Consider the following 72,089-nt stretch of genomic DNA (forward strand, 5'->3'; position numbering starts at 1 on the left):
ACTAGAAAAGAAAGGTGGTTACTTGCTGTTCTTCGAACCAAGAGTCATCCGCAGGTGGGATCCATCATTGACAGTCTTTCACTTTGAAATATGACCTGGCTCATCTTCTGACTCCTCTGTGCCAGCTGTCACTGGAGCTGACTGGCTCTATCCGTAGCTCTCAGGACTACATATCTGTTCAACTCACTAACACCCAACATGTTGATGTGTGGTGTGCTTCTCAGATATGTGAGTCATTTATTCCCTTTGCAGAGGATGCACTGTACCTGAGCCTGAATTGGCCTCACGTGGTAGTCATTAACATCCCTTTCATTTGTTTGTAATTAGCTACAGTATCTACCTCAATGTTAGGGCAGTATTATACAACTCATAATAGTGCAGCATTTACTGCATTCTATATTTAGGATTACTGCAAGTTGATTGTTCTAACTACTGCATGCTGAAAATATTGCATGTTAGTCATAGTCATAATCAGGACGATATTATTAGGTATTCTGCTGTTTTTGTATTTTATGTGAAGGCATCATGTAGCAAGATACAGACAACAGATTTAAAATTCGAAATAAGATGGTTTATTAAATCAAATGTCAGGATGGTTGGAGGCCTAACTTGCCCTATGCTAAGGGGAGGTTTCTCTTCCAGACCGAAACTAAGGAAAGTCTGAGTCAGAAAGTCCAACTTAAAAGTCTGTCTGTGTTCAAAACCTATCCTTGCCCTCACCACTAAAGCTAAACAATGTTTAGTGATGTCAATATTAAAAGAAATAGTGATTAACACAAAGTTCTGAGCTTCTTCCAGCTCCTAGCTTCCTCTTCAGCTATCCTTTGCCAAGTTCAAGAAAGTTCCACAAATCCTTGAGGTTTCCTTCCCCAAGTTCAAGGCACTGCAGTTCCAAACACTCCTCTGGGGTTCCCTTCCCCAAGCTTAAGACAACACAGTTCAAAAGAAAAGAGTCTTGAGGCAGCATTGCAGTTCATCAAGTCTCAGTGTTCCCTTCCCAAGACTTCAACGTAGCAACTTATACTGGTGTCAGTCTTTCAACGTTTAACACAACTTCAGGTCAACTTGACACTTCTTCTGGATTGCATTGAGAGTTCATTCACAGTGCTCTTTCTTGGTTTGTTTCACAATGTCTTTGTCTTTCAAAATGGGGGGTTCACTGGTGTAGGCACAGTTGTCAGACCACGCAGTCCACCCATAACAAGTTGCGCAACCATGAACCTTAGGCTCTTCAGTCTACACAGGTTCTTTTGTATCTGCCCTGTGTAAAAATTCACATTCGCTTAGCTTCTTGTTATCGGCCTCTTGGATTTATGTGCAGTTTCACACTCTTCTGGCTTCTCTTGATTATCCCCATGGCTTTGCCACAATGTGTCAACACATCCTATGCCAGTCTTGGGCCTTGCTGCACTGTATTTATTCACAAAGTTCACTTTGCGGTGGTCTGATTTTGTTCCCCACCTTTCTGTCATGCTCTTTCACCCTTGCGTTCATATTTCGTCTGTTGCTTTGAAATGGGTGCTTACCCATTTAACTTTCATTAACTCGTAGCTTTGCTCTCAAAGTTTTAATTCAATTCTATTTTTAATATTAGGAAAGTTGGATTCAGTTCGGCAATCAATATTTATGCTTTTTCCATAATTATTCACTTTGACGCTTAATTTCCATGCCACCCGTAACTTTGGGTTCATTCCCACTCTGTGCATGCTTTACGGCTCACTCAGCATTCATTCTGCATACATCCAGCCCCCTGGGAGCACCCCTGTCTCGAGTGAGCCTCCCTTTCACTCACCGGTCTCGGGTGGTCCTGTTGGGTAGCTGCGCTGGACTCCCTCTGCTCCGTTTGCCAGCTTGCTTTTGATTGCGGGCCCTGCTCGCACTTTCAATGCCTCTCTGGGATTGCTTGCAGCTCTGCTCTGCTTCCGCGGATGCTGTCGACTGTTCACTTTCTTTTTCCTTGTTCGCAGCTCAAGCTGTGTTTCCCGGACCAAGGAGGCTCCCCTGCCCGAGGAATTCCAACAGCCCTACTTCTCCTGGGCTCCACATGTCTCTGGCGTCGCCTGCCAACATCCAGGCGTCACTGCAGGACCCACCACGGCTGCCTCCTGACAAGCAGGGTCCCCTGCTGGTCTCTCGCACACAGGTCTCCCTGTTGCTCCCTTTGCCCCTCTCATGGTCTGGCCTCCTCTTATACACCTGCAACCCCTCGACAGATTGCATGTGTGATCTTCCAATTATACTCACCTGATCATAGTTAGAGGGACATGCCTGACCTTCACAGTACTGTGCAGGCATCTTCTTCATCCCAGTACTAGAGTGGTGAAAGGAGTTACTGCTGTTTACTACTCCTAGTCACCTCTTCCTTGTCTCAGTACTGCCATAGGAAATATATGGGAAAATGAGGGGAGATGTTTGACAATAGCCCATAAAGGCTGGCAGAGGGTTAGGTTGGTCTTCGATAGGGAAAGGGGGATATGATGTCTCGCCTGTGGATATCCCACTCCCAATCCCCAAGAACCCTACACCCAGGTGATCCTCCCTCGCTTCTATACCCCCAGGGTCAGGATCAAAAAGCAATGGCCTTTCCTTGGCCACCTGAGAAGAGGATCCAGGGGGTAGCACGAGTGAGGATACCCTCAGGTTTCTCACATTTCCTTTACAACCAAACTCATAATGAACCTGTGAGTGAGTGATTTTGTTGTTTTCTGCTGGCCCAAGTAGTTTACATAAATGCTGATTCTTACTAGTCAACTAAGTATTTAGCAATGCTGTTTCGGCTATTACTCCATGGAAGTGCATTTTTATGGTGGCTGAGGAAGTCTGAGGCAGTGCTGTTTGGAGCCGGCCCGTTACATCTGTAATATTGCCATTTGCTGCGGCACAGTAACACTAAAGCAGTATGGTTTTATGATTCTGAAAATGTAGTCTAACTGCACACATAAAGAGTGCACACAAACACTATTTTACTGCTCTGTCTATCTCCACTGACCTGGACTCCGCTCCTGTTGGGCGTTCACCCTGCAGCGTGTTGAGACCATTCCAATAGTGAAAGGTGCTATATAAATGCTCATTAACTTAACATAACATTGTCCACAAATCGAGTGGCAGTGATCTGATCTATGCTTTGTTTCCAACTCATTCTGTTGGCAGTGATGTTTAGTCACAGCTAATTAAGTCTGCTGTTCGCTGCCAACCCATTAGTTCTATGGTATGCCGGTAAAATGCTGGTCTCAGCCTGTGTCAGTGCTGTTGTTCTTGTTTGAGTCTTTAGCAGCGTTGCTTTTAGCTTTATTCGTCTTTGCTGTTTGATGCTGGTACAGTGAGTGTATGTGTTACTGTTGTTTCCTACTGGTCTTGTGCCTGTTAGAGTTGTTTATTGCTGGGCCAGGGAGTTTGTCTTTGTGCTGTTTGCTGCTGACTAATTGAGTCTGACAGTGTTGGGTGCTGCTGGTCCAACTAGTCTGTGCCTGTGGTCATTGTTTCCATGCCATACCATATGTGATAGTGCCATTTGTTCTCTTTTTAGTTATTTATTTGGGGCTCTACTTCATACTGCCCCGTTTTGGTGTTCTTCCAGTTTGTCTATGGCAGTGTTGTTTGGTGCTGTCAGGCTTTGTGGTTGTGCTGTGTTTTTTTTAACCATGAATGGGCATTACGGTAGGTTCCTTACTTGTGTGGAACAATAATACTCTAATGCGTGAGTATGCAATGTGTGGCTCTCCAGATGTTTTGAACTATGACTCCCATGATCCTTCACCATTTACTATGCTGGATAGAGCTGGATGGAGTTGGAGTCCAAAACATCTGGAGAGCCAAAGGTTGCAGACCTCTGCTTAATGTAATAGTCTGAGCTGGAAATGGGATCTACAGTGGGAATAAAACTAAGCCACAGGTTGGAGTGAATTTGTTTTAGTGAAAATGCCTTCCAAAGGATGATTTCATGTCATTCCCTTTTGTGCAGGGGGAGAGGAACACTTACTCTTACTAACAGTAAGTAGTCAAGTCCATAACCCTTCAATAAATGGTGTCTAAGAGTAGTCATTCGGTGGTAAAGTGGTGCTTTTGGCAGAGGAATTCACATTCAATGAATGGCAAAGAGAGGCTAGAGGAAGCAGAGATATACTCATTCACTAGTGCGAAAGGGCTAGCCACCATGAAAAGTGCTCAAAGGCAGTGAAGTCTATACTCATGTAGTGGTGAAGCAGCACTTGAGGGAGTGGACCCCATACTCATATAGTAGTGAGTTTAGGGCTTGATGTAGAAGAGCCCTTACTCATGAATCAGTGAGGTTGCGGCTTGAGGGAGAGGAGCCCTTGCTCATGCACTAGTGAGGTTGGGGCTTGATGGAGTGGACCCCATACTCATGTAGTAGTGAGTTTGGGGCTTGATGTAGAAGAGCCCTTACTCATGAAGTAGTGAGGTTGCGGCTTGAGGTAGAGGAGCCCTTACTCATGTAGTGGTGAGGTTGGGGCTTGAGGGAGAGGAGCCCTTACTCATATAGTGGTGAGTTTGGGACTTGAGGGAGAGAAGCCCTTTCTAATGTAGTGGTGAGGTTGGGGCTTGAGGGAGCACAGGAAACCATACTCATTCAGTGGTGAACAGTGCCTGGAACCGTGGAATTCTTCTGCAGTGGTGACACGAGGCTGGATGAAATGGAATCTGGACTCATTGAGTAGTGAGTAGGGGCTGAAGTAGAGGAATATTCTTTCAGCAGTGAGGAGGGGATTGGCTCAGCTGAGCCTATACTCAGTTCTGATGAAGGGCAAGAGGCAGAGGAGACATATACTTATTTTCCAATTATGGCGGTTTCTAGTACCTTGGAAGAAATACTACAGTTAGTGGAAGCATGCATGGTCACCCTCATTCAGGGGTGAGAAGGGACTGGTGGCAGAGGACCCCATACACTTAATAGCTATATAGAGCTATACTCAGAATTAAATTGGCCTGTTGATCGCTCTATTTGTGGTCCATATAAAGCCGTCAAAATAGCCTTTAAAAAAGAGAGCCCAGAGAAAAGTTTGAGAAACTAACTTCAATCATATGAGTAGCTTGCAAAACTATCATTAACTAGTGGGTGTTGTCCATTCTTACCTCAGTCAACAAAAATATGTAATACCTTGTCCCAGCCAGGCTGTATGCAGATTTCGGCTCTTCTTGAGAACAAACCAACTGCCAGTAAGAGCCACCTGTGCAACCCAATGGCAATTAGCAATTAACCAACAGCATTGTCGGATTTTCAAAATAGTGGATAACTTAGAGACTGTCAGACAGATTTTAACTGAGTGTTTCATGCTTGTCTCTTAATAAAGCTATATGTATGAACGATATGTATATCAACATAGCACCATATCTACCATGCATTTCTGGCACCTGTGCCTAAATACACCGTCATAATCCATAAATATTGCTCTGTACAATGTGTGGACAATAGCTGAGTCATATCTAAATTCTAATATGCGAATCCTATCTGTTACGAACTGAAGCACCTTGCACTTTATGGCATCTATTTTCCCCTTGCAGATGATCCTTCAGAATACAAAGAGGCGCGACACCTCGGGTTGTTCAAATGAACTGCGACAGATTTCAATCAAAATATGTTAGTAGCATGCAGTTTATAAAATCTCACACCGTGAGAAACGTTTCTAAATGATTCTGAGGAAGATCATTTCACAATTTTACAATTAGTAAGAATTGTTGAACATGAATCGATAGATGAACGAATGAATGAAATGTGTATAAAAATAATGTAATGTATGTATGTGACAGGATGGATAACATTGATGATGGTGAATTAAATGTATTTCTAACTCCGAGGTTTATTGTATGTAAAAGATATTTGCACAGTTGTAAAAGTTCACCTGAACTAAAGACAACTATAACAATAAATAAATAAACAAACACACATTCATGGACTAGATGAGGTTGTGTGGCGCCTGTGAAATGTCCTCCCATAGAGAAATGTGCTGAGCGGCATTTTGCACAGAGACCGAGGAAAGCAACACACCCACTCCACGGTGCCCAGGGTTTCCGTGACTTTCAGTGATCTTTGGAAAGGCTACTCTATCCGCTTACTTCGCCTCCACTGCCTGAGACAATTAATCCAGCTCCAATAGCATGGTTTATAATTGACAGGCTGCTTCCTCCTGTGCTGAAGGTAAACAAGAGGTGCCCTAGGTGCCAGTCATAATCAGTGCACGCTGTCAGGCGCTAACCTTTACACAGGGCGCTTTGGGAAACCGAAGCGATCGGTATTGCAAATAATTATGGCAAAAAATAATCATTACTTCCCCTGCGCGGGCGCACAGGAAGGTTAGTTTCCTTCTCTCGCCTAGGCCTAATTAAATTCTGTAACCTAATCTTATTACGCGAGCCCCATACAATCAATGGATATGAAAGGATGGGCCAAGCTGCTCTTGGGCAGGTCATTATCTGAGCAGGAAAGGCTGCGTGGGGGTCGAGGCGCGAACGGGAGTGGGAGGTGGGTACAAGGGAAGCAATGGAAGACGGTGTGGGGAAATACCTACTTCTGACTGGTTTTAATCACCAAACTATTTAAACAAGCATTAGGCAATGCCGACAGTGTGGGCTTTTGTATAGGCATGGGAAAGGCACTTGCCAGGCACTGACGTAGTGTTATCAAATGCCCATTGATGGTAACAGGTGCAACATGGCGCGAGTACTTGGGCACTGTATAGCAGGGCCTGGCAAATGCCTAAATCATATACACAAGCTAACGCTGTTGGCTTTGCCAATGCTTGTTTTTAACAGGACTTCCGTGAAGGACACCCATAGTGCTTAGAAATCGAGTGGCTGAAGGCAGACCTGATTAAGAAATGTATTGCATTCCACCAGTAGCGGGGTTATAGCTCCAATTAAGGCATTAGCTCCCAGAAGACTGCTTTAAAAAATCGCTGGCAGGAATTTCGAGTGTAAAGTTTGCTTGTAAGGCTTTCAAGTTTTCATGAGAAGGTGTTTTGGGCAGGGAGGAGCAGGAACTGGGTGGAAATGGCCATAGGGATTAGCATGGCCTGGCAGTCAATGGGTGGCAAATAACCAAACAATAACTGCAAGTTGTATGCCCCTCCTCATAGTCATGTGCCATTTCTCCCTATCTGTACTCCAATCCAATAGTGTCAGCTTATAGTAATAGCCAAAACTAGCAATAGTTTCAGCTTGTAGGTGGCACAAGTGCCACCAAATAGCCAAACTAAAAATGCCCTCTGTCTGCAGACACAACACTGAAGGCAGGTGGGTGTTGGTTGCTGACAGGCAGCATAGGGTAACATTTGTCCTTTTGCAGCTGCAAATGGCACCTGATTTTTTCTATAGTAATTTATATAGATATTCTTCCTTTCCTCTCCTTCCCCCAGAAGCTTGCTGTGTCCAGAGCACTGGTTCTCTCTAGGCTGGACTATTGTAACAACCTTTTCTAAATCTTCCTGCTTTTACCAGGGGTCAAGTCCTAAAAATTAAAGTGGGGGACTCATCAACAAAGGCAATGGGATGGGACGTTGCTAGAAATTAGCATATCAAGGTGAAATATGCACATTTCATTAAATTGGCTTTGTATAACCACGTTAATTGCACAGGATGAATGGCGATCAACACACACACAAAACCAAGAGAGGATATTTTCTTCTAATAGTGTTTTTGAAAACATCAAAAGGTGTGCATGTTTTAAACTTCAAGAACCAATACAAATGTTTTGCCTGGGACTTGCAGTACCGAAATGGGACATTTCACCTTCATTTGTTTATTTTCATCAGGTTATATAGTGCAGTGGTGAAGTGTCTGGCCTGGAAATCTGACGACTGCGGTTCGGCTTTATTTCATAAATTCAAAGTGGACATTGAATGTTTCTCATTTTAGCAGGGGGGACTGAATCCACCCTGTGAAAAAAGTGGGTGGACTCCGTCCACCTGTGTGTACCCTCGACTTGAGCCCTGGCTTCTACTCTCTACCCTCTGCAACTCATCCAGAACAGGACTGCGAGACCTGTCCTTGGCCTCAAGCCCAGGGATCGTATCTCTCCACGACTGAAATCTCTGCATTGGCTCCCAGTGGCTGCGAGGATTAAGTTCAAAACCCTCTGCATTGTCCACAAGGCCTTCTGGGGTCAGGGGCCTCAATACTTTCAACTCTATCTTCCTAAATATCTTCCTTCCTGAGCTCTTCGCTCACCTGCCTCCAACTCCCTCAGGGTCAGTCGCTTCTCCAAGCAACGAGTTGGTTGTAGATCTCTTTCTTCGGCTGGGGCCTCCCTCTGGAATAGCCTTCCTCCTTCCCTGAAACTCGAGGAGAATCATCTCTGGTTATGGAAGCACCTCAAAACCTTTCTCTTTGCTTCTGCATTTTCTCCCCCTCTCCCCTGCTGACATCCTGCCTGAAACTGAAATTGCACTTGTTACCTGGCCACCCTCAGTTCTCGGTCCCAGGTCCCCTTCCTCACCAGTTGCACACCTGCACTGCCCTCCTGGCAACCCCCGCACTTGGGGACTGTTGTCTGTATCCCTACAGTCCCACTACCAGCACTTGATACCTGATGTCTGCACTTTCCCCTGCACTTGCCAACAGCTGGCCGTACTTTTACTTTGTTATTTATTCTATTGTCCCATGTTCTGCACTGTCACCTCCCCCTACCCATGCACTTGCGCGATCTGAATGACACCTGGCCTAGTAAGGTTGTTGTCTGTCTTCCATCTGTTCCCCCTCCCTGGCCTCGTTGCGCCTTGAAACACTTGTGTATAGGCGCGTTATAAATGCCATATCATATCATATCATATCATAACAACAGCAATTCATATCTGGTAAGTCGGGCCGTAGTCATACATTGGGTCTGAGTCCTATTTAAAAGGACATCGACCGAGTGAGGTGCCATCACGGTTAAAGAGTGACCTAAAAGCATACCTTCATATTGTTTTTCAGACAAAGTTGCAGCTGATACTCTGTGCAAAGATTTAGGCAAAGCACAGCAACAGGGTCTAACGTGGAGGAAAAATAGCTGCACAGTCTATTCCTTCCTCCATGTTCCTGTGTCAAAACAGCCAAAGCACATCCAGCAATTTCATGGACAAACAAAACAAAGTCCTTGTTATAATTCAAAGTCCCTAAAACGGGAGCAGAACAAAGCGCTGTGCGCAACAAAACAAATGCCTCTTGTTGTTCAACTGTCCATGGCACTGGATCCTGTACATTTTTAGTTGTGAGTTGTATCAAAGGTTTGACAATAAGCAAGAAATTGGGTAAATGCTCTAACTTGTTTTTGCATTTTTGGTTGTGGCATTTTAGAAATCGCTTGTATTCTATCAGGTGCTAGTTTCCTACCCTCCTTAGACAGGAGGTATCCAAGATAAGCTACCTCCTGTCTACAACACTAACATTTCTTCAAAGATGCTTTATGACCATGGTAGGCTAGATGTGACAATAACAATATAGTTGCATGTTTACAGAGTTCCTCTGTGGGAGCTGCTTTAAGCAAATCATCAATATATTGAATCAATGTAACAGATTCAGGAAATTTCAAGGAATCCAACTGTTCCTTAAGCGTCCTACTGTATATGCTTGGGATTTCTGTATAACCCTGTGATACTCTGGTAAAAGTTTATGCTCTTCCACCTAGGGAGAAAGCAAGCAAGAACCTGTTTTTTGGATGTACTGGTATACCTAAGAATGCATTATTTAAGACAATCACTGAAAAATATTCTGCAAATGGTAGTAATAGCTGGAATTATTTCAAACTGAGCCACTACAATCTTATTAATAGCTCTTAAATCAATAACAAGACTATGTGGTACAACCTTGTCTCCTTTTTTAAAAACAAGTAATGTAGGACTATTACACACACTCCCCATGATTTCTTCTATGATCCTTTGTCTTACTAAGTCTCAGACAATCATTTCAAAGCTTAATTACCTTCAGGAGATAACTTGTACTGAGGAATACTCAGATAAATTGCTCCCTTTCAAATTTGTATTTTTACTGTGGAAATATCCATAAGACCAACGTCATTATCCGATACTGTCCATAAAGTATCAGGGACATTATCAAACTCGGGTGGCAAAGGTTTTGCTAAAAAGTGATTCATTTTTTGACGGACATACTGTAATGTGTCCTCCGTCTGGTGTACAATAAATAGTAGCACACAACGTTTTCAACAAATGTAACCTCCATCAAATTTTCTCCACACTTTGTAGTTAGTAAGAAAGGTGTCTCACTGGCTGCAAGTCCTATAAGGACAGGCACTGCGGCCGATACTTTCCCAACTACAGGTGTTCCAGCAAACCCTACTGAAATATTAGTATGCACACTCAAAGGAATATCTGGAACCTTAGCATGATCTATGGAGCTCTTTTGGGCCCCTGTATCTACTAGGAATAAATGCACTTTATGTGCAACTCTCATGTGAAATTTAGGGTCCTAACTGATTCCCAGGGATGGGGATTGGTTCCAATTTCATTTAAGGGCTGTCCTTTTCTGAGAAGTCCCAAGATGAATCCTCAATATTGTATTGATTAGTGATAAAAGACTTGCTTGGATTGTCGAAAACAATGGAGTTAGTAGGTACTGCAATAATTGGTGCAGTCGCTGGCCCAGGTAGTACCGATCCACCCTACTTCCTACTGGTCCTCTCTGACATCCTCTTCCACTTTTTTCATACATTCTGCTTCCCCAGATCAACAAGGCTGGATACTGTAGGACGTTGTGGTAAAGATGGTACAAATGGACCAACACCTCTTCCTCTTGAGCCAATAAATGTCCCTTCCTAGTTTCCTGTTGTACTTTCTGTATTAACACTCTTGTCTTGAGATCCACTCTCTTCTTTTCTGTTTTCTCCTTCTCCACATTTACTCTATTCTCATAATATTGAGCCATATGCACAAAGCCTGACAGAGTCTTAGTCTTCCAAGCACAATCGTTGCATTATAAAAACGCTAATTTCAGGTAACAATTGTCAGACAAGTGTGTCTACAAATGATTGTTTTCCTGCTGACATAGTCATTTATTGTCCTGAAACATCAATAAATACATGTTCAAATCTACTAAAATATTCTGTTACCACTTCAGTTTTATTCTGGACACATGCGGTCAGTTTATCCCAATTAATTTGTTTCTCGGGTACCACCCCTTTAAGTTGTGCAACTGTCAAGTTGCAAGGTCAGTGACATTTCTAATTGATGTCCAAATGTCTTATGGCAAAATTACTGAGAACAAACTTTCCAAATCCCTACTAGTGAAAACAGAGGTATTTGAAACAGCTTCTAATTCTTTATAAAACCCCGTAGGATTTTTCCTAATATCAGGGATGGTCTGTTTTATTGCATTTAATTCTTGCCTAGAAAATGGTACATGAACAATTGGGTATCATATTTAGCGGGCTGCATAATTGGCTTCCCTTGATTATCAAGTACAGGACTTCCTTGAGCATCAAGCGTAGCCTGCTGCAGTATATAAACAGGCGGCACTTCTCATATAGAGAGCTGACAACTAGGTTGTTTTCGTAATTTTCAAAGTGCCATTAAGTGAATGAGTTGCTCTGGGATACTCATTATGGATGCATTATCTATTATAAGTTTCAAGTGTTGCAAACCCACAGATTTCTCCAACTCTCCTTGCTTATTTTGTTGTATAATTGCATCCAACATTTCTTTCATAGCATGCATCTGCATCTGGGGAACATAAAGACAAAGGTACTGCAAATGACTGAAAGAGGGGTCAAAGTCGTGGCCCATCTAAGAGCGGTACGTATAATTAACTGTAATTCTTCCTCCGACACACGAGATTCTTTACATGCTGTGTTTATTACAGGCTGTTGGACATATTCAGAAATATTAGTTTCAGTTTCAAAACCCAATTGAGCTTTCTCTAGTCTTTCATTTCAGCCAATATCTCCCAAAGTCCTTTGATGTGCTGGAAGGCATCCTCCGTCATTGTTAGGACTGACGGTCTTGTCAGTGGAAGTCACATATTTCTTACTCATATGTGTAGACTCCTCACAGTTAAGCTACCAAATACATTTCCTAGAGGAAGTAGTTGAAGAGATTACAGCAGAACACAAATAATTTGTGATTTCAAAAAATTAGGGGGCCTGTAGGTATGGGTTCAGTTCTGGTGATGCTGGGGTCCAAAATGAAAAAGTGCTCTGGTTCAGACAGCACTGGTGGTGCAATAAATGCTCAGCGATGTTGAAACGGGCGGTGACATCTGATCGGGAGTTTGTTCATGCTCTGCTACACAGATGCAGTGTGTGGAAATTACCCTGGAACACTGCGGAACACTGCGAGAGTAAGTGCGGGCTGCGACAGGAGCGGCATCTTGAAATGACAAGAGAAGGTGGCTAAATTTAGATCTTGCAATTCCCTAGGAACTGCAGATGTCAACTTCCCACTGACTGGATTGAAATCCCATCATTCAAACATTCTAACAAAATTAATCGCCCTGGACATTAGGCTTCAAGTACTTCAGAAACCACATTCTGTCTGACTCCGCTCAATACTAACCGAACAGCCTGCTCTCTCAACTTCCTTCATTGGGTAGGCATTAAAGCGGCTCGTATATTCCTAATAAAAGGTTCTAATTTCCTTGCCTTTTCTTTAGTCAATGGGCCATATATATACTCACTAGGAGTATCTATGCTGGCATCTGATATATCATCTTCTTCTGATAGAGGGGGAGGATTTTTGGTATCCAGAGAGTGGGAAGTAGTTGAGGGCCCGGGAGTCCTAGTACTAATGGACTCTGTGGTTGACCATATGGGGGAGGGGGTGCAGAGGGAAGGAGATGTTGGCGAGGGTTATTAAGGATCTGTTCTATTACTGGATCTTGGATAGTAATAGATATAACGGGGTACATTCCTGTTCTTTGTAACTGACAATCTCTGTCTATCTCTCTATTATTTCGCTGATATTTTGGTTGATCATGAACCAGAGCTTTATCATCCTGTGACATGTGTCTTGGAAAAAATTTCTGTTCGCGTTTGATCTTCTGCGTGACTTCTTTGTGCCAATTGCGGATAACAGCAAAGGCGGAGGGTCTAGCCTTATTTTTTTAATAATACAGCTTCTAAATGCTGAATTATGGATACATCAAAATAACCATTTTCTGGCCATCGTAAACTAGGCATGTCTTTAGTCAGTTTGTGCCATGAACTGTTAAATATGATCGCCCCTTACCCATATTTGACATACATCTCGTATGCTGGGGTACGTTCTGGGGGTGCAGACTGACCAAAGTCGTTCGCAGAGCGAATGCAACAAAGTCTGGGCCAACATTTATGAAGTTTACTGGGACCAGGCATCATACAACTTTCTGACTTTCCCTGGCAAGAGAAGATACTTGCAAATATCTTCGGTTTAACCCCACCAACTAAGTCTTACCTGCCAAACAGCTACACTTACTAATAAAGTTCTGTCTCAGTTGCTCTGGGCAAAATCTTGCAGGCAATTTGTAACGGCCCCAGCCGGGAGAGGGTGTCTATGGAGAGAAGTCTGTTGATGGAGGCTAGTGTCAGCTGAGAGTAATTATAATGGCAGGGATCCCCAAAGCCAGTCAGTCCATTCGGCAGGTTCCACTCCGTCACATTTAGTAAAAGTGCCCTCATCATCGGTGGGGCCCCACGGTGGGTGCCATTTTTGGTATTCTAAAGTGCTTTAATTCAAACAAAGTAGTTTATCTAAGACAGAGTTTCAAATTTGCAAGGCAAGGTTTAATATACACATACAATACATTTGAGCATACTTCAGGTTCTTCCACGACCAGTATTTCACGGAGAGTGGGCAAGTGAAGTGCCTGAATAGTACACAGCTTCTTCTTTTATACAGTAAATGAAGCTGGCATCAGCATAGGTCAGTGGTTATTCATTTACAAGAGATAACAACACAAATATGTTCAGACTACATACCTAATAATGCCCTAATCCCCAGAAGGCAGAACAAATTACATTTTCTACAGTTCTTATTGTTATTGCAAGTTTTTACTTTACTTAAGGCTTTAATGACAAACTCTTTTGGCCAGTCCGTGGACGGTGACTTATGTTTGAGGCCTCAAACACAAAATTCACTTGCCCCATAGTCCAACAATGGTCACCCTATTTGTACAATCTTAATAAGATACCTTTCATGCTTTTAACCAAGTGGAAAGGCTGAATACCATTACTCAGTGTGTAACTAACCTCTGCTTGGTGCAGTCATCGTTTACATAGCATTTAAGGAAAAGAATAGAGCCATATTGGAACAGCTTTACTTACTTTGTAGAAAAGATGGACGTATTCTTAATGGTATTTAACCTAAGTTTATCGGTGAAGGGCAGGTGACCAACACATGCCCTCTCTATAGACCCAGCCTTTTCTTATAATGACTGACAGTGGAAGCCATGAACACATTTCTATTTTGTTTCTACTCAATGACAGACAAATACGACTCAATTTTTAATATTTAAGAACAGGATTTCGATCGCGAAAAAGGAATTAGCTTAGAGCTAAGAACGATGCATTTCATTATTATATTCTAACAGACTAGATATGCATCCAATTGCCATGGATGCTGTTAAATCCTCATGTACTCACCTTATTGACAGGGATCCTTATCAAATGCAAAGGTTCTTATCCCATTGCCAGGGATTACAACCAACTGCCGAGGAACCTGTCTAATTACCAGCAATTGAAATTAAATGTCCAGGTACTCAAAGGGTGGTATGATATGATATGATATGATATGGCATTTATAACGTGCCTATACACAAGTGTAAGAGACCAAATGCCTCAGGACTCCCTCCATTACAAGGGATTGCCATGAAATGCCATGATACTTACCCCATTGTCCAAGACTGCCAATAGATACTTAGGCTCATATCATTCCTCAAAATTACTGTCAAATTCACAGGCTATCGTCCCATTGTCAAAGGTGGGTCTATAGGTTGTTCCAGGAAGTATGGGCCAAAACTGAATAAGATTGACTTCCTTTCTCCAGCATTGGATCTTTCATGGATTCACATGCTCATGAATATTCCCTGTTGTCAGTTTGGGAATCCTCGGTAATAATAAATTAGTTTTGCTTTAAACTTAACAAAACTGCTTGGTAGTCGTATAGCCTATTACTGTCCCTTTGGGTCATACTGCCACAGCCAATGACAGTGGTCCTCGTTAGCGCCACCCCTGGTGGCCATCTTCATATTTTTACTGCACGTTTACCTGTTGGGAATTCTTGTTGTCTCGCTCCATGCCGGTGAAGATGTGACGATCTTCAGAGAAGTCCTCTACTCAATTTTCAGGCCCTCTCAACACAGGCATGTCAGACGACAGTAAGAAAAGCCTTTTAATGCCCTGCTCTAAGGGTCGCCTCAAGAACATTTTTGTGGACAATCAACACAAGAAATGCACCTATTGCCTGCAGCCGCACAAGGTGGACAACTGCTCCATTTGTCAATCCTATTCCACAAAGACTCAGAAGGATTGCCCTAGTTATTTGTGGATTGGCTGCAAGAGGGCGCTTGGGCCTCTGACTCAGCCTCGCTCTGGAGTCATGCCTCTGCCAGGGTTGGCAGACCCGTAGATCAGACTTCTTCTACAAAGAGGTTGAGATCCCATGAGGACACTTCCCGGGTGAATAAACCTAAAAGGGGACTTAAGTTGCAGGTTTCTAATGCCTCCCTGTCGATAACATTGGCAGTGGCCAAATCTCCACTACCGTCTATGACCTGGTCATCTATGATCACGACTACAGCGATGACAAAACACTTGTGCCACTCTTCGGAGATGAGGGGTCCATCGACAACCATTATGCCTACCCCGTCTATGAACACAGGGGAATATCTATGTCGACAACAGTTACTTCGCCCACAACCTCATCATGACAGTGTGGTCGACGACCCCGTTGACAGTCCATCTCCAAAAATCTACCACTCGTCTACAACCACTCTATCCACAATCGCTTTGTTGATGACTTTGACCATGACTATGACAGTATCCAGGATTGCTCTGCCTCCTAGGCCAGCATCAGCACCATTGGCGTCTACGGGACCGCTGTGGACTCTACAAGCAACAGTGCTCGCTTAATTTCCTGAAATCACAAATGTGCACAAGGAGATACCCCCACCTCTCTCTTCCTTACTGTGGCCAACTAAACCAAACCACTCTTCACCCTGGTGCCAGCGAGACCTCCTGCCCAGTTGATGCAAGAGAGTATATTCTCAGGGGATGAAGAGCCTCTGAATGCTTTATTCTGTGAGCATGAGTAAATGGAGGAAGGATTGGACCCAATTCTGCCAGTACCCTGGACATCAATGGCTGTTCCACCACCAGTACCTGTTCCACCAGTGGCTGTTCCACCAGTAGCTGTGCCCACAGTTCCTGTGGGAATGCCAGCAGCACCCAGAGACCTGTCTGTTGACATTCAGTCCACCATGCTAATTTTAGTCACTGAATTGCAGCAGTGTCTGCCTCCTCCAGCCCTGCAAGGTGCAGAGGGTGGCCGAGTAGAAGTCCTCTTCCCAGGTCTTCATGTGAGGCAGTGGCTCCATCACCACGCCCAGTGAGACCAACTCCTCAATTGTTTGCTGCCCCTGCAGGTACCCTCACAAACACAGATACTGGCCCAGATATGGACGTATCCCCAGACACGAATACTACTACTGACGAGTGTGATGACATGGTGCCTACTGATGGAGAGCTACCGGACATGATATGATATGATATGGCATTTATAACGCGCCTGTACACAAGTGTTTATAGGCGTGACAAGACAAGGATGGGGAAACAGAGGGAGGACAAAACAGGACTGTAGGGTTACAGATACAGACCACAAGTGCTAGGGGATCCAAGAGGCAGTGCGAGGTGCAACTGGACAGGCAGGGACCTGGGCCCAAGTTCGGAGCGTGGCAAGGTGACCAGTGCGTGGAGCAGATAGGTCATCAGCAGGGGAGAGGAAAAGAGAAAGCAGAAGAGAAGAGGGATGTCTTGAGTTTCTTCTGGAACCATAGGTGGTTTTGCTCAGGTTTGAGAGAGAGACAGGGAGGCTGTTCCAGAGGGAGGCCCCAGCCGAAGAAAGAGATCTGCCCCCAACTCTGCTTGGAAAAGCGACTGACTCTCAGATAGTTGGAGGTGGATGAGCGGAGAGCTCGAGAAGGGAGATGTTTAGGAAGAGAGAGATAGAGGTAGTGTGGTCCCAGGCCCCAGAAAGCCTTGTGTTCATTGCAGAGGGTCTTGAACTTGATCCTTGCCGCTATTGGGAGCAAATGAAGAGATTTCAGATCTGGAGAGATACGATCTGTGAGCTTGAGGCCAAGGACAAGTCTCGCAGTTCTCTTCTGGATAAGTTGTAGAGGGCCCAGAGTAGAGGCAGGAAGATTTAGAAAGAGGCTGTTGCAGTAGTCCAGCCTAAAGAGGACCAGAGCACTGGAGACAGTGATCTTCTGTGGCAAAGTGAGGAAAGAAAGGAAGAGTACCTCGGAGGAGCTGCAGCTGATAGTTTCACTTCCTAGAGACGTCGGAGATGTGGGGAGAGAAGGAGATGGAGTCGAAGAGGACCCCAAGATAATTAGGCTCACAGGTAGGAACAGGAAGAGGGCCCAGAGTGGGCAGCGCGAGAGAGAAAGAGAGAGAGAGCGAGAGAGAGAGAGGAAAGGAGGGAGCTGGTGTTTTTCTGATGAAGAGGCTCTCCGTCTTACTAACATTAAGGCAGAGATCAATGGCGGTGCAGCACTCCTGAAAAGCGGACAGGCAGTCTGGAATGAGAGAAGGAGTAGAGGCGGCTGAGGGGAGCCTGAAATAGAGCTCGGTGTCATTCGAATAACACTGAATATTGGAGCAGAGAGCAGCGATGCGGTGGGCAAGAGGTGCCAGGTATTGATTGAACAGCCAGGGAGAAAGGTTAGACCGCTGGGGAACATGACAGGTAGAGAGAGTTGAAGGTTATGGACATGCCTTTTGATGGGGTGGACCTCTTTGGAATAAAGTACAACGAGACACTGTTTGCCATCAGAACGGACACAGAAACAGCTCTGTCCCTGGGTAGCCTACAGCAGAGAATACAGTCCTTTCAGTCCGGGATGGGCAGATTCTCCAGAACCTCCAGAGATTATCGGCCTGCCTTTCGTCAACCATCCCGCACCAGATCGCAGGAGGCGTATCCCGCACCAGATCACAGGAGGCATACAGAGGGAAATCACAGGCATATAGAGGTATGCAAAGGTGACTTCGTGCTTCCACCCGCACACAAACCCCAAAACAGCCTGACTCGCGTCAGGTCTCGAGCCCCGACTTGAGCACGGCTATCACAGTTTGTTGAGCAATGGCTAAACATTACCACCAACAAATGGGTGCTCAACATCGTTCAGCATGGTCATATGATAGAATTTCAAGACCAGTGCCCTTCCATTCCTCCACTAGTAAGGTAAGAGCAGCATCTGTCACTCCTCCTACAAGATGTTCAGTCCCTGCTACAAAAAGGCACCATATAAGCCATTCCATCACACCTCTGGGGCTCTATAGTCTACTCCAGATACTTCCTGGTGAGAAAGAAGTCCGAGGGTAGAGACCCATCCTGGACCTTAGAGAAATCAACAAGTGCCTAAAATCGGAAAACTTCTGAATAGTCATTCTTCAGCACGTGCTGAAACAGGGGAATTTCCTCTCGTCCCTGGATTTGGAGGATGCATACTTCCCATTCATCGGAAACACAGGTGTTTCCTTCACTTTGTGGTGCAGGGGACACACTACCGTTCGCACTAAAGTCAGTACCAAGGGTATTCACCAAGTGCCTAGCACCAGTAGCTGTCCATCTGCACGGCTAAGGTATCTACTTTTACCCTTACCTGGATGACTGGTTAATCAGTTTGCAGTCTTACCCACTAGCCGTGGAACACACTGAGCAGACCATCCAATGCCTCACTTCGCTAGGATTCTCCATAAAATGTCCAAAGTCATGTTTGTCGCCATCTCAGAATGCCCTGTTCTTGGGCTCACAATTCAACACGCTGTTGTGTCTAGCTGCGCCCTCGGAGGGGTCATGGCCACAGTTTGCAAGATTGAGCAGTTGTCCTCTCTCCAACTGACAACGGTTCGCTCAATCAAGTCATTACTCAGGATGATGTCTTCATGCATCTCTCTAGTACCTCACTGCATACTGTGTATGATACCTGTCCAGAAATTCCTAGATGCCAGGTGGATACAGGTGTCGGTCTCCTGGAACGTCAAGATATCACTCAACCCAGTGTTTTGCCAGACTCTGCTTTGGTGGATTCATTGAGTGCACCTCACACAAGGTGCTCCCTTTCACCCACCAGCACATCAGGCCACAGTGACAACAGATGCTTTCTTGGAAGGTTGGTGAGCAGACACTGGAAAGTTCTACGTCAGAGGACTTTTCCAGCCGGAAGAGAAGATACTACATATCAATGTCTTGGCGCCTCGAGCTGTGTTCTGGGCTCTCAAGTCATTCCAACCCTATCTCCAAGGCAAGGTGGTTTGGATCTTCACAGACAACACCATCACAATGTTCTACATCAGGAAGCAAGGAGTGAGGGAGGTAGGGAGGTAGGGAGGGAGGGAGGGACAGAGGGACCCACCCTCCAGTGCTGTCCAAAGAGGCACAGATGCTGTGGCACTGGACGCTATCCCAGGACATGTTCCTCATTCCCTTTCACCTAGCAGGGATCCACAACACGATCGCAGACTCCCTCAGCAGGGAACTGAAATCCTGCCACGAATTGGAACTACACCAAGATCAAGTTCTTTTTCTTTTTTCAAGGTGGGGTCGCCCCACAGATAGACTTGTTTGCCACAGCAGCAAACGCCACATGCGGCCAGTTTGCCAGCAGGTACCCTAACATGTGGAGTCTGGGGACAATTTCTCCATACACTGGGATGGCCTGTTCCTCTATGCATTCCCTCCGATCGCACTTCCTCTACGAGTAATCAATGCACTCAAACAGAGCCTATTCAGGATGATTGCTCCGGCGTTGCCAGAGCAAATTTGGTACTCCATCCCCTTTTACATCTGTCAGTAGCACCTCTCATCAGACTGCCTTCTCTTCCGGATCTGCTCTCCGGGCAAGGGGGGGTCCTTTCTGCACCACGACCCAGCATCCCTAAAGTTGAAGGCTTGAAGCCAGCAGCCCTAGAATTTTGACACTTCACATTGCCATTGGAATACATAAAAATTCTGGCAAAGGCTAGAGCTTCATCCACTCTCTCCTAATACAAGCACAAGTGAAAATGTTTCACTATATGCGGACATTCACAAGGACCTGACATACAAATGGGGAAAGGGTGCTATATAAAAGACAAATACAATATAATACAATTGGTAAAGGCAAGACTGGCACACGCATCCATAAAGGCCCATCTCGCTGCTATCTGTCGCTATAATCGCACAGAGGACAAACCTTCCCTGTGGTCTCATAGGCTGGTTAAGGTGTTCCTCAAGGGCATGCTCCGGACATTCCCTCCAGTAAAGGCACCAGCTTGAGCGTGGGAGCTCCATGTGGTTCTCTCCAAACTCATGGGTCTGCCTTTTGAGTCTCCACATTGAGCCCCTCTAAAGTTTCTCTCATGAAAGACTGTTTTTCCAGTCTGCCAGACATGTTGGGGAGTTGCAAGCACTCTCCTGCAAGCCACCATATTTGACTTTCCAATCATCCAGGGTGGTGCTGCGCACTCATCCCTCTTTTAAGCCAAAGGTTCCATCGACTTTTCACCCGAACAAGGTGCTGGTCCTACCTGTGTACTTTGGCTTTCCCACCTCTCCGGCAGAGAGTGCATTGCATTTACTGGATATTGCCCATGCTTTAAAGTTTTATGTTTCAAGCACAAAAGACTTTTGCAAAACCTTGCAACTTTTTGTTACAGTTGGACTTGTTGAACAAGGAGGGGAACCTGTTGAAGGCTTCGATTTCCAGGTTGCTATCTGCCTGCATCTCCTAGTGTCATCGGCTGGTGAACAGACCACTGCCAGGTAGACCAAGGGTGCATTCCACCAGAGCCGTGGCTTCTACTACTGTGTTCCTGTCTGGTGTTCCACTGCCCGGCATCTGCAGGCCAGCTACATGGAGGTCTACCCACACCTTCACGAAAATTCTACTGTGTTGACAGGGATTCCAGGGAGGAGTCCTGTGTCGGCCAAGCGGTGCTTCAAAACCTTTTTTCTTGAGGTGAGTGTTCCAGAGGTGAGTTTCAATTGCTTCTGTTGAGACCTGTACCACCTCCCATTGGTTGTGGTGTATGTACTGTTATATAATCGTATTCATGAGCATTGAATGCATGAAAGATCAAATTCTAGAAAAGGAAAAAGTTACTTACCTGTAACTCCTATTCTCCAGCATTGGTATCTTCCATGGGTTCACATCTGACCCTCCCGCCAACTCCTCGAGGGCTCTTCATTGGTTCCTACTGCCACATTCCGTGTGCTTTTAAATCTGAAGATGACCACTGCGGGCGAAGCTCAGGAGGACCACTGTCATTGTTTGGGTCAGTGTGACCGAATGTGACAGCAATGGGCTATACAAGTACTAAGAAGTTTTTAAGTTGAAAGCAAAACTGCTTTATTGTTAAAGAGTATTCTAAGCCTGACGGCAAGGAATATTCATGAGCATGTGAATCCATGAAAGATACCAATGCTAGAGAACAGGAGTTATAGGTAAGTAGCTCGTTCCTTCTATTTCCTCCTAAAGTGGGTCACCCTGAGGAGATCAAGATCTAAGCAAAAAATATAGTGAAACAGCACAAAGCAAGGAATGCTGATTTTAAGAAAATGAGGAGTGAAGCCATAGACCACTTTGTGAACTATGTGAGCAATTTTTAATATGCCTGTGGATTTAGGATCAAGTGGGCCAAAGATTTTGGAAACAGCTAACAATGGCACAAAATACATTCATTAAGATCCAAATAATCGAATTTTCCAATTGGGAGTCAAACAAGGCAATAACAGTAACAGCTCTGCATCTGGCTAGAAGAATTTAAAGAACACATGATCCTCTTCGCAGTTTGAGTTGTTTGAAGCAAGTGGATGAATTTGCTGCAGGGCTAAATCAGAATTCGATGTGAATCATTTGTTTTTCATTACATTCACTGGTTTAGAGCAACAGCCCATTTTAGACCACTAAAACGTGGGCCTGACATGTCTTGCTTGCTACTGATTTGCATAACCCCAGCCACATAGCAGTGTATGTTGAGACAATGGTTGACCAACCAATCTCAGGTGTCCAGCATACATTGAAGTTTGATGCAGAGGTCCCTGCATCCATACAATGGGAGACGTATTAGTGTGTTAGCATACCTGTTAATGTGGGGGAACTAAATATTGAATGCTCTGCAGTTAAATCTCAGTGTAGATGTGGCCCTGCTGACTGCAAGAATAATTGAGAATTACCACGTCAACTGCTTGGGCTTGGAGGTGAAAGGTGTGACAGGCATCCCCTAGGAACAATCAATCCAAAACAATCTGAACCACTTTAGAATAATGTGATCCAGCCTCCTTGATGGCCAAGATAGATGAGCAGCTTGGCATACATGATGGTGTCAAATCTCAATATTAGGTCAGGTCAGACCAATGTTGTGACACAGTCATCAATCTGGTGACGCCTAAAACTCCCTAGGGCCACCAATAGAACTCCTTGTATACCACAATGATGATGCAATCCGACTTGGGAATCATCTAAACTATCATTAGCTTTCAAGTGGTGGCAGAGAACGGACCCCCATGTCCACCTCTAAGATCATTTATACAGGAAGCAAACATAAAGTTAGGAACATTCAGAGGGTCAGGTGTGGATATCTTCACTAGTGTGAGACAACAGCTTGTTTGCATTTAATTGCAACATGACTAATAGAAGGGGAGAAAGTCATAATATCTGGGGCAATAGAAGCCACAAAAGGCCAGCTCAACAGGGATCCAGTGCGAACCCAGACTTAAGCCATGCAATTGATTTTGAGCTGTTCTCAAAGCCTTCCGACTAGTAGATTGTGGTGTTCAGAGCTTGAAATGTAGTTCATTCATAATCCCAAAAAACTCTTATCCTTGTTGGTGGCAATCAAAATGCCCTTAGAAAATTAAATGTTACTCACAGATTGAAGCTCTGCTTCATTTTGTAGCAGAAAGTGATAACATTTTTTAACACATGCTATTTCCATCCTGCAATTTTAACTGACCATTCATATTCCCTAATGAATTGGTGAACCAAGAAAACAGCTTACACCGGTTACACAAAGACTCAGTTTGGACAGGGGAAACTTCTTTCAAGGTCGACATCAGCCAGGAAAACAATGCCTATTGATTAAGCATCGCTTTTGCAAACACAATCCTGGTGGGCCCCCAACCATGATACCAGTATTTCCATGTATTTTGATTACTCGCCTAAACAAGACACCAGTATTTCTAGGCTAATAGGGAATCCTTCCAACCAGGATACATAAACTTCCAGGTCATTTTTCCCCAAAAATCACAAAGGAAATTTACATGAAGAAACATTATTGTAATGGGAATCAACCAGTCAATATGCTTATACATTTAATAGGTTTAGCTCCAATGAAACATATATTAACATTATAAAGCTACCATAATATGAATCTAAAAAAAGTATAAAAATCCATTGAAACATAAACATAAAATGATATATTACAAATTCATCATGATTAAGTAATCCCATAACATTACTAAAGCTTAAACCCACACTGCAGCATTAGCCTACCATCGTCCTGTTTGAATTCAAGCCCTGCTCAAATATTATGCAGTGGCGTAAATCAGAGCAGGGTGGGCTACCGTGAGAGTTAAGTCTAATGCTTCTGGTAATGGGGGTCATTACGACCCAGGCGCTAATTGCGCCATCATTACCACCATGGTGTAAACTACGTTTACACCATGGTGGATGGTGTATTTACCGCCCCATTCCAAGGTGAGTGGGGCGGTAAATCCCCATTTCCCATTTTCCCTTCCCCATTCCCATTTTTGCCCCATAGCGCATAATGGGAGTGGGGAAGGCGCTAATTACGCCACCGTAAATTACGGTGGCGTAGTTAGCATCATGGCAGGTTAGCGCCATGGATTTTAACGGCTGCTAAAAGCAGCCGTTAAAATCAGAATCAGGCGTTAAGGGTTAACGACGGCGTTAACCCTTAACGCCTGTGTGTGTTATGGCTTCCCGGAAGATGGGCTTCAAACAATAGGATCTCAGCTTGGAATAATAGGGGGAATAAAAAAAGAATGTATAACTGTCCGGCTCCAATCACTCTGTCAGTTTTTGGGAGAAATAGTCCTGCCATACTACGCTTACAGCAGCTCTGGTGATAGTTTCAGGGTGTGTCCACAATTTCAGTGAGAGCCAAGACCTGCAGCGCTTTTTCAACAATCGCTAGCCAATTTACCGGCCATTTCCTTTCTGGCTGATTTACATCCTTAATGGAACTGTTATTGAGGGAAGCTTTTTCGTTAGACCCACACATGAGCCCACATCAGCAGCTGCTTTAACCTAAACTGACTAAATTTTACACTGCTCCCTCATGCAGATCACCGGGGGCTCTCGAGAGTCTCTCATCATAACTCAGAAAAAGGTATGTGTTGCCCTGATCACCGCAGGTGCCTACCTACACCACCCCAGACCTCTGCCCCATGGGCTACTTCTGCCACCATCCATGCTTGATAAATCTCAAGGGCTTTGAATGTAATGTGTTCCCCAGTTTCCTAACAAAATGTAATAACCCATGTGTTGCCTGTGCTAAAACTACAACTGACTTCACTTCCTGCTCTCTCCATCAACCATAGGAAGAACATCTAAAACTGAGAGAATATTAAGGAAGATCCTCACTAGTGAAAATGTTCAAGCTTTCCCTTACCCTGGTCCCTGCGCCATAAACAAGGGTTTGCTTTTATTGCTCACCTTTCTCCTCTTCTCACAGAACTGCTCCAACTACTCAGCAGATTACGCAAGCTGAATCCTTTCCTAGCTAGTAGGAATGTGTTTTAGATAAATAGAAGGGCTGGTATACACTTGCCCTCATTCAGAAATACTTGCACCGACACGCACCGGCCAAGCTGCTAAATTATTAATATGCAAATAAAAAAGCTATCCAATACGAGACCCTGCCCTACCTCTCATGCTCTACTTATATTGTTTCATGGTACCCCATGTCCATATCTCATCACAGCACAACAGTGTTTGAAGTGCAATTATAGAAATTCCCTCAGAGTGCTGTATGCTGTCGATAGTTATTGAGAACCTGATATAGTAATGGTTTATGTACTGTATCAAAGGTCTCTTGTACATCTATAAATACATGTAAAGCCACAGGTTTTAAAGGCATCTCAAACTAATGGCTCAATCCTGAGATTTGGGATAAAATAGGGTGGTTTACACATAGATCATACCCTTGGAATGTGTGAAGCAAAGTCAGTACCTTTGTTGATTTATGGTGCGGCTGCATGGGGCCATAATAAAAACAATTGCCAAAAAATGAGTTTATCAGGAATATTATGGGTTCGCCGCAGGCCTTCCCAGGATATTTGTTACACAAAGAACTCAAACTGACTTATGTGGAGGATCTCATAGCGATACAACCTTTAATTTATTGGTTATGCTGCCTTCTAGAACTGTCAACTCAGAAGATGGCAGCATAGTGGCTGTGCTCCTGTGCCCTGCTTGAAATTACATCCTATTTAATATGACTGATTTGGCCTAAGCAGAAACCTCTCAGCCAGCAAAGTGGCAGAAGGGAAGGAATGAGACTGAGTCAAGAGATGATAAACGTTTGGAGCTTCTCACCAAAGTGACTCTGGATATTGCTGAGATTAAAGCCAAAATGATTAATGCTGAAGAGAGATATTCAGATCTCACAACTAAAGTCTCTGCTATTGAGGATCATCTGTCAGCTACTGATGAAAAGGCTCTGAAACTACATGGCAAGATCAGGGATTTGGATGTCTAAAATTAAAAACTGGTGCTCAAGCTATCAGAACAGGAATATTTCTCAAGGAGAAATAACATCATGGTGGCTAGTTTTCCAGAAAATGTGGAACGGGGAAAACATATACCCTTCTTAGAGAAAGCCTTGATTTCCATTTTGAAATTGAATCCAGACACCCCCTTGGAGATGGAGAGGGCTCATAGGTCCTTGGGCCAGAAGCACTTTGTAGTGAAGTTTTTAAGATTCCCCACTAGAAAGCTAATTCTGAAGAAATCACGTGCGTTGGGTGATGGGGTGGGGTGGACCCAAAATTAAGATTTTTGGAGACCTGCGTAGAGACGTACTGCATAGAAGGAGATTGTTTAATGCTGCAAAGGAGAAGGCCAGAAACAGGAAAATGCCATATTATATGGTCTACCCTGCAATCTTTAGGGTAGTGGTGGATGGCCAGACTCATTCCTTTGCAGATCACAAAAGTGCTGAGGTATTTTTAACAGATCTGGAGGCTACTCCTATGGAAACTACCTCTGGGACCCAGAAAAACATGCCTTCCAAGAAAAAAGGTGACTTTATGTGCATTGATTTTTCCCCTTTTACATTTCTGAATTTTGATTAACATTTTTTTATTTTATTTCAATTTTTTGGTTACAATTAACTTGGAGAGATGTCTGTTTTTTTTCAATTGGGTAACGGATCCTTGGAATGCTGTTGAAGATTAAATAACACTGTGCACTGATACAGCCGATTAGAAGAAAGCACCCCTTGCGTGTAGCCGTGCGACGCTGTGTCAGGTGATGTACCTGTGTATGGCCGGATGGCAGAGGAGCCTTGAAGGAGATTCCGAGACTGGCGTCTGTTTGCTCTTATGGAGAACTGGTACTCGGGAACTTTGCGGAAAGAGGTAAGCGAAGGTAGCAGTCTCTCCGGTTATGGCTTCTCTGAGGTTGGCGGCGTCGGAGAAACTCAAGGCAACAATGATTGGCTCTGGGTCATCTGTCTAATGGACGATGGCTCTTATGAATATCCTGCTCTGGTGCTCTGATTGGGGCACACAGCTGTGAAGCCTATCGTGGACCTGTTAATACCGCACACAGTCTGTGCCAGCTGAACGCTGTTTGGCCTATGGAGTCTTCATGGGACATGCAGGCCCTTCTGTTGTGGCCACTGTGGCCTGATGTGTTTGGGGCTGGATGACACGTTCGTGCCCCATCGTGTCATATTATATACTGCTGCAAATGGAGTCTGATAGCTGGCAAGCATTCATGGGTTGCCGGCTGGTATTAGAGACTGACATTGATGTGTTATGTGCCATTACTATTGACCTGATTTTTCAATGCTAGCATGCATGTAACTCCTGATACATTTTCTTGTTCAAGCTCTGTTTTTGTTGATGGATTTTGCATGAATAAAAGGGAGTGAGACTGCTGCTGTGCACTATTATGACGTAAGGGTACTTCAATCATTTATCTCCTGGTCACCACCCTGATTCCTTATAGCGGCATTATCCTGATTAAGATTAGGGTATATTAATTGTGCAAAGATCTTACATTTCTTACAAATATGCATTTGCAAGGTTCTGTCATTGAAGTACTTCCTGTGACTTTGAAGGCTCTTTCAGACATGCCAGACTTGGAACTTGGTTAAAAATGATTTGCAGTAGTCATCAAATTCAGTGTTGATGCATTCTTTCATTGCCACCATATAGTGCTTGTACGCTGATTGGCTACCGCCTCCATGGATCTTACTTTTCGTAGCACGTGAAGGGGGTGCTGGAAGTCCGTGGACAATGTTATATGTTTATTTGCCACTGAATTGCATCTGTATATCCTTGGATCTGGTCAACTAGGGGATTAGATTATTGGGGTGCTGTTGGTGTAATAGCTGGTTTTGGAGGGTTTCTGACCTGAGGGTTGATTCTTCCTCAATATGGCAATGTGTCTGTTGAGTCAAGAGGCCTTTATTGTGATGGGGTGGGATTGGGGGCTTATATAATTATATGAGTTACTGCATTGTCATTGATTAACCTTGTTTGTATATTTAAGTGTATAGATTGATGGAAATGCTGTCAATGGCAGTCTTCCAAGTTGGGGGTCATTGTCTGGGTCTTAATAGTTCTTAGTGTTGGTTGTTTTAGGACAAGGGAGTATTAGCTTTAGGGTGATTAGATGGTAAGATAGAATGTTTGTTAAATCCTTATGATGGAGTGTTTCTAGGACTAATGATTAGTTAGAGAGGATGTTCTGATATATTTATATATTATAGGGCATAAGAACCTGAAGTTGCAGTTAGTAGTAGAGGTTTGTATGTTTGACCTTATTAATTGGTCCAGGTCGATGGACTATTTTAGTTTTAATGGGTTTTTGTTGTTGTTGTGTTGTGTCTTTGTGTGATATGTGTCTTATGTGTGGGGGTGATTTTACAAATCTACATCATTATTTCTTTGTTTTTTTGTGTACTAGTTTTGGTATGGGCATTTGGAATGAATCTTTTGGTTGTATGAAATGGGATCCTTGAGATTTGTAACATGGAATGTCAAAGGACTAAATTGCTCTAAGAAGGGGAAAAATATTATGGTAAGGTTACGGCGAGAGAAAGCTGATGTTATTTCTCTGCAGGCAACACACTTTACACAACATCCAGACAATTTCTATGGTGCTTCCAGATCCATGAAAGTGTTGTTGAACTGTTATTCAGGAAGATCGAGAGTTGTAGGATTACTGATTCGTAAAAAGATTAGGTATGGTGGTAGCGATGTACTCATGGACGATGAAGGCCGGTTTATCTTAGTGGATGTTAAACATGAAGGGAAAGGTGGGTTCTGTATATAGTCCATGCACTATTGGAGTCAATTTTTTCAGAGAGCTGACGGATTCCCTGAAAAACATGCATGGTGGGTGCGTTGTTCTTGGGGGCGATTTTAACTGTGTTTTAGATGCCGCTCTGGATAGATTATCAACATGTAGATTCACAGGCCTTAGACTGAGTTCTACCTTCACAGAGTTTCTTGACACCTTTGCTTTAGTGTATAGCTGGAGATCACTACATCCTACTGAGAAAGAATTATCTTTTTACTCTCCTGTCCACTACTCTTACTCGAGGCTGGATTACTTACTGATCTCAGATGAATTGGTTCATGTGCTGTCAAATGTTGATATTGGGGAAAGATGCCTTGCTGGCCATGCTTTGGTTAAATTAAGTATGTGTTGGAGTCAAAACAGACCGGTATTAAATGAAGACTTAAAACATTCAGACTGCAAGATGAGGAAATATGTGAAGCTATTAGAGCCTCCATTGATCATTTTTTTACAGGAAATATGGGTTCTACAGATAGCTTGACTGTGTGGGATGCTTTTAAGGCGACTATACGAGGGGAGTTCATTAATTGGACGTCGAGAGCAAGGAAAGTGGGAGAGGTGAGAGTTAAAGATTTAGAATTGGAACTTAAAACTTTGCAGCGAAATTATTCTTTAACCAGTAAGAGGGCAGATAAGTTGAAGATGGATTGCACGAAGGATAAACTGAGGGACTCCTTAGGTGAGCAAGCAGAACGATGCTTATATTTTATGAAGCAAAAATATTGGGATGAGGGTGAAAAGAGGGGTCGCCTCCTGGCGAACAAGTTGAAGAACTTACCGGAAAAAGCATTTATTCAGAAAATTGAGGATGAAACAGGGGTTGTTAGGGTTAAGAGCATATATTTGTGAATGCTTCAGGTCATTCTATGCATCTCTTTATTCAGATGCCTCACAATTGAAGAAGACAAGTTAGCTAGTCTCTTTGCCAGAATAGAAATTCCCTGTATGTCTGATGAGGGTAGGGAAGCATTAGATGTGCAGATCTCTGAGTTTGAAGTTGGGGAAGCTATTTGTCAACTTAGTACGGGCAAATCTCTGGGTTTGGATGGTTTGCCTGCAGAATTTTATAGATCCTTTAGTGCGGCTCTGGTGCCTATATTGTGTGTTTTATATAATCGGTTTCTTTCGGATGGGGTATTGTGTCTCTCGATGCGCAAAGCAGTCATTACACTGATTCCTAGGCCAGGCAAAGACCCTTCTAGATGTGGTAATTACAGACCTATTTGTCTGTTGAACTTTGATGTAAAAATCTTTGCAAAAATCATGGCTATTAGATTGAATAAATATATAGGGGAGTTAGTTGGATCTTCACAGGTGGGGTTTATGAGCAATAGGTATGACTATGACAATATTCGGACTTTGCTAAACATAATGGGCCTCATAACGAGTCAGGCGTTAACGCCTGATTCCGAGGTCCCTTAGCGCCATGGTGAGTTTAACACCTGCTTTTTGCAGGCGTTAAAATCCATGGCGCGAAGGGACCATGGTGCTAATTACGCCACCGTAATTTACGGTGGCGTAATTAGCGCCTTCCCCACTCCCATTATGCCCTATGGGGCAAAAATGGGAATGGGGAAGGGTAAAATGGGAAATGGGGATTTACCGCCCCACTCACCTTGGAATGGGGCGGTAAATCCGCCAACCACCATGGCGTAAACGTAGTTTACACCATGGCGGTAAAGGTACGACCCAGGCGGTAACTTACCGCCTGGGTCGTAATGAGGCCCAATAAGTCTTTCTAAAACTACGACAGAAGAAATACTACTTATTTTTTTTCATGCCGAGAAGGTGTTTGACTCTGTGAATTGGGCATTTTCGAATTATACTTTACTTCGGATGAGGTTTGGTCCACAATTTCTGAATGTGATTGGTGCTTTACAATACGATATTTCTGCTAAGTTTTGGGTCAATGATGTTTTGTCTTTAGCATTCAGGCTGTTTAGAGGTACCAGACAGGGCTGCCCGCTCTCGCCTCTTTTGTACAATTTGGTTCTTGAACCTTTGTTGGCATTCATTCGGCAGGAGCAGAATCTTCACGGCTGGAAGATAGGTAGGGATGAGGTGAATGTTTTGGCTTATGCTGATAATCTGACGGTAGTGTTAACAAATCCAGATAAAGGAGGGCCTCTACTTAAGAACATGTTACAGGAAATGGTGGAATTATCAGGCTATAAGGTGAACTGGGGTAAAACAGTGATTTTCCCGCTTAATGTGGGACCACTAGGTAGAAGGTTAATAGATTGGGAATGCCAATAGGCCGATGTCTCAGTAAAATATTTAGGTATTTATTTGGTATGTAATATTAAAAGGACGGTGGAGTATAATGTAGATAGGTTGAAGGAGATATTGTTAAAGGATATACATAGGAGGGATAGATTGATTTTAAGTCTTTGGGCCAAGGTCAATGCCGTAAAAATGGTCTTGCTGCCGAAAGTATTGTATTATATTCAGTTGCTTCCTCTTAAGTTTACCAAGAAGGTATTCAAACGTATTGATAGGATCTTTTTGAATTTTTTGTGGGAAGTAGGCAACAAACCGAAAATCCCACGATTCATCATGATTCGTAAAGTTAAGGAAGGGGGTTTAGGCTATTCGGTATTGGAGAACTATTATAAGGGTCTTCTATTAAAAAAGGCTTCCTATTATTTTAAGGAAGGGGGAGATCCGGATCCTTTCTGTCTTTTGATGGAAAAAGATAAGATGGCCCCCTTTTCTTTGAATTGTTTATATTCATATGGGAGGCCTCGGAACTCTAGGGCTACATTGGAATCTCTGGCGGTTACGAAATCTGATTTGAACTCATTGATTCAAGGTTGTGGGCAAAGCATATTTTTTTATGATACCGCTTCCATTTGGTTGAATCCAGGTTTGCAGATTGGGAACAAAATGCTCAATTGGAGGCGATGGGCTATTAGGGGCATTTTGAAGATTGAGAATTTGTGGAAAGAGGGGAGGATGGTTCCGTTTGACGCATTGGCTAATCAATTTGGCTTGAGTTACAGGAGCTTGAGAGGTATAGATCTTTGGCACAATTGATGAGTGAGAGGCAACAAATGCTGAGTGGGCCAATGCATAGTAGACCTCAAGTTTGCGAGTTGTTTTGTATTCCTCCAGGTGCCGTTTCTACATATATTAAGTTGATGCCTCTGCAGGAATGTATGCAGGGTTCTTGAGAGAGATTTAGAATGGAGTGAGTGTCGGAACTCAACAGAGACTTGTGTGAGAGAGTATGGGATGACGTATGGAAAGTGACGGTGAAAGCCAAAATGGATTTGTGTCTGCGGTATATTCACCAACGAATTCTTGGTCGTATCTATTGGACACCAGTGAGAATGTATCTAACGGGATTGGCAGATTCTGACTTGTGTTGGGGTTGTAATCGTTCATGGGGGTCCTATCTGCATATGCTCTGGGAGTGTGAGAGAGTGTTAGACTTCTGTAAAGATGTTTTGAATCAAATTGATCTGCTAGTGGGAATTTAATTTCCTCAAAATGTTATGTCTGTTGTCTTCCTCTCAACTGAAGATAGATGTAAGAAAATGTGTGAGTCGTTAGATTGGATCGATAGGACATGGTTGATGGCAATAAAACATATCATGAAAGTGTGGAAATCTAGAAAAAATCCACACCATGGTAATTGGTTAGCTGACATGCATACACTTTCATGCTATGAGAAGTCTCGAGCATCGAGAGATGGAATATGGTGAAAAATGGGGATCCTTTAATGATTTATTCGGATAAGGTGTGGACTGTCATTCGTATGTACAATAAGCTTGAGAGTGAGGGGGTGGGTGGGTTTCTGATGTGTTATTTGATGCTGTATGTTTGTTACATCTTGTGTCTACTTAGGGTTTTCAATTGTTGTACTGTATTATCAAGTGTGCTCTTTGATGGGAATTTATATTTCCGAATAAAGATTTCCTCTCTCCCTCTCTATTTAAATACTATATTGAGGGGCTTTGTCTTTGCACTGACATGCTTGGCTATAACTAGCTTCAACACCAAGCAGTGCTCTACTGTCCATATCCCCCTCCTGAAACTTTCCTAGAGTGTAGAAATGAAATCCATGTCCTCCATTCACAACTGCATGTAGCCCAGACAGACTTTACCATAAATCTTTACAAATAAGTCTGAGAGCATGATCAGGCAGTAGCAAGTGAGAGCTGAGCTGAGCGCTTGTGAACAATTGGTCTATTTGTACACTGCTCTATGATTTGTGACTTTTCCTTGCTTTTGAAACAATATTTAAACCCCTGCAAATAACTGAATCCCAGATGGAGAGTGTGAGCAAATGGCTACTGCTCTGTGGGGGTACTTAGGTGAGTAGTGGATAAAACCCAGACTCAGCCCACACTACTTCTAAACCAGCTGTGAACCAAATCATAACGGTGAAACTGGCTGAACCCAAAAGATATACCTCCTTTGCCTCTTGAAGTAACGTGGTCCAAGGGCATGCTGTGCTCTTCAGAAGGGGTGTGAGCTAGCAAAGAAGCATCCAAACAACAGTACTATATTGGTAACCAAAAAAAAGAAATGTCCGATACACCTTCTATGAAAGGTAGGAATCTTTAATTAAACTAAAATTACAAAACACATAACTACAAATGTTCATAGCCCATCTCTATAAAAGAGCACAGAGATTACGCCAATTTAGGATGAATGAGGCAATCTGCAGCAATGCTCAAGTTCTATGGATATGTCTTTAAAAGCTAATAAAAATGTGTCTTAAATGTCTCTGTGGCCAATAAAAGCAGGCCACTGGGACAGAAACAGTATCAGTACCTTTAGCTTCTATTTTGTGGCTGGACAGTGTTCAGCCATGCTTCCTGATGCTTTCCAGTCAGCATTAAAATGGTTGAGTCAGGTGCTCCCAATGGTTCAAGATGGTTGAGTCAGCTCCATACGGTCAAGCGATGTGGTGCAGTCCTTTAGTGGTGATTTATGCAAATCGGCTGAAGAACAGAAAGGAGATCGCTGAGTCTGCAGCTTTAGGTCCAGGCAATGTGATGCGGTTCTGCAGTGCTGATCGAATTGAAGACACTGGAGCACAGGCAGGTGATGGTCGAGTCAGTGGGCCTCATTACGAGGTGGGCGCAAAGGGATAACGGGCACTGTTAAGGACATTGGTGCCGGTAATCCCTTTGTGCCCTATTCCGAGGTCCCTTAGCGGGTCCCTTCCTTAACGCCTGGTTTTACCAGGTGTTATGGACGGGGCCCGTCAAGGGACTTCATAGCTAATAACGGTACCGCAATTTGCGGTACCGTTATTAGCACCTTCCCATTGAGCCCTGTGGGGACTCAAATGGGAATGGGGAATGGCTTTTTCAATGGGGACTTACCGGTCCCGCCAAGGCCGGACTGGACCGGTAAGTCCCTATTGAACGGGACCGGACACGGTCCCGTTATTGGTGGTCGTCATGGCGCTAGTAGCGCCATGACTACCACCAACCTTGGAATGAGGGCCAGTGGCTTGATGGCTTGAAACTGTCCAAAATACCAGAGAGTGTCACTGACCTATTTGGACATTCCCACTCTGGGTTAATAATTATTCAAAAGCAGTTGAGTCGATTCAAAAAACAGTTTGAGGTAGGAAACAGAGTCCACAGCTGTTGCTAACTTCTTGGTTGCTCGAGGACCCCATTTAGGGTCTCCACGGATAAGGCAAGTCATTTTCTGCCAGTCCAAGCCAGGAAGGTTGCCAGAGAGCAATTGTAGGGACTATCACCTCCAGAAAGCCTGATATTGGTTACCAGTATTCAGGCAGCAGCAAGCCTTGTCCAAATAGCGGATCACCCATGTGGCCCTATTCACTGGTTGGGTGGAGAGTCTGGCTCCCTCAGTGAAGTGTTTTTCATCACGTCTATGGCAGATGACTTGGGGTAGACTGTACCCAATAAAGTTCCAGGTGAAGCCTTCCCCTGATGATGAAAGAAGATTCAACTAAACTAAGGGGGGGTTTACATCCATATAAAGTCAATTTGGCACAGTGGGATGGTCCATTTCAAGCCTTCTGTAAGGGTCCAATCCTGGCTGCCATGACAAGAGTGATATCAATCCAAGAGTGCTTTGTCTACAGGAAGTAGAAAGGGGGCACAGGAAATGTAAATGGCCTAAGAAATTCCAAGATCATGGACCAGCTCTCTTGACTGCAACTATTCTCCTGTGCTACTCTAACTCCCCCCTCTCCCTGTCTGGTGCACATTGACCTTGGTGTAATCTCTCATTTGTCCTGGCAGGTCTCTCCTTTAAGCACTGGTTCGCAGCTATCCACCTGGGGACATATCATGTCCCATTGGGAAGGTGACAAGCCTTCCTAGAGGGAAAGAATGGGATCTTCTGGAGCTGGACCAACTTGTTTCTTTGGTGAAACTCATTGCCAGATGCCTAATACAGAAATGGCCCTGACAGCTAAATGAGTCACTAGAAACTCGGTTAGCAATCAAAAGGGCTTTGGCGAGTATACTTATATATTTCTCTAGACCACCATATTTAGCCAGAAGTGGTTTATATTTATTGGTTTATGGTCTTTCCATCAAACATTTTGCATCGAAGGTAAGTACCATTGGATTTTTTTCATCAAAATATGTTCTATCGGATTCCCATACATAAAATGCAGTTTTTTTTCCATCTAAAACGTTTCATCGAAAAAGACTTTACATTTTTGTTGCATGGAAATTCGATGGAACATAACATTACAGGGATCTGGGCAGCTCCCTGTAACTTACAATATTTATTTTTTACTGGGGGGTCTCCCCCCCAGACCCCTCTACTCCCAGTGGTCCTCCCTCTCTAACCAACCCACACCAACCCCCATTTTCAAAATTGAACCCTTATCCAGTGCTGACATTTTTAATGAATTTCAGCACTGGACAGCTCCCTGTAACTTCTTGCATTTATTGTTTATTTTTGGGGGGTCCCCCCAATCTCCCCAAACCCCAAGGGTACCCCCCTAACCCTTGCCCTAATCATTGCCCTAACCCTAAAATCCATCGAAATCCATTGAAATTAATTCAATGAATATGCTTTTTGATGGAAAAGCATTTCGATGAATACATTTTGATGGATTTACATTCAATGGATACATTTTTGATGGAAAGACCAGATACCATATTTATTTATCAATCTACCACCAGGCCTTGGGAGTACTATATTATATATAATTTGGATTAGAGTTGCCTACAGTTAAGGGTAGCCCCTCGCTATTGGAACTTTTTGTTCCAGCAGGCTGTTTGCTGGAATGCACATGTTACTCTGTAACTGCCATGTTGCCGAGCTACAAGACAGCTGCTGGGGGTGTCAGGAGACAGTAGGCCCACATAGATGGCATTCTGTCACAGGGAGATTATATGTAAATAGGTCAATTCGTAAGAGATATCGCCTGTCAGGGCACTAAAACAGAATTTTTACTTCTGTTTCCTCCAGGGTTATAGATGACAAAGGGTTCTCTTGCGTGTTGATGGACGTACAATAGTCATGCATCTTCAAGGCTTGCCGATCCATGGCAAAGATCATAATAAAGTACTCTGTCCACAATTCCTTCTGAATTTTAGGATTTGGGTTGCGTTGTATGACATAATCTCTGATTTATTGACCTTTGACGAAGTCCCCTGATGTAAGTTAGGTCATAAACGTGTCAATATTGGTGTACCTACACCTTTGCTTGATGAAATTAGAATGCTCTCCCCAGAGAACATGGCATCTGTAAAATGGAGCTTGGGTGGGGCTACAACAATTATTTTCAAAGCACACACAAAAGGGCTTCAGACAGGGTTGTGTTCTGGCACCCACATTGTTTTGTTTGTACATTAATGGAGCCATAGATTCACTGTTAACTGTTCCTACTGATGCACATACCTTAGGCAAGGATAAATATCCAGTCCCATTTTTTGCGGACAACACAGTTTTGGTGTCCTTTACCCCACTGGTCTAAATAAACAATTGGAACTGTTTTGAGACTTTTGAGAACATTTTGCCATTACGTTAAACTGCACAAAGACCAAGGGGGTCATTACGACTTGGGCGGTAAGGGATACCGGGCACCGGTAAGGAGACCGGTGCCGGTAATCCCTTACCACCCTATTCCAAGGTTCCTTGGCGGGAACCGTAAGGAACATGTGTTCTGACCATGCTAAGGGACCAGGGTGCTAATAAAGGGCTTGCAAGTCGCGAGCCCGTTATTAGCAACCTCCCCATTCCCTTGAGCCCTATCGGGACTCAAATGGGAATGGTTTGTTCAATGGTGATTTACCGGTCCCGCCAGGGTAATGGTAAGTCCCCATTGAACAAGACCGGTGCCGGTCCCGGTATTGGAGGCAGCCATGGCGCAAATAGCACCATGGCTACCTCCAATCTCGGAATGAGGCCCCAAGTCTATGGTAAGCCACCCAGAGGCAAATACACAAAAGGAAACATTCAGATAAATGGATCTGTTATATAACAGGTTAGTTTGTTCAATTATCTGGGTATAAGGGTAATGGATACAGGAATCTGGACTCAACAAGTGGAAAAAGCTAATCTTACACTGAACAGATATAATTGTGCCATTATTAGATTGATGAAAGCACATGGTGGTGGAGCACTTAGATCCACCCTAAACATCTACAGCTTCAATCCCGCCAAGCTGCACTTTACAGTGATGAGATCTGGGAGCATGCAACGGCTAATTATCTTGAGGTCACCGAAAACATTTTTCTCAAGAGCATCCCGAATTTACCGGGGGTACGCCAACAATTCAGCTATACAAGGAGACAGGCATTTGGTATATTGGACATATGATGACCACAAGGCCTTCGATGTATTGGGTACATTTATGGAGTATAACCGACCCTTGTGAAATATAGAGAAGCTCTACAGGATTTTTTAGACCAAGCACAGGGAGAAGGTCTACCATGGTGTAAACACGTGAAAACCATAATGTGATATTACAATCATGATAACGTCTGGCAGGAACCACATGATATAGTCCTGCAGGATAAATTCATCTTATCTACTGAATCCATCAGAGGTTGTATTTCAGTAAATCATGTAGAAGACATTATTAGCAAGGACCAGAGTTCCCCATCACTAGCCATATACTGGGACTGTAAATAATTTGAGGGGTATGAAGAGTATTTAGATCACCCTTGACCCAAAATGGCATGCAAACTTTGTGTTTAATTTAGTTGTGGGATATTACCGCTGGTGATCCATATCAAATGTTGGGGTTTGACCCTCTCGGATCATTGCACTTTCTGTAACAATACTAGGGAAACAGAGATTCATTTTATGCTGATCTGTCCCCTACATATTAGGAGATTGTATCTTAGACTGCTTCTAATTGCTGCAAATATACACAGCACTTCTTGAAACCCTTTTGGTTTGTAGGAGAACGGACAATGTGGCCCGCAACTGCGCAGCGATAAAATACCTATGTAGGTCCTGGCTAATCAGAGCAAATTGGTAATGAAATTTCAAATTGTTGTCACCTTTTTTGGCTATCAACCGTCTCTAAATAAGAGTAAGAGGGCAGATAAGTTGAAGATGGATTGCACGAAGGATAAACTGAGGGACTCCTTAGGTGAGCAAGCAGAACGATGCTTATATTTTATGAAGCAAAAATATTGGGATGAGGGTGAAAAGAGGGGTCGCCTCCTGGCGAACAAGTTGAAGAAGTTACCGGAAAAAGCATTTATTCAGAAAATTGAGGATGAAACAGGGGTTGTTAGGGTTAAGAGCATATATTTGTGAATGCTTCAGGTCATTCTATGCATCTCTTTATTCAGATGCCTCACAATTGAAGAAGACAAGTTAGCTAGTCTCTTTGCCAGAATAGAAATTCCCTGTATGTCTGATGAGGGTAGGGAAGCATTAGATGTGCAGATCTCTGAGTTTGAAGTTGGGGAAGCTATTTGTCAACTTAGTACGGGCAAATCTCTGGGTTTGGATGGTTTGCCTGCAGAATTTTATAGATCCTTTAGTGCGGCTCTGGTGCCTATATTGTGTGTTTTATATAATCGGTTTCTTTCGGATGGGGTATTGTGTCTCTCGATGCGCAAAGCAGTCATTACACTGATTCCTAGGCCAGGCAAAGACCCTTCTAGATGTGGTAATTACAGACCTATTTGTCTGTTGAACTTTGATGTAAAAATCTTTGCAAAAATCATGGCTATTAGATTGAATAAATATATAGGGGAGTTAGTTGGATCTTCACAGGTGGGGTTTATGAGCAATAGGTATGACTATGACAATATTCGGACTTTGCTAAACATAATGGGCCTCATAACGAGTCAGGCGTTAACGCCTGATTCCGAGGTCCCTTAGCGCCATGGTGAGTTTAACGCCTGCTTTTTGCAGGCGTTAAAATCCATGGCGCTAAGGGACCATGGTGCTAATTACGCCACCGTAATTTACGGTGGCGTAATTAGCGCCTTCCCCACTCCCATTATGCCCTATGGGGCAAAAATGGGAATGGGGAAGGGTAAAATGGGAAATGGGGATTTACCGCCCCACTCACCTTGGAATGGGGCGGTAAATCCGCCAACCACCATGGCGTAAACGTAGTTTACACCATGGCGGTAAAGGTACGACCCAGGCGGTAACTTACCGCCTGGGTCGTAATGAGGCCCAATAAGTCTTTCTAAAACTACGACAGAAGAAATACTACTTATTTTTTTTCATGCCGAGAAGGTGTTTGACTCTGTGAATTGGGCATTTTCGAATTATACTTTACTTCGGATGAGGTTTGGTCCACAATTTCTGAATGTGATTGGTGCTTTACAATACGATATTTCTGCTAAGTTTTGGGTCAATGATGTTTTGTCTTTAGCATTCAGGCTGTTTAGAGGTACCAGACAGGGCTGCCCGCGCTCGCCTCTTTTGTACAATTTGGTTCTTGAACCTTTGTTGGCATTCATTCGGCAGGAGCAGAATCTTCACGGCTGGAAGATAGGTAGGGATGAGGTGAATGTTTTGGCTTATGCTGATAATCTGACGGTAGTGTTAACAAATCCAGATAAAGGAGGGCCTCTACTTAAGAACATGTTACAGGAAATGGTGGAATTATCAGGCTATAAGGTGAACTGGGGTAAAACAGTGATTTTCCCGCTTAATGTGGGACCACTAGGTAGAAGGTTAATAGATTGGGAATGCCAATAGGCCGATGTCTCAGTAAAATATTTAGGTATTTATTTGGTATGTAATATTAAAAGGACGGTGGAGTATAATGTAGATAGGTTGAAGGAGATATTGTTAAAGGATATACATAGGAGGGATAGATTGATTTTAAGTCTTTGGGCCAAGGTCAATGCCGTAAAAATGGTCTTGCTGCCGAAAGTATTGTATTATATTCAGTTGCTTCCTCTTAAGTTTACCAAGAAGGTATTCAAACGTATTGATAGGATCTTTTTGAATTTTTTGTGGGAAGTAGGCAACAAACCGAAAATCCCACGATTCATCATGATTCATAAAGTTAAGGAAGGGGGTTTAGGCTATTCGGTATTGGAGAACTATTATAAGGGTCTTCTATTAAAAAAGGCTTCCTATTATTTTAAGGAAGGGGGAGATCCGGATCCTTTCTGTCTTTTGATGGAAAAAGATAAGATGGCCCCCTTTTCTTTGAATTGTTTATATTCATATGGGAGGCCTCGGAACTCTAGGGCTACATTGGAATCTCTGGCGGTTACGAAATCTGATTTGAACTCATTGATTCAAGTTGTGGGCAAAGCATATTTTTTTATGATACCGCTTCCATTTGGTTGAATCCAGGTTTGCAGATTGGGAACAAAATGCTCAATTGGAGGCGATGGGCTATTAGGGGCATTTTGAAGATTGAGAATTTGTGGAAAGAGGGGAGGATGGTTCCGTTTGACGCATTGGCTAATCAATTTGGCTTGAGTTACAGGAGCTTGAGAGGTATAGATCTTTGGCACAATTGATGAGTGAGAGGCAACAAATGCTGAGTGGGCCAATGCATAGTAGACCTCAAGTTTGCGAGTTGTTTTGTATTCCTCCAGGTGCCGTTTCTACATATATTAAGTTGATGCCTCTGCAGGAATGTATGTAGGGTTCTTGAGAGAGATTTAGAATGGAGTGAGTATCGGAACTCAACAGAGACTTGTGTGAGAGAGTATGGGATGACGTATGGAAAGTGACGGTGAAAGCCAAAATGGATTTGTGTCTGCGGTATATTCACCAACGAATTCTTGGTCGTATCTATTGGACACCAGTGAGAATGTATCTAACGGGATTGGCAGATTCTGACTTGTGTTGGGGTTGTAATCGTTCATGGGGGTCCTATCTGCATATGCTCTGGGAGTGTGAGAGAGTGTTAGACTTCTGTAAAGATGTTTTGAATCAAATTGATCTGCTAGTGGGAATTTAATTTCCTCAAAATGTTATGTCTGTTGTCTTCCTCTCAACTGAAGATAGATGTAAGAAAATGTGTGAGTCGTTAGATTGGATCGATAGGACATGGTTGATGGCAATAAAACATATCATGAAAGTGTGGAAATCTAGAAAAAATCCACACCATGGTAATTGGTTAGCTGACATGCATACACTTTCATGCTATGAGAAGTCTCGAGCATCGAGAGATGGAATATGGTGAAAAATGGGGATCCTTTAATGATTTATTCGAATAAGGTGTGGACTGTCATTCGTATGTACAATAAGCTTGAGAGTGAGGGGGTGGGTGGGTTTCTGATGTGTTATTTGATGCTGTATGTTTGTTACATCTTGTGTCTACTTAGGGTTTTCAATTGTTGTACTGTATTATCAAGTGTGCTCTTTGATGGGAATTTATATTTCCGAATAAAGATTTCCTCTCTCCCTCTCTATTTAAATACTATATTGAGGGGCTTTGTCTTTGCACTGACATGCTTGGCTATAACTAGCTTCAACACCAAGCAGTGCTCTACTGTCCATATCCCCCTCCTGAAACTTTCCTAGAGTGTAGAAATGAAATCCATGTCCTCCATTCACAACTGCATGTAGCCCAGACAGACTTTACCATAAATCTTTACAAATAAGTCTGAGAGCATGATCAGGCAGTAGCAAGTGAGAGCTGAGCTGAGCGCTTGTGAACAATTGGTCTATTTGTACACTGCTCTATGATTTGTGACTTTTCCTTGCTTTTGAAACAATATTTAAACCCCTGCAAATAACTGAATCCCAGATGGAGAGTGTGAGCAAATGGCTACTGCTCTGTGGGGGTACTTAGGTGAGTAGTGGATAAAACCCAGACTCAGCCCACACTACTTCTAAACCAGCTGTGAACCAAATCATAACGGTGAAACTGGCTGAACCCAAAAGATATACCTCCTTTGCCTCTTGAAGTAACGTGGTCCAAGGGCATGCTGTGCTCTTCAGAAGGGGTGTGAGCTAGCAAAGAAGCATCCAAACAACAGTACTATATTGGTAACCAAAAAAAAGAAATGTCCGATACACCTTCTATGAAAGGTAGGAATCTTTAATTAAACTAAAATTACAAAACACATAACTACAAATGTTCATAGCCCATCTCTATAAAAGAGCACAGAGATTACGCCAATTTAGGATGAATGAGGCAATCTGCAGCAATGCTCAAGTTCTATGGATATGTCTTTAAAAGCTAATAAAAATGTGTCTTAAATGTCTCTATGGCCAATAAAAGCAGGCCACTGGGACAGAAACAGTATCAGTACCTTTAGCTTCTATTTTGTGGCTGGACAGTGTTCAGCCATGCTTCCTGATGCTTTCCAGTCAGCATTAAAATGGTTGAGTCAGGTGCTCCCAATGGTTCAAGATGGTTGAGTCAGCTCCATACGGTCAAGCGATGTGGTGCAGTCCTTTAGTGGTGATTTATGCAAATCGGCTGAAGAACAGAAAGGAGATCGCTGAGTCTGCAGCTTTAGGTCCAGGCAATGTGATGCGGTTCTGCAGTGCTGATCGAATTGAAGACACTGGAGCACAGGCAGGTGATGGTCGAGTCAGTGGGCCTCATTACGAGGTGGGCGCAAAGGGATAACGGGCACTGTTAAGGACATTGGTGCCGGTAATCCCTTTGTGCCCTATTCCGAGGTCCCTTAGCGGGTCCCTTCCTTAACGCCTGGTTTTACCAGGTGTTATGGACGGGGCCCGTCAAGGGACTTCATAGCTAATAACGGTACCGCAATTTGCGGTACCGTTATTAGCACCTTCCCATTGAGCCCTGTGGGGACTCAAATGGGAATGGGGAATGGCTTTTTCAATGGGGACTTACCGGTCCCGCCAAGGCCGGACTGGACCGGTAAGTCCCTATTGAACGGGACCGGACACGGTCCCGTTATTGGTGGTCGTCATGGCGCTAGTAGCGCCATGACTACCACCAACCTTGGAATGAGGGCCGGTGGCTTGATGGCTTGAAACTGTCCAAAATACCAGAGAGTGTCACTGACCTATTTGGACATTCCCACTCTGGGTTAATAATTATTCAAAAGCAGTTGAGTCGATTCAAAAAACAGTTTGAGGTAGGAAACAGAGTCCACAGCTGTTGCTAACTTCTTGGTTGCTCGAGGACCCCATTTAGGGTCTCCACGGATAAGGCAAGTCATTTTCTGCCAGTCCAAGCCAGGAAGGTTGCCAGAGAGCAATTGTAGGGACTATCACCTCCAGAAAGCCTGATATTGGTTACCAGTATTCAGGCAGCAGCAAGCCTTGTCCAAATAGCGGATCACCCATGTGGCCCTATTCACTGGTTGGGTGGAGAGTCTGGCTCCCTCAGTGAAGTGTTTTTCATTACGTCTATGGCAGATGACTTGGGGTAGACTGTACCCAATAAAGTTCCAGGTGAAGCCTTCCCCTGATGATGAAAGAAGATTCAACTAAACTAAGGGGGGGTTTACATCCATATAAAGTCAATTTGGCACAGTGGGATGGTCCATTTCAAGCCTTCTGTAAGGGTCCAATCCTGGCTGCCATGACAAGAGTGATATCAATCCAAGAGTGCTTTGTCTACAGGAAGTAGAAAGGGGGCACAGGAAATGTAAATGGCCTAAGAAATTCCAAGATCATGGACCAGCTCTCTTGACTGCAACTATTCTCCTGTGCTACTCTAACTCCCCCCTCTCCCTGTCTGGTGCACATTGACCTTGGTGTAATCTCTCATTTGTCCTGGCAGGTCTCTCCTTTAAGCACTGGTTCGCAGCTATCCACCTGGGCACATATCATGTCCCATTGGGAAGGTGACAAGCCTTCCTAGAGGGAAAGAATGGGATCTTCTGGAGCTGGACCAACTTGTTTCTTTGGTGAAACTCATTGCCAGATGCCTAATACAGAAATGGCCCTGACAGCTAAATGAGTCACTAGAAACTCGGTTAGCAATCAAAAGGGCTTTGGCGAGTATACTTATATATTTCTCTAGACCACCATATTTAGCCAGAAGTGGTTTATATTTATTGGTTTATGGTCTTTCCATTAAACATTTTGCATCGAAGGTAAGTACCATTGGATTTTTTTCATCAAAATATGTTCTATCGGATTCCCATACATAAAATGCAGTTTTTTTTTCCATCTAAAACGTTTCATCGAAAAAGACTTTACATTTTTGTTGCATGGAAATTCGATGGAACATAACATTACAGGGATCTGGGCAGCTCCCTGTAACTTACAATATTTATTTACTGGGGGGTCTCCCCCCCAGACCCCTCTACTCCCAGTGGTCCTCCCTCTCTAACCAACCCACACCAACCCCCATTTTCAAAATTGAACCCTTATCCAGTGCTGACATTTTTAATGAATTTCAGCACTGGACAGCTCCCTGTAACTTCTTGCATTTATTGTTTATTTTTGGGGGGTCCCCCCAATCTCCCCAAACCCCAAGGGTACCCCCCTAACCCTTGCCCTAATCATTGCCCTAACCCTAAAATCCATCGAAATCCATTGAAATTAATTCAATGAATATGCTTTTTGATGGAAAAGCATTTCGATGAATACATTTTGATGGATTTACATTCAATGGATACATTTTTGATGGAAAGACCAGATACCATATTTATTTATCAATCTACCACCAGGCCTTGGGAGTACTATATTATATATAATTTGGATTAGAGTTGCCTACAGTTAAGGGTAGCCCCTCGCTATTGGAACTTTTTGTTCCAGCAGGCTGTTTGCTGGAATGCACATGTTACTCTGTAACTGCCATGTTGCCGAGCTACAAGACAGCTGCTGGGGGTGTCAGGAGACAGTAGGCCCACATAGATGGCATTCTGTCACAGGGAGATTATATGTAAATAGGTCAATTCGTAAGAGATATCGCCTGTCAGGGCACTAAAACAGAATTTTTACTTCTGTTTCCTCCAGGGTTATAGATGACAAAGGGTTCTCTTGCGTGTTGATGGACGTACAATAGTCATGCATCTTCAAGGCTTGCCGATCCATGGCAAAGATCATAATAAAGTACTCTGTCCACAATTCCTTCTGAATTTTAGGATTTGGGTTGCGTTGTATGACATAATCTCTGATTTATTGACCTTTGACGAAGTCCCCTGATGTAAGTTAGGTCATAAACGTGTCAATATTGGTGTACCTACACCTTTGCTTGATGAAATTAGAATGCTCTCCCCAGAGAACATGGCATCTGTAAAATGGAGCTTGGGTGGGGCTACAACAATTATTTTCAAAGCACACACAAAAGGGCTTCAGACAGGGTTGTGTTCTGGCACCCACATTGTTTTGTTTGTACATTAATGGAGCCATAGATTCACTGGTAACTGTTCCTACTGATGCACATACCTTAGGCAAGGATAAATATCCAGTCCCATTTTTTGCGGACAACACAGTTTTGGTGTCCTTGACCCCACTGGTCTAAATAAACAATTGGAACTGTTTTGAGACTTTTGAGAACATTTTGCCATTACGTTAAACTGCACAAAGACCAAGGGGGTCATTACGACTTGGGCGGTAAGGGATACCGGGCACCGGTAAGGAGACCGGTGCCGGTAATCCCTTACCACCCTATTCCAAGGTTCCTTGGCGGGAACCGTAAGGAACATGTGTTCTGACCATGCTAAGGGACCAGGGTGCTAATAACGGGCTTGCAAGTCGCGAGCCCGTTATTAGCAACCTCCCCATTCCCTTGAGCCCTATCGGGACTCAAATGGGAATGGTTTGTTCAATGGTGATTTACCGGTCCCGCCAGGGTAATGGTAAGTCCCCATTGAACAAGACCGGTGCCGGTCCCGGTATTGGAGGCAGCCATGGCGCAAATAGCACCATGGCTACCTCCAATCTCGGAATGAGGCCCCAAGTCTATGGTAAGCCACCCAGAGGCAAATACACAAAAGGAAACATTCAGATAAATGGATCTGTTATATAACAGGTTAGTTTGTTCAATTATCTGGGTATAAGGGTAATGGATACAGGAATCTGGACTCAACAAGTGGAAAAAGCTAATCTTACACTGAACAGATATAATTGTGCCATTATTAGATTGATGAAAGCACATGGTGGTGGAGCACTTAGATCCACCCTAAACATCTACAGCTTCAATCCCGCCAAGCTGCACTTTGCAGTGATGAGATCTGGGAGCATGCAACGGCTAATTATCTTGAGGTCACCGAAAACATTTTTCTCAAGAGCATCCCGAATTTACCGGGGGTACGCCAACAATTCAGCTATACAAGGAGACAGGCATTTGGTATATTGGACATATGATGACCACAAGGCCTTCGATGTATTGGGTACATTTATGGAGTATAACCGACCCTTGTGAAATATAGAGAAGCTCTACAGGATTTTTTAGACCAAGCACAGGGAGAAGGTCTACCATGGTGTAAACACGTGAAAACCATAATGTGATATTACAATCATGATAACGTCTGGCAGGAACCACATGATATAGTCCTGCAGGATAAATTCATCTTATCTACTGAATCCATCAGAGGTTGTATTTCAGTAAATCATGTAGAAGACATTATTAGCAAGGACCAGAGTTCCCCATCACTAGCCATATACTGGGACTGTAAATAATTTGAGGGGTATGAAGAGTATTTAGATCACCCTTGACCCAAAATGGCATGCAAACTTTGTGTTTAATTTAGTTGTGGGATATTACCGCTGGTGATCCATATCAAATGTTGGGGTTTGACCCTCTCGGATCATTGCACTTTCTGTAACAATACTAGGGAAACAGAGATTCATTTTATGCTGATCTGTCCCCTACATATTAGGAGATTGTATCTTAGACTGCTTCTAATTGCTGCAAATATACACAGCACTTCTTGAAACCCTTTTGGTTTGTAGGAGAACGGACAATGTGGCCCGCAACTGCGCAGCGATAAAATACCTATGTAGGTCCTGGCTAATCAGAGCAAATTGGTAATGACATTTCAAATTGTTGTCACCTTTTTTGGCTATCAACCGTCTCTAAATATTTTGTAATGAATGGTGGACAAATGCAGATACATTATTTTATGTTCATTATCTTTTAACTATAGTAAATTCAAAAATATAGCACTATGTTAATGCAAGCACTTTATTAATCTACGTATTTTAATGATTCCGGTAAAAATGCATTAACTTAATTTTTAGTCTTCAGAGATATTATGTGTTAGATGTCAGTGATTCGCAATGTATTTATCTAACTCAATATGTTAACATGATAATGTTCCCACAAACACTGATAAGGAGTAGCTTTGATATTTCGTGATGGGTCTATGTGAATTGCCAATACTAGTAGAGAAATCAATTTTGATCCATTTTTTATTCTGTCTTGTTCCGTGATGTATTTTAAACAGCGGCCTTTTTGTATCATGATTGTTTCATTATGTATACTTTAATGGCATACCGCCAAATAAAGTTATCATGATGATCTTGATAATCTCTGCTGTTGACAATCTGCCAGATTGACTGAGCGCTCTTACTCGCTTCTAAAAATGGCATTTTAAATAAAATTCTGACTGTCCCACTAGACCAGCAACTAATAGCTATTATCTCTGGTAGTGGGGGTTGGGGCACAGCCCATGTCTGAAAATGAATAACCTTCTTGATTGGTGAATGCACTCACCAATTAGGTATAGCCTAGCATTTCCAGGGTATCAATGAGAATATGCACTACACCTGGATAATCAACTCAGATTTGAATGTTTCTCATGACATAAACATGGTTGGAAGTCAGGGCCAGGTGGAAACTAACACGGGAACTGGGTGAGGAACGCATCATTATAACCAGGGGAGTGATGCTCTGCTATTAGGACCAAGGTATAAAGAGGAGAAAAAGTGTATTTAACCATTAAAAAGACTTAGTGGATTCCCTACAGGAAGTGATTGGTCAGAAGGGCTCCTAACAATTTGTCAGCCTAATAAATCTGGTAGGTGGGGCTATCCAACCTCTGTAGTAATGTGCTTTCCTGGAACACGACAATGATCGGAACACGACAACGATCGCAAACTGGATGTGTGCTTTCATAAATATATGCTGGGTGATCAATTTTGCATTCCACACAGAGTGAACATTGTACCGATTGTATTGAAACGTATGTTGCAAAATGTTTAGTCTCCTCAAATGTAGATTTTTGGGTGTTTTTCAATTGTTTTATTGCGAGTTAATCTAATAAAAAATATTTTTAAAGTCTAGGTTTTGGATAGAGGTGGCAGTAGAAAACGAGTCCCTTGTCGCGAGGTGCATCGGGCGATCCTTCTTGAGATTGTCGGAAGGGATTCATAGCTGCTGACCCTGAGCATTTGCTCAACAAGCTTTTTGAAATCCGTAAGAAGGGTATTTCTGACTTAACTAATCATTGGCGATGTTGCAGAGGGAATGCACGTGGGCAGAAAAACTCACTGGACCTGAAATAGGCTTGGGCAGACCCAAACAGACTTGCCCTTGGCCCACCGGCAATGCAGACACAGCTCCATCTGCATTAAATCTCTCCTGGTGATGCAAAGAAAAACGGAATAAAAGGGCAGGTGATGTCAGAGGAGACATCCTTTTCGTTCGCAGCCTGCGAGAATGCAAGGATGGTGACATGTCTTCTCATCAGTGCATTTTTACAGGGGTCAAAGTGAAGCAAACCATACAGATAGGTAAAGATGGTTCTGAAGAAAAGTGCATTTGGGAGTTTCCTCTGTTCACAAAGTAAAATATGAAAAAGAAACAAAAGAAAAACAAGTTAAACATGCACAGCAAAAAGATCACCAATAAAAAAGAGGGACATTGAAAAGTCACAAATCCTTGACGAGAGGGTTTGGAAGCAAACTGGGGGATGTAGAAAGAGAGAAATCAGCTATACTGATGGCAAAGTATATGGCACAAACAACTGTAGATATTAAAAACTAATAGATACGGTCATGTCCTGACTATTAGCACTTAAAACATATTGCAAGGAAAATAGGAAAGGTTTGTGCCACAAAATCGGGTGCCTGGCCCTGTACCAAGAGTTGACGGTAACCTGTTAGCTAGAAAACATGCCTACCAGAGCCAAAGTACCAGAGCTAGAGCTACCAAGAGGTGGCAAATGGTGTCAGTGACAGCGCTCACCTGCCCCCACGCCATCCCCCTTCTTGAAGACTCATGACCTAGACTCTGAAGACCGAGCCTATGGCAAAGCCCGTTTGGCCCATTCACAAAAAACTGGTCTCCATCTGTATAAGCGATCATTCTAAGGAGGACAACATCCTGATGTTATTTCTGTCACAGCATGTCGTCCCACGGTAGAGCCAAAGCAGGAGGCCCAGACTCTAGGTTACTCTCTCCACCGAGTCCCATGTGCCCATGGGCCACTTGTTGGGATTCTCATTCTAAAAGCACAGCAGGGAAGGCAAAAGCACTGCAGGGTCATTATGTCAGAAGGGTCCCTTGCAGAGAAATGCCAAAGAGACTCGTAGCTCAGTGGCCTGAATAGAAAACAGCACACTGAGTGATGTGGCATTGTGGAATCCTGTGTACCCAAGAGATTCCTGCTGCCTCCCACTAGACTAACAGGACAGGGGTTGGCTCAAGGGAAGCCAGTATTGTTGAAGCTGATTTTGCCAGAGCCCACAACTTCACAGAGAAGCACAAGCCGCTATGGAGGAGCTAAACTAAATGAACGGGACTTCCATCTGGACTCAAGATGGCTGCTGGGCCCTCTTAAGCCTCTCAAAGTCGCACACCCCCAACAGCTAGGGAAAATAACCAAATGGGAATAACAAGCCTATTAAAAGGCTCTACAGAAAAGATGATGTAGCCAATGGCAACACAACATAGATATTGCCTGAAATGTAAAAGCCTCTATAAGGCAGTAAAGAGGCTGGGAAGAGAATCTCCTATTTCCAGAGCTGGCAAACCACCAGGACGTGGAGAACGGGATCCAGACTCCAGTTAAGCAGCGAGGAAACACAAATCCAAACTCCTATGAAGGCTGGTCTAACTGCAAAGAGTCCAATCCTGGGAAATCTCATACAATGATGGGGATATCTTTAGTACAACCAGTGACTCAGAAAAGAGCAGTATTTCATTACTCACATAGGCCCTCATTACGACCCTGGCGGAAATCGTGGCGCAATATGCACCATGGAGCACGGCGGAAAGCTGCCGATAGCGCCATGGGGGTTGGCGGATTTACCGCCCCATTCCGACCTTGGCGGGGCGGTAAATCCCCATTCCCCATTTTACCCTTCCCCATTCCCATTTTTGCCCCATAGGGTATAATGGGAGTGGGGAAGGCGTTAATTACGCCACCGTAAAATACGGTGGCGTAATTAACATCAAGGTCCCGTAGCGCCATGGATTTCTCCGCCCGGAAAAACCAGGCGGAAAACGCTCCATGGCGCTACGGGAACTCGTAGTAGGGCGGACGGGTCCGCCGCGAATAACGCTGGCGTAAACCCACTCCGCCAGGGTCGTAATGAGGCCCATAGACCTGATTATGAAAAATTAGCACAAATGAAAGGCGCGCAGAGAAGGCGCTCCTTTCATTTGCGCCCATTGCTGAAATGCTCACGTCACATTATTCTCAAAGGTGACCTAAGTATTTCAGGAAGGGCTGGAAAGTAGCATAAAGAAGCGGAATGCGCACCCAACACTAATGTATGACAGGCTCCCAGCAACCACATGGTTGCTGGGAACGCATTTCACTGAGACGGGCCGTTAAAGGGCCCCTCTCTGCGAAATGCTCGAGTAAAACAAAAAGCATTTCCACAGGTTGCCGTCTGCTGGAGCTGAGGGATACCACAAGCGATGACGTTAGGGAGGCATCAGCTTGTTTGTTTAAAAAACTAGAGCGATATGTCACATAGGCCTCAATGTCCATACCTTCCATGTTTCCATCAATGCCAGATAGACCAATGCCTCAGCCTATGGTGGTATTTAACACAGATGTTTCTGCCTCCTTAACATACATTTATAGAATTGGGCTATTCAGAACAATCTGCCACTTAAATTCCTGGCCAACTATATACCAGTCCAGACTTATTTAATTGTCTCGCACATGCTGCCAATGAGTGGGTACTCCTCCCTAATGTATTGGATCAGATCTGCCTTCCTCTATGCCAACCGCTTATCGATCTTTTCGCTACTGGAAACAGCAATAACGACCCCCTTCATCTAGGATGGGATAAGGCCTTTCGTCGCTGTGCACCACGTTTCTGCCTGCTTGAAAATAATCAGGTAGTTGATGCCTTCCCTCCTGTTTCTATAATAATCAGAGGATTTCAGAAGCTGGGGCTCTCCACCTCGCATTGAATGATTTGACTAGCCCTCAGGGGTCGCAAGACCTTTTAGGACCCCAACTTCATGTTTTATCTCTTCCACCTGCCAGCTTTCAGTACTGATCAACCTCTTACCCCGGCATTATAATTTGCCACCTCAAACACACTTCTTGAGGGCCTGTCTAATCTCAATTTGGTCAAGGAATAGTTTGCCCCGCTCACATCAGTGCACATGCATTCAATGATATTTTTACTGTTGTCTTTCTGAACTCTGATATAAATAACTTACCATCTTGCCTCATTAGCTTGGCTGACCATGTTAATGAGCTCTCGTTTGTATGGATTACTGATAGAAAAATGACCCTTACTCCTAGTATTATAACTTCTGATTTCTGTAGGAAATGACTTTCTGACAACTACCACCCTTCAACCTGCTATGAACGTTTCCAACAAACATCGAAGTTATATTTAAACCAGACCTACCACTTGACACGTACTAGGAAACAATCACTTAGGGCCTCATTAGGACCCTGGCGGAAAGGGCTTTACGCCGGCGTAGAGCATGGCGTACCTTTCCGCCTGACTACGAGTTCCCGTAGCGCCATGGTGATTTTTACGCCTGCTTTTTGCAGGCGGAAAAATCCATGGCGCTACGGGACTTGTTGTTAATTACGCCACCGTAATTTACGGTGGCGTAATTAACGCCTTCCCCACTCCCATTATGCCCTATGGGGCAAGAATGGGAATGGGGAAGGGCAAAATGGGGATTGGGGACTTACCGCCCCGCCAAGGTCGGGATGGGGCGGTAAGTCCGCCAATCACCATGGCGGAATTGGCAGCTTAGCGCCATGGACCATGGTGCAAATTGCACCATGGTTCTCCGCCAGGGTCGTAATGAGGGCCTTAGTGTTTTGGTTCCATTGCATCATTAAAACTAATAAATTAAAATCTGAAGGAAAAGAACCCAGCTTTAGTACCCTAAGGGGATTGGTAAATGTATGTTAAACATTCTGTACATTTACCATAAAATTAGGTTAGCTTACCTTAGTCTTCAATATACCATGAAACAATGCAAAATACGTTGTAAAAAATATTTTATAGGAATACAAAACGTGTTTGCGTCCCATATCAATCCGACATACAATAAAACCAAACGCTGTTCAAGCTTCTACACGAAGTCCCAATCCCATTGTCAAATTCTGTTATTCCATTTTAAGAGCTTGGTACCTTCCTAGCCTGTCTTTTCAGCTGAAAAGAGTCTTTCATCAAAGAAGATATTAATCCTACTCTTAAACTGGACTTGGATGCCAATATCAGTCTCCTCTCAGACCTTCCTAAGACCAGCATTTATTTAAAGGTGTTAGTCATGGAGACTTTTATACTCTGCTGAAGGAATGCTAGCCTCTAGGCTCTCTGAGAGATCTGTGCTCTAATGCCATGCCAGAGCCACTTTATGAGGCTAGGAAGTGGGGTAAGCGGGACCCTGAGGGATTGAGAAGGGGACCCACTCGGTGATGCTAACCCCAGAGGTGGTAGGCAGAATACCCCATAGGGCCTTCCACCCAACCTTGGTGGACGGCTAGTAATTTCCAGCATTTTACATCCAATGGACCAACCTTGAACAGTATTGAGGGACTCTGGGATCCCTGGCCCAAGCATGGAGATTGTGATCATGGCCCCCGAAGTTCACCTACGAAGAGAAGATGTGTGTACCGCTTGTGAGGTGCTCTGTAACTGTGTGCATATTCTAAAAAAAAGCATCACTTCAGTCCACATTAGTTCAGATACACACTTGACCATTCCCCTCAGTAAAACGGGGATAGAGGGACACCCACATTCTGAAGGTACCATGGCGGAGTGCGGTTGCCACCATACCCTGGGCACCTGACACCAAGCTGGCAGATGACCTGTTTATGGCCTTGATCTAGGGAGCGGAAGCCAGTGACAAATCACTCTTACGTTCCGTGGTGGTGGGACATGGAGCACTCAGCATGAAACAGTACACAGGTGTCTCCAATACATCTATTGAGTCCCATTTATGAAGAAGCCCAGCATATAAAAGGGGTCGGGTTTTGACAGGATGTGTGGGAGTTTTGAGACTGGGAGATAGAAGAGAGGCCTGAAGAAAGAGTGCGGAGAAACATGAGTCCTTGATTTCCTTTCATAAAGATTTAACAACTCAGTTATTTTGTTAACCTAGTCCCATCTAATGATAGCTGTGATTCTGAATTCCACTGCACCGAGATGTGATTTGTTTCGCATGGTGTACAATACAAACACATCAAATAAAAAGAATCATCAAGAATGGAGGAAGAATGAGAGGTGGGACCAAGGAATGTACTGGAAGAGGGAATAATCAAGCGAGTGGAGGAAGAACAGTAAAGAAGCACATGGAAAGTGTTGGAGGAAGGAAAGCTTAAAGGAGTAGAGGAAGGAGTGAAGAAGAGGGCAAGCAACAGAATAGACGAGGGAGATGTCAGGAAGATGTCATAAGGCCATGGAGGAGGTAGAGATAGAGTGCAAGAACCTGCAAGAGTATCAACAAGGGCTAATTCATAACGCTCAATCTGTGGGTGCTGCGGCCTGTAAAATTCCCACTATTAGTGCATGCAAGTGGGCTAGCTTGCACATCTTTTGTGCTGCTGCTCAGCCTTCCTAAAATGGGCAGCCAACGTTTTAGAAATAGGTGACCTGTGCATTTCTAAAAGGAATGCAAATAAAAAAAAGCACATCTCCTGTACATATTTGCATTCGTTTTTGAGAATGTAATCCATTAAATGAACCCATCCAGGCACTCTTCACATTATATTCCTTAAGCTTTTACTGTAATCTCAATAGAACCAATAGAAGTTATTCAAGTATATAAACGTGTTAAATTTCACGTAAGATTCATGTGAGTTCTGATAATCCTACATCACAACCCAAATTGTTTTAAGCGCCATTTGATACAGTCAAATGCTTTTTTAGTATCCAATGAAACAGGAATGGTGTTCTCGTTCCTGAACCTTTTCAGATAAATCAGATCCAATGCTTTACAAAGGTTGCTTTTGTATGCATACTAACAAAAGTGGACAAATCTTACATGGTTCCCATTCATAAACGTTGGTAGTGAGCCTATAATCTGTTAGCAAGGGTTTTATACAGTATTTTCATGTCATTACTCAACAAGGAAATAGGCCTCTATTTTGCACAGCACAGGGGATGCTTTTCTTCTTTTGAGGGAATTAATGTCAGGGCCTTCTTCATGGTGGATGCAAGTCTCCCGCCCCCCCCCCCCCCCACCCAGCACCTCACTGAAGAGGCCAGGTAGAAAGAAATGGTGCAACTGGTAATGGCAGATCTTTGCCGAGCTTTGAATTCTTTCCGGGTTCAGGGTCTTGCGCAGACGTTTCGCTCCTCCACACTGAAACCTAGGTGAAAAATCACCAGCGACCGGAAATAATTGAAAACTTGAAAGCAAGAGGAAACGCATGATGAAGACCTTTGGACAAGCCCCTGCCTGTGCTCAGGTTACTAGCCAAAAAAACAAGAACATAACAGGAACAAAAGGGAGCAAGGTCTTCACAAGAGCTAGCTGAGTGAGCAGCAGGGTCAGGGACATTGGGACATACAGGAGAAGTGTGCTTTCTCGCTTTAATAGTTCTGGAAAGGTCCCATTATGGCCGCGCTAATCTTTCTCATCACTAGCACATACTGCCACTCATTAATTGATGGAGAAGAGTGACAGAACATTTTGTGATGTTTAGTCCTTCTTTCATTGCTCTTATCCCATTTGTATATAGCAGTCCCCAAACCGCCAGTGTGTTTTTTGTCTGTCTCCCAGTGACAAGTTTGTATGCTACTAGTCTACAGCAAAATGTGAGTATTACGTATTATGAATTGCTATAATCAATGAGCCTTGTGCAAAGATGAGCTGTTTTTTTTTTTTTTTGGAACCCACTGGAAACCTCTGGACATGCTAGTGCGCCCTTCATTTAATTAAACAGCTCTTGCGGATAATAGCTGGGCGGATTTGTCACATATCCTATATTTTCTTTTGGAATACTTACTTAGCTGAATGCCGTTAGTCAAATCCTATGCGTGGGTCGGGAGGGGCGCGCCTGTCATAAGTGTTTTGCCTGTGCTTAAGATGGATGCGTTTTTGCCAGTGGTGGGAGCGCCATCATGGGGGGATAACCATAACTATCCCGCTAAGTTACCAGTAGCTCAATGGCGTTTCCCAGGCAAGCATGTATTCAGAGAAGATTGTCGGAAACTTGTTGAGACTCCTGCTACTGAGATGGGCCATACCTCTGCAGCAAGGCTTGCATTGCCATCGTTTCAAGGCGTTTCTCTCCACCCCCAGACGTTTTAACGGTCCCTGAATTGTTCACTATTTTTTGAATATTGCCACCTGTAACGGATTGCAGTGACTGTTTCTGTGTCTTTCCAAGAGCAACGTCCAGCCCTAGCGATAGTTGAAGTGCATGTTACCACTGATGACGCAGCGGCGACTCCTATCTAGAAGGGGAAATATGCGCAAGTGGAGGAATTGACGACTATCCTCCAGCCAATTAGATAGAACCTTAGATTGCTAGTTACGATAGGAAGCAGTAAAACAAATACGATTTTGAAGTAATGAAAAGAGGTTGAATGGAGGATTCAACGGCACCTTCAGCTGCCAATGACGTAAGAATTGAAGTCATTGTGGAGAAATTCATCTTTACTTCCCAAGCAAGAGGCTGTGATCCCAGCAAGCCGGCCTTATTGATGGTTCTCCGGTACGACTGGACAATGGGAGGTGGGGCCTCAGTCTCCGTGATGGCCATTAATCTCTGGAACACCATGCCCAGAGAGCTTTGCAAACAGGTGGACCCCTTAACCGTTTGAAAGATGCTAACTGCGTGGCTCTTTTCCAAGCTTTAATGAGAAATAGACCTAGACTGGCATCACACATATATCCACAATTTTCAGAGGATGCTAATGCACCCTTACAACCTTAATACATGCAGTGACATCGAAAAACATTAACCCTGCAATGGATAAACGCAGGACTCCAACCAATCTATCTATATCGTATGGAACCTAAATATCCCACCAGCCTCCAGTTGAGAAAAACCTGATATACCTATTAAAAAAATCACGAATGCCTTCCTTTTAACACTGCCTATTCTATTCTATTTTCAGTGTGCACCACCACACGCTGAGGATAACACCCCTCAACCAGATATCCCACCCATCCCATTATGTAACCATGAACCTCATATACCTGCAAATTAGAACAATCAATTATTCACAATCTGGTATTTATTATTCAACACATGGGGTAACAAAACTCACCAATGTACACCCTGAATAACAACTCATCTTGGATGCTCCACCACATTTCACGTGTCAATAAACAAATGGATTGACCAGCTCTCACTTATATAAAAGCACAAGGTACTTATACACATGAAGGGGAGAAACAGCCATGGTGTGGGAAAACAGTTGAGGTAATTCCGTTACCTTTATTTTGGCGGTACTACCTCTGGCGGAATTACCAAGTGGTTATTCTGCCGATTTGTGGAGGTAAGGTGGAGGAGTTACCTCCAGCAATCATGCTGGAGGTAACTCCTCCACTTTGGCCATCATTAGGAGTGAGCCGGTCCGGAAATATAGTGCTGGTACGTTACCGGCACCTTTTCCGGACCGGCTCACTCCGACTCTGCCGGTAGGGGCTGTGAACTACTGGCAGGCCTGACCTGCCGGTAGTTCAGGCCCCTACCAGCAGATAATTCACTGCTATTGGACTCAATGGGAATGAGAGTTTACCGTTCCACCGCTGCATGTCATATCCCGGTATTGCTAGGATATCGGGTGGCAGAAACGATAAGCCGAGTTTGTCGGTAAGGTGGCCTACCGGCAACCTTGTAATGAGGGCCAAATTTATCTCCAACTTCCACCTGAGATAATATATCCAAAAATCCTCAATGTAGTCCTATGGACTCTACAAAATGGGGATTTACACAGCCAAACCGCCATTTGTAATCTGGCGGTATTATCACCAGAGGTAATACTGCCAGTGGTAATACCGCCGGACTAAGTGGGGGTAACAGTAATACCATTTGATGGTATCTCAGTGGGATTACCTCCCAGATACCACCAAACTGGCAATGAACCCCATTGTCTTTTTGAGGAGTACGATCTCCTAGTTAACATCATCCAGGTGCATGATATCTGCACTGCATAATATAGTTGAGCAGACAAAATCTCCTCCACTATATCATTAGTGATAAACAAAAACGCTACACAGCACACACCCTTGCCTCGGCCCCTTTTGGACTGGAAAAATCCCCACTTATACCCCACCTCACTTTACAACAGTGTTTACTGTATAGGTGTTGAATTAACCTCAGAAGCTCAGGAGAAAATTACATCTTTTTAAGTGATTACCATAGGCAAAGCTTTAGTAAAATGTTGGATGCTGTTTTTGCACTGACAAATGTAATATACCACACCTGATTTTTCAATAGAACCATTTTTATCTAATTGATCTTATGGCCTGAAGGCCTGATGTACGTATGCTACTGCCTTGTGGAATCCTGCTTGTAAATGTGATACAATACTTTTCTCGGTACACCTCACGTTCGCCCTAGCTAATAATACTTTTCCATCCACCTTGTCTCAAAAAATAAATTAAAGAAATAGACCTGTAGTTAACTGGATTGTCATATTCTCCCTTTTAATCTATTGGGCCAATTTTGGCAATTTTCCAAGGATCAGGAAAAATCGATGAGCAATTAATGGCTCCCATATGGTCGGTTCTTCTTTAAATAGCTATGTGGGCAATCAGTGTACCTCCAGGGCTTTACTGTGATTCAGAGAACTTAGAGCAATACTAATTCCTTGTGTTGGATACTCTAAAGGACTATTTGAAATTGCTACAAATAGTCTGTTGCTTGTATAAGTGACCATAAGGAGATGGTTCGTATCCTCAAAGATCATTGCAAAGTGAAAAGTCTAGGATTTTCCTGAAATATGTATCTCCATCGGAGTCACTTGTGAATCCCTGTTGGTTACAGCATGCCTAAAGACTTATTAATTTTCTGTGTCACATCTAACAACAAATCATTCTTTCTCCTTGATGGCTCTTCCTTCTTCTTCCATTAGACCAGTTTGTTGTATGTGTGTCTTAATAACAAATGATGTGTGTTTTAACGACCTAATCTAAATTAATCCCTAGTTGCAAATCTATATTAAAAGAAAACACGAGCTTTTCTGCTCAGTCATAGCCTTTTCTAATATTTTGTTTAAATGCCCTATCAACAATGGGGCTTGTTAGTCACTTCATGCAGGATAAGGCAGCAGAAAAAGAATAGTTTACCACATTGGCCAAGACTCCTTAATTCAAACTCTAGTTAACGTTTCTCTGACTTTTTTGTGAGCCTTCTCCAGCTCAATGAAACAAATTAATCAACCCAGACAACTGCCAAAAAAGAACCCATGGTGTGACCTAAAAGAGGGAAACCCATTGTGGCTAAATAACCACTTTCAACAAATGCATGCGAGCAACAAAAGATAAAGGCATTTCCCCCACTTGGCCAACAATATCTGTATAAAAGCTTTTAAATAACAGACTAGTGCCATCACTTCTTACCTGTACTTAAATGATATCACTATTGTAACTGTAATAACTTATTACAGTTGTATTGCGAATTCACAATGTCAGCTGCTTGAGCCAGCACAGAACAGAATTTCAGTTGTCACTGCAGCACTTAATTAGAAAGTGAATTGCTTTCCAAACTCCTTTTTTCTAAAATACCTTCCAGTGACACTTGAGAGCCATTAATTGAACAGGAGCATGTCATGGCTGTATGCTTATTTTGCGCACTGTTGAGATTAAGGCAAGTGAGCAAGAATCTATGTGCATATTATAATTTAGTTTAAGCACAAAATGGTTTTAGATGCATTTTTATAAAGCTGCTTAAACTATTGTTCTACAACGCATTAACGCTGCATATCAGTGTTTCTGTTTTCCACACAGATTCTACATTGATTATATGTTTCAACAACTGGAAAGTCTCTTACAATGGATTAGGTTACAGGCCAAGAAGTAAAGGTGCTCTGGCAGTATTTGGCCATAGTATACCATAGAGCTCTGCAACCTATGGCTCTCCAGATATTTTAGACTATGACACCCACGTTTCTCCACCATTGCATATACTGGTTAGGGCTGTTGGGATTGTAGATCAAAACATCTGGAGAGCAAAAGATTGCAGTACTCTGGTATTCCCTTCTAGCTGCGCTTTCGCTCAGCGCATTTGTGTATTGCCATTTCGGTCTCCCGTGCAGGTTCCCCCTTTTCTCTGTGGACCCGCTACCCTTTTTGATTCACCACAGTCGGATAGCCTCCATTTATATGGGACTCAGCGCAATCTGCACTGTACTTAACCATTGAAAGCGGGTTCCCTGACTGCACCTTTCACTGGGCCAAATTTTCTGTCAGAATCCAGACTTGTGAGAGGACTCCCCGCAGTCACCTACAAACCTATGACATTTATAACGGAACTGTCCTGCATGCCCTCTGAGTTGTCCATCACCTGAGACAAACTGTGTCTCCAATCCTTTACAACAAGGTGTTAATTTTACAGAACAGCCTTGGAACAGATCCCTGTGAGTCCCCTGTTACTGCGCAAGAACAAGATTTATTGAACAATTAGAATGTAGATTTACCAGTCCTGATGAAAACCAGCCCTATTACAGGGACATGGTTGAAACTAGTGTATGGTCGATTTAAGAAGGACCCCCACGTGAGCTCGATATGGAAGACTACGATTGGATGTTGTCTCTTCTAGTAGATGGATGTTTTGACTGCAAGACTTAGGGCCCAATTCATACAATCCAGCGCAGAAAATGCGCAAGCGCGCCGCGCCGAGAAGGAGCATGCGCCAGCTGTGGTGCAAAGAAACAATTGCACGGCACGCGTATTCATAGATTTTCCGAGGCATCAGTAGCTGTGGCACAAGGAACATCAAGCTGCGCCAGTAACGCCCCAACACTCCCCCACACATGAAAACACCCCATAATCCCTGACCGCACCCCAGCAAAATGACGAGACAAACTCCACGTGTACCCCAGCCTCACACCAGCCAAATTGCGTGAAAACGCTGCGCGTACCCCTGTCGCACCCCAGCATAATCGTGTGAAAACTCTGTGTACCCCGGTCGCACACCAGCCAAATCGCATGAAAACTCAGCGTGTACCCCAGTCGCACATCAGCGTAATTGCGTGAAAAATCTGCGCACACCCCGGCCGCACCCCAGCGTAATCACGTGAAAACTCAACACGTACCCCGGTCGCACCCCAGCCAAATCACGTGATAACTCTGTGCGTACCCCGGTTGCACCCCAGCGTAATCGCATGAAAAGTCTATGCGTACGCCAGCCACACCCCAGAGTATTCGCGTGAAAACTCTGCATGTACCCCGGCCGCACCCCAGCAAAATCAGCTGAAAACTCTGCACGTTACCCGTTCGCACCCCAGTGTCATCGATGCAAAACACCCCGCCAGCACCACAGCAGTCTGTAAGCAGACCTCTCCGCATGGGACACCCACACCCCATCACCAGTGATGCCACCCTGCAGCAGGCACTCTCCACATGGGACATCCCAGCCCCCATTGCCCATGACCCTACCCTGCAGGCAGCCCTCTCCACATGGGACACACTTCAGCCCCCATCACCCGTGACTCCACCATGCAGGCAGCACTCTCCACATGGGACACTCCAGCCCCCCTCGCCCATGACGCCACCCTGAAGGCAGCCCTCTCCACATAGGACACCCACACCCCAGCACCCATCACCCGTGACGCCACTCTGCAGGCAACCCTCTCCAGATGGGACACTCACAACCCAGCCCCCAACACCTGTGACGCCAACCTGCAGGCAGCCCTCTCCACATGGGACACCCCAACCCCCATTATCCATGACCTCACCCTGCAGGCAGCCCCACCTACATGGGACACCCTAGCCCCATCACCCGTGACCCCACTCTGCAGGCAGCCCTCTCCCCATGGGACACCCCACCCTCATCACCTGTGACCCCAACCTGCAGGCAGCCCTCTCCACATAGGGAACCCCAGCCCCCGTCACCCGTGACGCCACCCTGCAAGCAGCACTCTCCACATGGGGCACCCCAGCCCCCATCACCTGTGACGCCAACCTGCAGGCAGCCCTCTCCACATGGGTCACCCCAGCCCCCATCACCCATAACCCCACCCAGCAGCAGGCACCAAAATTGAAGGGAACATGGACAGCAGGCACACACAGTGGGCAGGCAGCAACAGATGGCTCGTAGGAGGCAGCTCAGGGCACTTGGAGGCAGGTAAATTGGCTGGTAGGCAGGAGCGTGAGAGTGACTCTGCACGTGTGGAAAGTGCGCTTCAGCGTGACATCAGAGGAAAGGGTCTAAGTGCGTAAATTATGTGACACGTGCTGAACATTGGGTTTGGCGTTCAGGATCGGGATAAAGTAGTGCGTAGGAGACCCTTGCACGCTTCCACGAGTTAAAGCAGATGGACATGTGGACTTCAGCGCAAGCTTCTTGTTTTGGTGGGGGATTGCCTCCGCGCACATGCGTGTGTACTTTTGAGGCTGACAGTGAGTTTCGTATTTATTTTGCATACTGCGGGTGCCACTGTGTGTCGCGTACCCCCATTTTTGAGGTCATAATACCATACGTGTCCTTCGCATATGCATTTTTTGTGTTGCTGGGTGCCACAGAACACGGCGTCATGTTTTTCCTTTACACATGGGCTACCGAGGGGTCGCGTACATGTATTTTCCATTTTTGGGGTGCCTGTCTGTTTATGCGGCCTGTTTATTTTTCCCCAGGGGTTACATTCAGTGGAGAAACTTTGCTGAAAATGTTGGGGGGGACATGACCTCTGAAGAAAAGGTGCCCCATTCAAATGAATGGGGACAAAATAGTGTGCCATGAAAGTTGGGGGGACAAACACCCCCATCCCCCCTTAAAATTACACCCATGGTTACATTGAGCCTTGCTGGGGCACACTGGTACGTTTAACATAACGTACACTGCCCCCACACTCAAATTGGCCAGGACAATTGATAGCTGCACCTCCCATTGCACTAATCCATTAGTGCCATGACTGGGAGGGCAACAAGTGGGAAGGGAGGCAAAGGTGGACGAGGTGACGGAGGTGGCCGAGGTGGCTGAGTTGGCCGAGGTGGCCAAGGAGCCCAGGGCCATGCAGGGAGAGCCATGCCCTCCACCCAACAGGGTCAGGGAGATGCAGCTGATGCTGACATCCCCAGCACCCGGGGTCCTGGAGCAGAATTACCATCTGTTATCCCCACTAGGCAGGGTGAGGAAGCTGCAGGAGCAGCTGCAGCAACCACCACCCAGGCTCAGGATCACCCAGCCAGGCCTGTAGTGGTCCCGGCCCAGGCCCGCAGAGACCCAGGGGCAGATGTCCTTGTCTCCAAGGGCAAGAGATGTGCGGACAACGGTCCAGGCACTAGCATCCAGGGTCCTTTAACAGCATTGCCGTCTGCTGTCCACACCAGGCAGGATGAGGGAGCTGCAGGGGCAGCTACAGCAACCACCTATCAAGATCAGGGTCAACCAGCCAGGCCTGTAGTGGTCCCAGCCCAGGCCCGCAGAGACCACGGGGTGGGTGCCCTTGTCTCCAAGGGCAAGAGATGTGCGGACAAAGGTCCAGGCACTAGCATCCAGGGTCCTTGAACAGCATTGCCGTCTGCTGTCCACACCAGGCAGGATGAGGGAGCTGCAGGGGCAGCTACAGCAACCACCTATCAAGATCAGGGTCAACCAGCCAGGCCTGTAGTGGTCCCAGCCCAGGCCCGCAGAAACCACAGGGTGGGTGCCCTTGTCTCCAAGGGCAAGAGACGTGCGGACAAAGGTCCAGTCACCAGCACCCAGGGTCCTGGAGCAGCATTGCCATCTGCTGTCCACACCAGGCAGGGTCAGGCAGCTGCAGGGGCAGCTGCAGCGACCACCACCCAGGCACAGGGTCACCCAGCCAGTCCTGTAGTGGTCCCGGCCCAGGCCCGCAGAGACCCAGAGGTGGAGGTCCTTGTCTCCAAGGGCAAGAGATGTGCGGACAAAGGTCCTGGCACCAGCACCCAGGTACAGATGCCTGCAAGGCTACCTACAGTCACAGCATCAGTGGGTGACGCCAGAGCCCAGTCCACCAGATCTCCAGCCCCTACTGAGCCAAGTCGTCCCAGCCACTCAGGCTCTGCACGACCTTGCACAAAGGCAAAGCGTGCAGTAGGCGAACAGGCTCAGACCCAAGGCATGGCAGAGGAGACCCACATGTCGAGGAAGAGGAGCTTTAGTGATGAGGAACTCCAGATCCTCATGGACTACGTGCGGGAACACAAACATGACATGCTTGCATGGGCAGGGAGCACACATACGCCTGCTCAGCGTATGGCCCAGCGATCATATCAACGTCGGTACTACAGTTGCTGAGGACATTTTGGCAGACCTAGAGACTCGCGTGGTGGAAGGCGAATCTTTCCTACTTCAGCTGTTCACAATCCCTACAGCTCCGCGCTTCGTTCCCAGGAGGGGGCGGAGCCTCGTTGGTCACGTGAGGAGTCACGTGACAGGAAACAAGAACTAAACACACTCGCTCTCTGCCGAGTGGCGTACTACAGTTGCTGAGGACATTTTGGCAGACCTAGAGACTCGCGTGGTGGAAGGCGAATCTTTCCTACTTCAGCTGTTCACAATCCCTACAGCTCCGCGCTTCGTTCCCAGGAGGGGGCGGAGCCTCGTTGGTCACGTGAGGAGTCACGTGACAGGAAACAAGAACTAAACACACTCGCTCTCTGCCGAGTGGCGTACTACAGTTGCTGAGGACATTTTGGCAGACCTAGAGACTCGCGTGGTGGAAGGCGAATCTTTCCTACTTCAGCTGTTCACAATCCCTACAGCTCCGCGCTTCGTTCCCAGGAGGGGGCGGAGCCTCGTTGGTCACGTGAGGAGTCACGTGACAGGAAACAAGAACTAAACACACTCGCTCTCTGCCGAGTGGCGTACTACAGTTGCTGAGGACATTTTGGCAGACCTAGAGACTCGCGTGGTGGAAGGCGAATCTTTCCTACTTCAGCTGTTCACAATCCCTACAGCTCCGCGCTTCGTTCCCAGGAGGGGGCGGAGCCTCGTTGGTCACGTGAGGAGTCACGTGACAGGAAACAAGAACTAAACACACTCGCTCTCTGCCGAGTGGCGTACTACAGTTGCTGAGGACATTTTGGCAGACCTAGAGACTCGCGTGGTGGAAGGCGAATCTTTCCTACTTCAGCTGTTCACAATCCCTACAGCTCCGCGCTTCGTTCCCAGGAGGGGGCGGAGCCTCGTTGGTCACGTGAGGAGTCACGTGACAGGAAACAAGAACTAAACACACTCGCTCTCTGCCGAGTGGCGTACTACAGTTGCTGAGGACATTTTGGCAGACCTAGAGACTCGCGTGGTGGAAGGCGAATCTTTCCTACTTCAGCTGTTCACAATCCCTACAGCTCCGCGCTTCGTTCCCAGGAGGGGGCGGAGCCTCGTTGGTCACGTGAGGAGTCACGTGACAGGAAACAAGAACTAAACACACTCGCTCTCACCCTCGCGGCGTAAGCCCTGGTGGCAGAAGGGCTGGTGCTGCACTGTTAGGCTGTTCGGCGACTTCGGCATAAGGCAGGAAAAGCCTACAGTCAGCAAAGAGGCCAGCAGACGAGTCAGGTAAGAAGGAAAAGATATGGTGGAGGTGGGACCACAAACACGCTCTAAGCAAAAGCTTTGCACACGGCTTATTGAAAATCCTGCAACTATGAGTGAGAAAACATGTACCAAACCACATGGTTTGGAGGGTTATAATTGGTCGAGTTTCGAACAGCAAATGACAAACAAGGTTAGTTTGGTACAGGAGGTGCCTAGGACATCAATAACTGCAAACTCAAAAAACTCCAATAATGAATCTTTTTCTGTGTCTCCGCTTGCGCAAATAATCACCAAATACTTGGCTAGTCGCTCCACTAAAAACAGCCAAAGAGAGGTCATGGTGGGAAATGGACACCTCACACAAGCGCAAACATTTACTGGCGCTAATTACAATCTTGAGGCAAATTGTAACATCAACACCAGCGGAATAAACATGGCCAACATAGATACCATAATGCTCGAGTGCGAAAATATTGATGATCAAAACCAACGCATAGAAAAAACCAATTTGAATGGTGAAAATGCCGTTGAAAAAGAAATCCAAGATGGAGTAGTACTTGTCCACCCCATTGAAATCAATACATTAATGTTTGATTCGCCCTTCGACGTGACCGATCACGAACTGCTACAATTAGCGGTCCCAGAGCGGTCAGGCGAAGAGAGTCTTATGCGCTTTGTTTATCCTCCCTCAGACCACAAGAAAAATGATGCAGAAGATAGAAAAGCGCAAACAACTAAAAGCCCAGAGAAACTGGGACTTTGTGAGCTCAATATCTCAGTTGGATCGGATAAAGGAAAGGAAAAAAAAGACATGGCCAAAAAATCAAGGGTCATGGAAGAGAATATGGAAATCAATTTACAACCAGGGCTACAAACATTACACAAACAAATTTATGCTCAATATAATAATGAAAGTTGGCAGAAAAATACGCCAAAACAGACCGCTAGTTTTGACTTTGCAGGTCGAGAAGCACGCCTAACGGAACGTTTAAAAGCAGATGTTGAAGCCATGAGGCATAAACTTACTGAAAGCTTCACAGACAAATATAAAAACAAAGACAGACGTGATATAACGGGACCTATTGAAACGATCGAAAAGAACAAAAATAACATAACTATCGATCTGTCTCCTAAAAACCATACTCAAATAGAACAAAGTGCGTCGTTCACCGGAAGGCAAACGCCAAAAAAAAATCAGATGCTGGAAAATTCCTCACTTAGTTCAAGCAGCAAGTTACATGATCAGCAGAGGAAAAAAAGCCGCCAAAATAACTCCTCACATTTGATGTCAAGTTGTTCAACGCTTAGTATAACACAAGTTGATAACACGAATCCAGGGACATCAGCTCCAAACACCGTAAGACACAAAGTCGGAACGGAAAGGGAGCCCGAAGAGAAAGAGGCTTCAAATCAAGATCTGGAAAATGAGGCTGCGACAAAAACCAATATATCAACGGCGGCTGCCATTCAAATACATAATAATGTCCTCGCTGCCACCTCGTTGGCTCTAATTCCCTTCATTAAATTATATGAATCACTTCATGACGAACTTCAAAATAACAATGCACTATTAAGTCAGTTAAATGACAAGTTCAATAGATTGGAAACCGCAAATAGGGAGCTATCTCATCAAATAGGCAATGAAGCTTCCAGAAACTGGTCACGTCACACTGAATTAAGTACACAGATTAAAAATGATTGCATGGGAAAAAGCCGACTAATGAAATTTCTGAAGGAAAACATGAGGCAAGAATCAAGTACACAAGATAGAGAGTTGGAAAATGCGGCCGGCATGACAGACCTTGAAGTAAGAACGCCTAGTCAGACGTGTGGAGATAGGAGTCCTAACAGGCTTACAATACAAAATAACAAAGAAGTAACAAATATCGAGCAAAAAGACCTATCGCAGGAAAAAACTGCACTAAATCAAATAAATAAATATCCAGCAAATAAAGAAAAACAATCAACTATGGAGAACTGCAGTACATTGCTTAAAGAAGTACAAACAAAGTCTACAGACATTTTGCCTGCAAGAGACCTTCAACGTGATCCAGCAGAAGACGCTCAAGCTGGGCCATCTACGTACCTGCAAAATGCAACAATCAAAAAGACAACTTATGGCATATTTGGAGGAGCAGCAAAAACCATTACACACGACGCAAAGGCTGATCAATCAAATTTGGAAAACCTAAAATCGCATAGAAAAAAAACGGAAAAAAAAAAAAACCTAGACGTAACAAAAAAGAAAAAAAATTTTTCTGGTTCAAGAAAGTTTATTCGAAATTTACCCACACCAATAAAACAAAGTCTTTTTGCAAGAGAAAAATCGGCATCAATCAATAAACAAGAAAAGGAAAAACCCTTGATAAAAATAACGGGGATAACAGATAATCCTATCCCATCAAATTTGAAAAAAAGAATGAGAATAGACTCTGACAACGCTTCTGTGCAATCGATAGAATCCTCAGTAGACCTATGTGATTTGTCAACTTATACTGACAATTTTGTCGAGGAACAAACGGCTGATTCCGATGTGGACGAAACTAGCGAGTCAGCTTTGAAAGAATCTCGCAAAGGATTTCAAAAAGGTCACTTTGAGAAACAAAGAGCAACAACAACAAACATAAAAGCGGTTAGAGAAAAACTGATCGTAATGAATAATGAAAATAAACAACATGAGAAAGAGAGTGGTAAAAAAGATAGCACGGAGACAAAAAATCAAGCCTCTCTAAATCCAAAGTTGACACGTGCACAATCACAGATTAAACTGCGTTCAGAAGAAAGTCAACAACAAACTGAACAGAAAGAAAAACTAGGAAAAATAAGGATTGAAAACATTTTTCAGGAAGAAAACGATGTAAACCTAAACAGAGGGAATGTTATGAGACTATTACATTCAGTCCCTATCCTAAGAACTATCACAACATATGACATAAGAATCGTCGAATACCTCTCAGAAGAACGAGGAGATCTAGTACTGCTACACATCAACTCGAATGCCGTAAGGAAAACACTCATGGGAGCCAAAGACGAATTATTGTTCATGGGATTTGAAATCACAGATGAGGAAGAATCCATTTCCCAACCCCCTAGAAGCTCAAATACCAGAAAATCAGAAATTGAGGCTAAGGAACAGCGTCGTGATACCATAAGAAACCAGATGAAAATCTGTCAGGTGAAAAATGTGAAAAAAAATGAGGCGGATCATAAGTTAAGAAAACAATAGGTAGAGGAAAATGGGCGAGAGGAGGTTGTAACTTTAATCTCATGGAACACACGAGGTTTTCAGCACCTCTTTGAAGAATTTCCAGTCGATTTGACGGACAATTTTCTAATTTGTTTACAAGAAACATGGTTGTGTAGTTCGCCGGTAAAGGACGGTTACCTCACTCTGCTAAATCCAGCTGAAAAAAATGCTCGAGGACGCCCGCAGTCTGGACTAATAACTATGGTCAAACATGGATTAGGATGGGAAATATGTGAAACTAACAATCCAAATAGTTTCGTACAAGCCACATTAATGCGGAGATCAACCAGCCAAGAAACGGAGGTTAAATACATACTTTTAATCAACCTTTACTGGAATCCAACAAAGATCTCAATCGAACTGTTCATCCAAACAGTAACATCGATAATTGACAAAAATCAAAAGAAATATCAAGATTTATCAATAATCATATGTGGAGACATGAACCTATCATGGTTCAATATAGAAAGGAAACTCATAACATCAGATATAAAAGAAAAACGAACCTCTAGCGAAAGAAGAGTGCGCTGGGATCATGAAATGGAAGCGAGAGATTGCGATCTAGTAAATGGACATATACCAGGAGATATCCCTCCATTGTTCACTTGGAGAAACTTTGGATACAAAAAAATACTAGATTACATTTGGACATCCAGAAATGTTTGGATAAAGATCTTAAATTTAAGTATTATCGAAACAGAGCGGAGTGACCATAACATTCTAAAAATGTCTTGGCCAATACATCGTAAAAAGGAAGCAGTCACATATAATCAACCGGTGGAAATAAATCAAGGACGCAACCGGCTTCGCATAAACGAACAGCAGATAAAGAACCTCACTAAGGAATTTCGAGTAAGACCAAACAAAGACAAAGATTCAATCAACTACACGTCGTTGTTGCCTTACCAACAAAGGAGCAGCCAAAGTTTCTTAAACAACAAACAAACACACAAGCACGAATGGAGCAATTTGGTTAAAAGCCAAAAAAAAAAACTCAACAAGGACATACGAAAATTGAAGCGTCACTGGGGTACATATACCTATCAACAAATAAAACAAAGGCGTCAGACATATCGTAATTGGCATAAATCATTTGCCATAATAAGAGACCAAGAACGAGGACAACAAATGATATCCCTGTTTCAATCTAATAACACGCGCGAGATCTGGCGAATTCTAAACAATAATAATGCGTACCAAACTGATATGCTTGCAAACGGAGTGTCTGAGAGAGCGTGGCACCAACACTTTACAGGCGTATTTAACCAAACAAAACAAGTCTTAGCACGTGATGTGAGTTGTGAACCAACCAACTGGAATGTAGTTGAATCTACAGAAGCTATTCAAATCGCAATCTGCAATTTAAAAAACTCAAGAGCAGCAGGTCCTGACGGTGTATCCAATGTACAATTAAAAGCTCAGAAAACTGAATGGGCAAGCTTTATTGCGATTCTGTTTGAAAGAATTGCAAAGCAGAAACAACTACCGGAATCTTGGACAGAAGCTATTGTGATACCAGTGTTCAAGAAGGGAGATCGTGCTGACCCAGCAAATTATCGACCCATCGCCCTTCTTGACACAATGGGGAAAATAATGGCAACATTCCTACAACAAAAGATCACTTTATGGGCCACTAAGAAAGGTATAATGGACCACCGTCAAACTGGGTTCACAAAAGGAGTGGGGACAGATATTAATCTGACCATAATAAATCTGCTAAAACTAGAAACCATGGCAAAAAAAACTAATTTATACATAGCATTTGTAGATATGCAACAGGCGTTCGACACAGTTAATCGAGATCTTCTGTGGAGAAAACTTGTAAATTGGGGATGTCCAACCAACATTTTGCACCCAATAATGGCCTTTCACACGAAAACCTCGATTCGAGTAAGATTAAACGGTAAAGGAGATCTAACCGAAGCCATAAACACCACCAGAGGAGTGAAACAAGGATGTCCGTTGGCTGCAGTCCTATTTAAATTGTTTATTGCCGACATTCCGAATGCACTGAACAAGATCCATCGCTTCTCACCGAAAATAAATGGCCAACAAATCTGGTGTATAACCTATGCAGATGACCTAGTCCTTCTGGATCAAACACAAATAGGGCTCCAACATCTACTTCAGGGTCTACATCACTATATGAAGGAAACTGAACTAAAAATCAACGTAAACAAGACCAAAATAATGAAATTTGGACCAGCCAAAGGAAAGAAAAACCGAGATTTTACATGGAGGATTGACGACGACAAAATAGAAGTTGTTAAAGAAATTCGATACTTAGGAGTATTAATTAATACGTCAATTTGTGAAAACAATTGGGTTACACACCTGATACAACGTATGAAAACATTCGCTCTGCAAGGGGCAAAAATTAATAGCTTGTATGGAAAGTTCAGTCTGCTTCCAGTACGACAATTTTACATTCAAAAAGTAATTCCTGGAATTACATATGGGTCGGAAACCATATGGAACTTGGATTATGAAATTTGGACAAAACTGGAGGGCATTTTTTGGCGGAAAGTGTTAAGCTTACCTAATTACATCCCAACTATCGCAATAAGACATGAACTTGCCCTAGAAGAACTGCATGGCTGCGTATTATGGAAATCTCTCGCAATGTTAAGGAAAATGCGGATCACAAACCCTGAACCTGCATATAAAATACTAATGACAACTGGCAATTCGAAGACCAGCAATTTACTTGAAAACTGGGTATACAAGCTCGAGAAAATTTTGAATGCAACTGACATCACACTCAAAACACTTCTCGATCAGCCACAAATAGCAAAGAAAAAACTACAACAATGGCTGTGGATAAAAAATATAGAAAAACTAAAAGACCTCTCATCCACCTTGGACAAAAGTCAGTTAACAAACAAATTAAATAACGTGCCCAAATATTTGCAGAGATTCCCCTCGAGACACCATCGGAACGGCTTCTTGAAATTAAGATTAAATGCTATAAAAACAAATCAAATGCTCGTGGCACGTCACATGGTAAAAACAAAAGATGAAGCATGCAGATTTTGTAAGATACACACTGAAACACCTAAACATCTTATAACAGTATGCCCAGAGCTTAAGATTAGGAGAAAACTCCATCTTGGGAAATTTGCGCCAAAAAATGATAACATGGACGATTGGTGGCAAAGAATATTAGGTGGAAGTTCGATACATCTAACCTGCTCGACAATAAACTTTCTAGATGATTGTTTGGCAAATGAAACTTAAGCCTGGGTGATGAAGAGTGAAATGTAACAGCTGATGTTCTTAAAAGATTTTAAACAAATGTAAAGGAAAATGTTGTGATAAAAGTTTGATTTAAAACTAAAAATTACAATAAAAAAAAAAAAAAAAAACATATCAACGTCTTGGACAATGAGAGGCGCACAGTTTCTTAGGCAGTGAAGCGTTAGAAGGACCTCCAGTGCCGAGCCAAAGATAAGCTGGGTGCCAACTATGGCTCTACTCTGGTGACTGAAAGTGGGACACCACGAGGACGAAGAACTCACTCCACATGAGGAGATCATAAGTGATATGATTGATGTGGAGCAGATCCTAGGCAATGTCTGGTGAGTGGTGGTGCTTGTGTGTCCAGAACACGTGTATGTTGCTTGGATGAAGTGTAATGATTGACTGGCAGTTCTGCCTGCATTTACATGACTGCCATGGGTGAACCATGTCATAGTGGACTGTCACGTGCTTGTGCTGCAGACTGCATACGTATGATGTGCTGCACACCATGACAATCC

The sequence above is a fragment of the Ambystoma mexicanum genome, chromosome 11, assembly GCF_040938575.1.
Source record: "Ambystoma mexicanum isolate Mex_15411 chromosome 11, UKY_AmexF1_1, whole genome shotgun sequence".
Classification (NCBI taxonomy): Eukaryota; Metazoa; Chordata; class Amphibia; order Caudata; family Ambystomatidae; genus Ambystoma; species Ambystoma mexicanum.